Below are 60948 nucleotides of genomic sequence, written 5' to 3'. Positions count from 1 at the left end.
ATAACTTCATTTAAAAGGCAAAAGAAAGGTTGGTCTCTCACTGTCATGCATGGAAGAGAGAGAAAAAGTAACCAGACTCTAACAGAGGAAGGCTCAATGAGCCTGTGACTGCACAGCTGCTAATGTGGACAGCTAGACAGGCAGCTGTGTAGGATACACGTGCCATCTCTATACACATACATGTGCCCACGGGTGTCTGACATCTATATAAATGTATATATAATATATACAATAATCACGTCTGTGCACAAGTTGACCTACAAATGATTGTATATGAGTGCACACACTCAGACCAGATGTAACATCAACATTTTCAACCTGTTCATATGTGGTGAAACTTGATGAAGCTGCTGCCATTGCCATACCAGTATGCCCAGATGCATGCCACTCCTTTTATGTGTATGATCACGCTCTGTGTGTACTCTGTGGAAAGTACTTTTCACAGGATGCTGTTTCTGGTGAGACCCTTAAGCAGTCATTTGTCTATTTCTTTGACTCCAAGTCTTTTTCCCATTTGCACAAACCTGCAGACAGAAACTTTATCAAGCACAAACCAGCTCAGAGGTACTTTTCTGAAAATACACAATATCTGCAGTTTATTTTTCAGTTTGGTATGAGGGGGCAGGGGTTGTTCAAGCACAGGCTTTTTTCTTATACATGCATTCCATGGACAACTCAAAGCAGAGAGTCTCTAGTCCTTCACCAGCCGGTAGATGTGATGTTGGGCACCATGGTCACTAGTTGATACTTCAAAAACATATGCTATGCATAACAAGGTCTCCTGTGTGTCCCTGTTTGTCACAACCTAGACAGAAAAGGAGAAGAAGCTGAGATGGCAGCTGCTGTTTCTCTGCTTACATATTCCAATACATTTAACCTAAAGCAAAAAGTCAGTAATAGACAAAGAACAGAGAAGCACAGGATTGATACGCAGCTTGGCCACCACAGTGCCCAGTCTGTGTGCCCACACACCAAAGCAAAGCACTTTCACAGTATCAGAATACAATGCAGTGGAGAGACAGGGAGAGTCCACTGTGGAGAGAAGTCCACTGTGGAGAGAAGTCCACTGTGACCCAGCAGTGACCACATAAGTGGAAGCAGGTCCATTAGGCCCTCTACTCCCCATGCCCTGGCATTGCAGATTTCAGCAGAGGGAAAGTGTTTCACAAAAAAGTTCTTATTGCTGTTTGTTGGTTATAGAGAAGCCCCCTCCTGTGGCACATCCAGTCCTGCTCACATGGATATTGATATACCACAACCACAAACAGTTCTTTCCCTCCATATCCTCCTGTAGACACAGAACACAAGGATTACAGAGTATACCTCATTTTACAGGAGACTTATAGGTTTGACTCCATTACACATTCTGTAAGAATGCATGAATGTAGCAGCTATCCTTCTTCATACACTGCAGATGTCTGGAGAAGGACGGCTGCTACATTTATGCATTCTTACAGAAGCTCCTTCTTTCCAATTTCTCTTTCTATGGTCCCCTCAGGAACCTACTCTACAACATGAATCAGTGTCAGGAACATGGTGAAGGAGCAGTGTTGTCCAAGTTTCAGACGCATGCACTACGTGGCAGGGACAAGTGAAATATTGCACCCAGAGCTCTTCGCTCAGCTTCCCTCTCTCTCTGACACTGCACAGCTTTGCACATTCTTGTCACCTGAGTTTGTGCTAAAGTTCTCTCCTGCTGGAGGAGATAGATTTTTATCAGCAATAGCACCAACTCAACTCCAGCTGGGGGCTTGAACTGTACCAAAGCCCAACTTTTCTTGTGAAACAGAAAGAAAATAACTGTTGCCAAACTTGCTTATTAATTTTAGCAGTCTGATTTTGGTCTATTCTGTTTTCTTACTTCATGATTGAGTTTGCAGTTAATCTCCTTTATTCTGCAGGCTGTGATGAGTTATACACATCGAGATGTAGTAAGGCACTAGACACTTTTCTGAAAAATGGGCACTGAAATCTCAGAGTACTAGATCCAAAACATGATTTATCTTGCTTTGCTTATGTGCAAAGCAAGGTAATCATGCTTATAGGATTAGGGGTTTCTAAGTTCACGAAAGGGTCTAGAAAAAATATAATTAGACTTGCCTCAGAAGTTGGTAGTGGGGACTGAGTACTAGCAACATGCCTTACATTATGCATTTTTCATCTTCCCAGTAGGGAGTGGAAAATGCTCAGCCTGCTGCTCAGGGAGCAGGACTGCAAGGCAATGTACAAAAGGCTGTGCCAGCACCCACATGAGACATGCTTCTCTGTGACAAAAGGTAAGGGAAGGACATAGATTACTCAAAACACAATGCCCCAGAGGAAGTGTAATTATGTGACAGCTTTTTGATAGAATTTATAGGAAGTGCTGGCCTGACTGAGGAATAAAACTCACAGAGAGCAGTCACAGTGTTCCTCAGTATGGATTACAGCACACAGACCTTCCCTATCTCTGTCCCTGCCCGCTTCATGTTTTTGTTCATCTAAAAGAACTCTCAGCATTCATACTCCTCCTTTCTCCCAGATGTTTAAAATCTTTGTACAAACATGAAATAATAAACTTCCTAAAGCTCTGTGAGGTATATTATTAACCTTGTGTTATATAGCTGATATATCTGAGCCACAGAGCAGTGAAATGAGTCGCCTGAAGTTCTCCAAGATCTTCAGAGAATGTAATGAAGACCACTTGATTTCCATTCAGCCACTAGCATCTCTTCTACTTACACAGCCTCAGATTCTCTGGGTGAAGATCTGTGATGCCTTTTATAGAGGCAAACACAGAATTCAGTCCACTAGAAAAAACCTATGTTTTAAGATGCCTGCCCTCTTCCCAAATTTAGGCTGCATCTGAGTGTGGAAAGGCTCCTGGTATAACAAAACGCTAATGCAAATCTAGTTGCTGCAGCCTTGTAGTACTGCCTTACCTAGAGGCTGCAGTGATTCATGCAGGTGTCACAGAGCTTCCCCACAACATGCCCCTTTCTTTACATGCCTCTAGATTCCTTCTAGGTCCAGGATGGCCCTGAGGAAACTAATTCTCCACCCCCCACCCTGTCCCAATCTGGTCAGTAAAGAACTCTTCCCATAAAAACGTTTTATAGCCATTTAACAGTGCTCTTGCAGTATTTTTACCTTGCAAAAAGAGCCAGGGCACAGAAAGGATCTCAACATTTGTTTAGTGTTGAAATGAGCATTTCCTTCAGTGTCTTTTTCATCATTCTCCTTCATTTATCTCTCTGCCTCATGAAATCTCCATTTTTCTTTTTCCTCTCTCTTACTGAGGTCTCTCAAATTCTTTTGCTGCTTCTCTGCTTGAGTTACTATCTCTAGAGCTCCATAAATGGTCTTGAAGTGCAATACACACAAGAGATACTAAGTTCAATTAGGCGCTGAGCTGTAAAAGGAAAACTGCTTTGACTCACAATAGTGAACTCCTGCATTGGGCTTATGTGTTGCCAAGCTGCTACCAAAACAGTTGAAAGTCCCACCTGTAAGATGGTAAAGTTCTCCAGCACACTGTTCATCATATACTTCTCAGGAAGGTGCTTGAGTTTATGAATGAAGTTTATCATGTATTCGCAGAGAGGGGAACGGTGAATGCGATAGGAATAGTGTCCATTTTCATAGCGTGCATACTCTGTCTGCAATGCAAAACACAAAAGGGGCACATGGGGTTATGTTGTCACATTAGTAACAGAAAGGGATTCAGAATAGAAAAATTACAGTGGCACTTCTAACTAATTTTACTAACAGTAACTACAGTACTTGGTACCAAGGTCGGTTCCCTTGAGAGCGCCAATTTCTTCAGTTTGATTTCTTTTTTTTTTTTTTAAGAACAGTGGGTTCCAGCTTACAAGCAGCAAATGTCAAGGAGCTGTGAAAGGTAACTAAGAGGAACAGACCAATTGTCACCTATACTAAGGTCAGTATCTCTACTGGAAAAACATTAGGAATGAATATACTGAAAAAATTCCTTTAGCAAGGCCAGGAAGCTCCCAGTAATGATGGTAAACACACGCTCAGGATGCCTTACAGCTGAAAAAGATGAAAGCCTTTTGGTACCTGAGAGAGAAAACACAGTATCTCTGCTCCTCCCCTTGGGAGAGGGTCTGACCGATCTTAAAGAGATGGATTGTTTTGTTCACAATCACATCTTAGCTCCTGTATATTTCATGTTCCTTTAAATAGAAGCTGAAGCAAGACTCTATCATTTCACAGCAGATCCCTAAAAGCCTGTTACTCCTTTCACCCCAGGAGCTTGGTCTCCGTTCCTGAGCACCATGACACCTTCCTTTGGCCCATCTATCCCATCTGCAAATACTTAACCGGACCTCAGGCATGTCTGTCATGTTACTGGAAACGGGTCTTGGGAAGGATATAGCTTGAACTGACTGCTGACATGAGAGCACCTGGTGTTCTGCACATAGCTGCTTCTCCTACATCAAAGGGTTCCTTGGGAAAGAAAGCAGCAGGATGCATGTCAAAGCAGCTCTCAGCAAATGAGTGTGGTATCAGAAAGAACTTCTTCAATGCCAGATATATGCATAATTTTGCAGCATAAGCGGTAAGTGTACAAGCTCTTAAGTCTCATAAAACCACAAGACTACAGTCTGTAAATTATTATAGTCTATTAATTAATAGCTATAGTCTATAAATGATCTGTTTAAAAACACTAATGAGAGTGAGGTGTTGCCTCTTTGTTTCCACCTTTCTGCAGTTCAAAACAAGGGTCTGTTTCCTAGTTTTCCTTTGCTTCCCCTAAGAAACCAGAGAATCACCAGAGTTAAGAGTCTTATATATTTGCATATCTTCAGAAACTGAGATTTAAGGGAAAAATAACAAAAAATAACAAACACTCCCAGACCTTCAAGGAACTCCTGAGACAAGGTCACGTTGCAGACTGGAGCGATCTTACACCTGTATGTCTCAGAAATCATAATCTATGGCATCCATCTCTCTGACAAGAAGCATGGGATATATTTTATCTTGAGATATATGCAGGATGCAAATATTTGAAGTAAAAAAACAGCAACCAGGGAGAACCTTGCACCCAGGTGCCTGCTTCTTACCTCTACTTTCTCTACCACCTGCTTTCCAAAGGAACACACTTTGGTGGAACACGTAATGACCATGTTTTCTGGGCTCTCATATTGGCTGGAAACACCATAGAAAGACCTAGATTCATCTTCAATATTGGTATTCAAATCAGCCTGCCAAAAAAAAGGGGGGGCAAATAGATGGTTATCAATAGATAGTTGTGGCATTTTTTCACCGTTACCTTACACAGCCAAGATAGTTAAGTATTGGAGTGTCCCAAGCTCCTTAAGCAGATCAGTGTGCATCAGAAAATGGTGGTGGGGATTTGCATACACACTGGAATATCCTCAACATTAAAAACATATGACACAGCTTGCTCACAAAGCATGTGCAGAGCAGAAAGGAGGGTACTGCAGAGACAGAGCAGTGCAACACACAGGCGTGACTGGGATGCCTCACTAAGGAAGGAAAATAAGGGAAAAGCAACAGTAATAAAGTGTTTCTCCCTTAGGTATGTGTGTAGGTAAGGGAAAAGAGATAGCAGAGAAAAGGACTGTGTGAGTACACACACACACACACATATTAGGCTCAGGTACTGTGATATAAAGAATGCAAATAGACAGAATGCAATAAGGAATGTAGGTTGCTGATGGATCTAGCTCAGTTCCACCTGAATGCAAACCCATCTCCATTAGCAGCCACGGTTTTCAAACGTGGGTGCATCAGGTTGGCCAACCGAAGCCTCCTACTGGGACCTAACTCCTAAAAATCCTGGCTGTCTGAAGCTTCCACCAGGGGTCATTCAAGCCACAGTTATGAAAAGAAGAGGTGGTTCCCTTAAGCTCTGGAAATACAAGAGGGGGTGTGGGAACGCCCAGCTCAGCTTTCTTACTTTCAAAACTGAAAGGGTAGAGCTTCTCTGTGCTCCAAAAGCCCAGGTTCTAGTTTATATCAGTATAAAAGCAAGAATCAGTTCCCACAGGTTACTTCAGACTATTTTATTCTTCCAGATGAACTCAGGGAAAGAGGAAATTGAAGAGAGTGTGTTCCTGCTACAGTGGATACAGTGTGAATAGGACAGCATTACATGCCATTCTAGCATGCTTTTCTTAGCCAATGTCAGTGAAGGGTTTTTCTATCTGAGATCTAGAGCAGCACTTAGGGCAAGCAATGCTAGCACTGGAATAGGATCACCACAATAAAGAATGCCCCCCTTTCTCTGCCATGCAAAATACCCATCTCTTCTCTGCCATGAGATAATGCTGTTCACAAAAGGTTTAAGTCAATCTAGAAAGTGCCAGTCAAGCTTTCTCCCCATTTGCAGACACGTGAGCTTGCTGCTGCCTTTGTGCCACTACAAAAGTTGAGGACACAAAGACAGCAGCATGAGGGACGGACGTAGCTTTCACTCTGCTCACAGGGCTCTTAATGGAGAGCATAACAGCACAAAACTTGGAAACGACAGCTAGAGGAAGACTGGAAGCTTGTACATTGTCATGACCACCTAAATAACTGTAATGAAGTGTTCGGCTCCAATGGTTTGTCTACACTGGAAGAGCATATATGGGCAAATCCAGGCTAGCTTTACCTGGTAGCTCATAACAGACTTCATCATAATTCAGGATGCCAAGTGAATTATTATGATCACGCTGAAGACCTTGATATCAAATAACTACAGTTATACAACTACTTTCTTTGTACCACAAATGCACCTGTATTACAGAATAGCAGTGCTACTCTATTCTGGTCCAGGTTTTACTGAGTTACTGTAATACTCATTTCCATGTCAATGCAACTAACTGTATTGTATATTTCACCCACACTCCAACTTTCTGAATAAAGATTAATGCCTTCCCTTCACCAAAGAGGAACTAGACTAAGTCCTTTGCAATATTTTTCAGCTATTTCCCTTGGGAGCGATAAACACGATGCATGGACCCGATTCCGCTTTTCCAAAAAAATTGTCCCATGGGGTCAAAAAGAACAAAGGGTCAAGGCTACAGAGGCTTGGTCAGACCACTGCTACATAAACATAGCAAAGGCTCTCACTGCAGAACCAGACAAACATTTTCAGGGTCTCATTAGTAAAGTTAAGGTTACATTCTTCTTAAGACTTACTGGGAAATTAAAAGATAAATGCAGTCAATGTGAGGCAAAGCAGAAAGGTGCTAGTTCCACTTCATGAGAAAAGCTTTACTAGCACTAAGAAGCCACTTTAGGTGCCTCCACAATTTGACAAGTCTTCCATCAATTTCACAGCTAATTAACATCTAATTAATCCACATTGAACTATTTGGTAATAGGAAAAAATATGGTAATACTATTTGAATTAAAGGGTCATCAGCATTCACCGACATTACGTACAGTCAGATTCCTGGAAGTCCTGTTGCAGTGAAGCAATGGGATCATGTTGGAACTCCCTGACATTTACACAGCACCTTTTCTTCTAAAGCTTGTCCCATATTATGGGCTGGGACCATCAGACAGGGTGATGAGTCATCAAGAGCTGTGTACCCACTTCCTGTCATCTCTGAAAATCTCAGATCATAAACATACATATATGGAATATCAGCAACTCTGGGGAATGACATTAGCAGCTTGCTGAGGGCTCCAGTTCATGTTTTACAGGACAATGGAGCTTCAGCACCTCAGACACTCACTGCTGGCCTTACAGCTTATTTACTTATGGTTCCCACTCTCTCAAGGAAGGTACTGGGATGTATTCAATTTGCTGTGCAAGCTCAACACAGATGACACACTTATCCATAGCTTGCCTGATGACTTCCAAATATGCTGAAACTATAATCACTGAGGTCTGTGATACAGCACATCAGAGATCTACGTATTACATGCAAGACTGGACCTACCTGCTTTGGGGGAAACACCTGAGATTTTCTCCTTTACAGAAAAGTAAGTAGAACTTTTAAATACCTACAAGACATGATTTCTAGATGGAAGAGAAGGGATTTGTTCAGGGAAAAGCGCAGTATCCCTCAGTAAGTTAGTATTACTTTCTATTTTTTTAAATCTTTGGTGATCTGAGTCTTAGCAATTGAAAACAACTCTGATGAGCTTGAATATATCACGTAACTTCTGCAACCCCAAGAAAGAACTACAGAAAAGCTAGCACTGTGCACTGTCCTAACCACATATTAAACCAAGATTTTTGTCTGTTCTTTGGTGGGAGTGAGTTTCACAACTAATTACTGAGAAAGGCCTCATTCCCAAAAGTTCTTTGAAACTCTTCACAAAGGGAAATGTGGCCTTTGAGACTCAGCCTTCAGTTTAACTGAGGCTTTGAAAAGCAATGATTAGACAAGAGTTCAGGTGGCATTAAATGCCATAAGAAACAATAGCTTGCTGATATCTTGCACACAGGTTCCACGTGGTCAAGAGAAAGGTGTATGCTGAACAATTTTTTAAACTTGAGCCACTGCAGGTTCAGCCTCCAAAAAACTGGGAAGAGCTCCCAATTTAGCCAAAGGTAGCCTTGCTAGCAGTATGGGGAGCTGTGACTTAGCTGGCCCAGCAGAACTGTGCTATTCTGACATCCAGCAGATAGACTCCACAGCAATTCAGTCTTTCAATCTGCTTTTTGCTGCCAACAGCCTCTCTACTGTTGAACACTGTGGGGAATAACTCTGATGAAAGAAGGGTTATTGGCAGAATTCCCTTACATAGGGCAGCAACTGGAGGTGATGGCAGCAGAAATTAGTGTGTGCAAAGATCATAAAAATCTCTATTGCTAGCTGCTGCCTTGTTTGTTGCCTCTGAAGGAGTACCAAGGACAGAATGGACTTGGGAACTGAACTGCCATCTCCTTACTCTCCAAGCAGTTTCTGCCAGGTCAGGATTGAAGACATACAGTGGGTAAGGCAGGGTGCCAAGGGGAATTTGCACTGCTGCTGCTTTGACAAGATTTGCTTGCGACAGGAGAGAAGCGAAGTGGAGGACATCAGTCTCCAGGCCACCTCTTCAGCACCTTACACAAAAGTATAATATATTTAGCTGAAAGAAAACACTCAAGTGTTTTGACTGGTTCAGTTTGCGTATCACCGAGAAGAAATTCCTACATATATTGGCAGGACAGCTCTCCCAAGAAATTCCCCCAATCCACCCTTCTGCAGATGGCTGCTCTGTACAAAGTACTGCCTGTCCTGAATTCCTGGTTTGTCATTTTCCTTCTGTCCTCCATCCAGAGTCTCACAGCTACTGAAAGTTTCAAGATGCAAGTGCACCATTCTAACGTGCAAAGCCCTGAAAACGCCTCTTGCCCAAACTATTAATAATGATGCGTATAGGAGGCGTTCATGGGGAGAGGCAAGTAACAGGTGGTAGAGATAATATTACACTGGAAAAGAGCAGAGCTGCCACTGCCCATGTGTTGGGAGGCTAATGTCTCACATTAATTGTCATGTGCTAGAATGCACTTGGAGCACAGAGAAATGTCACAGAGATGTCACACACAACCTGTCAGTCCAAGTCCAAGAGTTAGTTCATTGTACCAAATTCCCAATGCCAAATTCAAGGAAGAATTGCAAACACTGCTTTTGTTTCAAAGTAATCAACTTTTAACTCTTAGCTATTGTATAAATAACTTAAATACCAACAGGAACAAACATGAACATCCCTTTCTCAGTCATATTAGATCCTAAGTGTTACCAGAGATGTCAAGAAACCCCAACCCTGGTGTTTAGAGTTAGGTTTCTGGTGCACAACAGATCATCTGGTATATTCAATGCTTAGTGTAGCAATGGCAGGTTCATGCCCCATGTTCTTCAAGCCTAAAACTGCATATATACAAATGCAACTTATTCAATCCTTATGGTTTTAAAGTCTTTGTCACCTGCAACCACAACTTTAGTTCAGAACCTTTGAGAAATCATTCATAACTTCGTGTCTCAAAACACCCCTTCCGGTTATTTAATTCTATTCACCAAGTTTAAGGTTATCAGTAATTTGCCTTTGGATAATACTTTTATCCTAAAGTGATTATATAAATTCAACAGTGTAGTAGTTGCTTTATTCAATGCTTCTTTGAACATCAATAGCATATTTATATAGTTGTCCAGAGCTATCAGGAAGCAAAATTAAAAAGCACCCTAGCACATACTGCTACAATTATAAAAATGCAGTGGGATATAAATTTTCTGCTGAAATCTATTTTTCTGCTGTTAATCTTTTTAAAATCAAATTGCCATACCTGTGGAAAGTGTGGAAAGTGTTTATTTATTTATTTACTTCCTTAAAGGTTTAGAAACTTCCATTCAACCAATGACTTCATTTGTAAACTTCGTTTATTTCTAAGTGACAACTTGTAATGTTGCCACCAATAAAACCCAATGTTAACTCCAGATGGGATGCAACAATGCAAGAGTACCAAAAAAAAGAATCGAAAAGTCAAAATATTAAATCAAGGCCAGAAATATTACTCTCCTTACAAGTGTAGAATTGCAGAGCCTCACAACATCATGTACACATTGGAGTAAAGGTCTTTCAAATCCTGTGTCACATCTCTTTATGCAAGCTAAATTCCAGGGAGTTGATGCCCTCTGAACAGACACCTCACATGGGTCCAGAAAGAGTCCAACTTAATGACATCCATGTAAATCTTTCAAAAGCCTGATATAGGTTGGTCTGACATGAAGCATAGGTCACATTTATCCTTCTGATACTGAAAAACAAATTATCACAATCCCCAAACCAAATCAAAAAAGCTGAAAAGCACACTGTCAGTTTTGATAAATAAAATCACAATCACACCAGACCACAATTTCATTATGATTTCTTTCTCTTCAAGTCAAGGAATTCAAAGTGTTTTATTCTCTCCCTATGTAACATCTCCCTCTAAGCTCTTCCTTTTGGTTCTTGAAACTTCTGAAGCACAAAAGGCAATCACTACCTTTCAAAGGGTACCCTGCCAAAAGATATGCTTCTCAGTAAGGTGCTGCTGTCTTTCCCAGCCAGAACAGAGCTGATCTTTCACCGTCTGTTTTGACCTTCCCAAGCAGGCCTTGTTGTACTTTGACAGAGGCTAATCCCATGAGAGGCCCAACTCAGTAGCACACAGTCTGCAGATAGCAAAATTATGTGTCTCCAAGAATCATCAGGAACCAATGCTCTAGGCACAGATACTTGAGCAGCAGACTCTCAGCAACATTCTCCAACTCATTTCTGGAAAGGCTAGGCTTGGGACAGCTGGGAAGTTACACATCAAGGCACTTAAGTTAATTCTTCTTCCTGAAAGCACCAGTTAGGAGGCTTTCTAGCACCAGTTTATACGTAGAGTATGAGACATGAAAGCTTATTTCTCAATCATCTCACTCCTGACCTGAGGATTATAAATGGTAAACTTATAATATATCCTGAATTTTAAGTGATAAACTCAAGGTGAAAGGCTCCAAACCCCATTACACATTCCCTCAGCCATCTAGCGTCCAACTGCCCCAAGAAGCTACTATTTTTAATTTTGTAATACTTATGATAATATCGGTCACCAAAGCCATTTTGTTAGTACCCTGAAGCTTTGCAAATTTCAGCTAAACCACAAATATCCAAATTGAGTGAGTAAGCTTCTGCCAGGCTGATTTCTTCCAACTTACCAGAAGTCATTTCAGTAATATATTATCAGCATAATCCAATTTCATTATGTCTCTTATCTTTTGTCTGTCCTAGTGCCAGCAGTAAACATGCATCTGTAAATTATTAGTACTTGGATAACACAAAATGCAGCTAATGAGACAGGAGAAGAGATGGAAAAATATTGCCTCTGACTCAGAAGTTACACAACACTGAGAGAAGTGAACATATATGAGTATGCAAAGAATAATTTCCTCTGAATTCTTTACTTATACATAAATTAAAAATCTAATGGGCCCAAGTCACCACTACCAAACAAAATCTCCAGATAGTAGTCAAGAACAGCTCTAAAGATGACAATGTGAAAGATATATCTTGCTGCAGGCCAGAAAGTGTGCCTTGTGCAGCCAAGGAAAGATCTCCAGTGACAGTCATGGCTGTATTAATTTGCCTGCACAGGGAAAAATGTGTTGGGAGGCACAGCTAAGGAGGTCACTGCCTTTAAAGTGGGAAATTCACAGCAAATGGGTACCCTACAAAGGGTCCTTCTCTTACCCAGAATTTGACAAGGAAGAAGGCATTAGCTGGCCCCCTTTCAAAGAGCTCCTTCAGGCCCCCTTTTTTCTCAGGGAACTTGTCATAGATCTGCCGGATATCCACTGCCTCGAGGTAGGGGTCATTGTAGCTGGGGCTTGATTGCCCAATGTGCACAAACAGGTGTTTGTTATACTGCAAAAAGAGGAAAAACATGGATTTAAGGAGTTGTTCAGTACTTTTCAGTACATACTGAACATTGATTGTTCTTCACAGAAGACTACTGGAAGCCAGTGAAGATTTGATAACGTTTTCTAAAAGGAAGAAGAAATTAACAGAAATATCTCTGCTAATACCAGCTCATGCTGTTCTTTCCTTCCTATCAATACATTCACGCTTCTCTGAAGCATCATTGTTGGCTTTTTTCTTCCTATACTCACTCCTAAACCACTGCCTCATGCTACTGCTATGTAGTCTGAAATAACCTGAGATACAGAGTGTTTCCTGTGACAGGTCACTCGGTAAAACATCAATGTTCCTGTCATATGAAGAGCCTGAAATTCCACAGCAAGGTACCAGCCAAATAATATTACCTTTTCTGAACTTTCCTATCTCAGCCCATCACCAAAGTGCATCTCAAGATGCAGTACCTCAAGGATAAGTGAGACAGGAAAATCTTACTACTTCTGTTTTATAGGTGGCACCGTAGAAACCCATTAATGCAAATTCATCCCAGTTGCCCCTAGATTTAAGTTCCTAGCACAGCAGAGAAATACGTGGCTTTATGTGATCTTACCATCATCTGATTTTGGGTTCTATATTGGAATATTTCTTACAAGGCTGAACAGGACAGCTAGAACAGCCCAGCAGGGGGTCTTATGACCTCAGTGCCTTGAGCTCTGGTATGTGAACACCCTGATCCTGGAGAGGGAGACCAGAAGCATATTGCACAGAGCTGGCTCTATCACTATCCTCTAAAAGAAGGATTTGTGGTGTTTCCCAAAGATGGCTTTCTATTCTCTGAAGAGCAATGAAGCAAGTATTTCCATAGACATAGAGTAGTGCAACAAATCCATGATGAGATGAACAGGAGTTACTTGAACACCAAAAATTAATGAGAGGTGGAAGTCAGGTGTATTTCTTACTGTATCTTGGTCTTGTTGTTGTTCCAAGAATGCAGAGAATTCTAACATCCAAAGTTTGGAGCTAGCAACTCTTCGTCCTTGCCAAGCTGGTGCTGATGGGGAAGGCGAGAGGCCGGTAGGAGACTCAAACCCTAAGCACACAGGATTTATATAACAAAATTTAGAAAGAGAAAAGTCAGTAATAGCTTTCCAGTAGAGCACCTGATATCAAAGCTGACTCATCACATTTTCTTATGACTTCATTCATCATGCAAAAATATCATTCGCAAGGTCTACCTGTGCTCTAAATGGCTGCTCAGTTACCCTCTGCTAAGACAGCACTATCAGGGTAGGTAATGACGTAAAAGATAATCTACCTGAGTTTTGACATCAGAGAAAAGATGTTCAGTAATTTTAAAAGGACCTAGATTGAGCCCTAAAGAAGCAGTGAAATAAACTGCTTAGTAACAAAATGAAGTGCCACCATTAACCTTTTAAGATGAGGAAGCTAAGAAGGAAAAGACATCTGTTATTCCACTTAATAAGAAATTAGGAAGGCAATCATGTTGTGATGGAGAAAAGTGTTCTAGAACATGCAGTGTGGTGGAAGAGCAATAAACTTCTATATTCTGCTGAGCCAGGAAGAAAAAAAACCAACACAAGCAACATGAAGTAAGAAAAAATGTTTTGTAAAATAAAACAATATTAAAAAGCTTCAGCTCATTGAAATGTTGTAATAGGTAATTTTTTAAATTAATTTTCAGACTTTTTAAAGTGTTGGCTGTTTTTGGAGCTGGAATATGATTTCAAAGGTACTACATTTCCTTACCTACCTGGTAATGGAAGTGGAGGCTGTACAGCATAAGGTTGTTGAGAAAAAGGTTTCACACTACAGAAGTACACAAAGAGAGGCAGTTAATTAAAGAAACAAACAAATAAACAAACCAACAAAAATATTCTTGACCAGCTGTTTGCACAGATTAGATCAAGTATTTCTTCTGAAGGAGAAAGTGGCATAAATGTCTTTTGGAAATTATCCTTCTGTGTTGGCAAACGAGGGTCATGGAAAAAGACTCAAAAAACAGTAAGCAACCAGGACTAGACTAATTAAGATTTCCCTGCAGGTGTACAACAGTGTCTCCCACCAGATTTGTTTTCCTGAGATCCTTTTATCAGCCTCTTAATATGCTGGTGCCCACTGACTTATCCTTTCCTTTCAACTACAAATAGTTTTAAATTTATGCAGGTGGATATAGTTCTGGGCTGGATGTCTCTCAGACCCAAATTTAGAGATATTCAACATCAACAGAACTGAAGCTAGCATTCAAGACAGCTCAGCTTCATTTTTTTACACTACTGCAAGGAAAATGAAGATCTGGAGACATCATCTGACAGCAGGGTGGCAGATACATCAGCCTCTAAAAGACCTTCTCACACTGATGCTTCCCCGTTCACTTTCTAGCTTAAGGTATAAAACCTACTTTTTATTTCTCCTAGGATGGCTTCCATTCTTTTACTAGACATTTTCCCCACAAGATATTTTTATAGTATCTGTTTCCTGATTTGCTCCACAAGCATTAGCAGTAGTACCACGATAGGAAAAGAACATACACCCTTTCAGCTGCTTGTCCTTTAATTTTGCCTAAATTGCTCCTGGTAGGTTATGTGATAAAAGGTGTGCCTCCACACAAACAAAGGAGCACAGGGAAACAACAGCAGACAGAGCAACCTGAATAACATTCTGACCACTACACTCAGGGCCATTACTAGTGAATCATCACTCCATCCAAGGCTCATCTTCAGCTGTGAAACCTACCCAGTGAGCCAGCTGGGCAGTCTCACAAACCTTATACACTGAGATGGGTTACTGCCTGGATGGTATGGGACACATTAGGAATGCAAAGGAAAAGCAGTTTGGGATTGCACAAGATTTGCTATGGGGATGTTTAGGGAGAATATGCCAATAAAAGGTTGTCTGTGCATGCCCCACACCTTGTCAGTGCAGTCTTTCCTATTGTGTCACTAAAGTCTATTCCTAACTGTCTCAGATCCACAGTCAAGGCATCTGCCTTACTACATTATCTTAGCATTTTATAGAACTTGCAATAGCTAATGGTGTTCCTCAGGCAGCAGAGAAAGCAGCAGAACCATCTGCTTTGGATGCTCACACGAAGGAATACTTACTCTTGGGAAGATCCAGCTTGGCCTGTCAAGGCTCCTTGCCAAAACTGCAAGAGAACAACATATAGACAAAAGTCACCGCTCTTAGGAAAGACATAAAAAGCAAGGCTTGCTCCTTTCTGAGGAACTGCAAGCTCCCAGACTTTTAAATATGTGACTGAGCTGTACCTCTTCTTCCTACATTCCTGGTTTCATTCTTAGGGAGGTACTGACTCACTTTTGTTTTCTTTCTACACACTACTACTGTTGACATGCAAGAAACTGATAGTGGGCTTCAATGTTAAATATTATATATGGACCTTGTGTCTCCATCTCTAAAGCTCTAGTGATACTCACTCTGTTGAAAGGGCCATTTTCCCCAGGAGAGCTGGAAAGTATTTCAGCAGAAACCAATGCCCAGCAAAAGCACACTAGGCCCAACTCATAGTTTAGGGGATGTCGACAGGCCTCCTCCATTAAAGATTTTATGTAATGGCCGTCTGTTTGTAATCTAAGCACTCAGGATGAGCTTGGGAATTATAATCTTGAGAAAGGGTCAGGATGGCCTAAACTGTTTTAATTCAACAAGATTCTGTACTAAGAAAGTGATAAAGACACCTAAAAACATTTCAGGCAGATAAAAATCCAAAGGAACTTATTGTTCTTTCACTTGTATCATTAAAAAACATATATAGTGAAACCTTACCGTTTTACATCAGTGTGAGCAAAGAATCAGACCCAAACTGTTGAAGCCATATAACAGATTTATTTTACACAGACAATGCCTTCTGGCCCATTCTGTCTGATGTTCTCAGGATTTTCCTGAGCAGGTCCCAACACCCTTTCAAATACTCAAATGTCTTCAGCCAAACTCCACTAAAACACTGATTCACTCACCCCAGAAACAGCAGGGTAAGCTGGTCGTGGGAGACCAGGCAAGGCCATTTTACTATGGAAGGCAGTTGCAGAGATAATCTGGGCAGATGACATTGTAGCCATACTCTGCATGGCTTTATCTTTAGCTGCCTGATCCTATGGAGAAGAGCAGAAACCAAAAAACCAGTTACTATAATGATTGACAAACTGCCTGCTCAAATGCTGTATAACCAGGATTGTCATCAGCTTCTTTGCAGAAAACAAGCATCTCTGAAAACCTGGGCAGCAAATTCACCAATAACTGTCCTAAGAACACTTCAAATCATGTAAGTCTTTCATTCTTTACTATAGCTTCATATGTGAATTATCATCCTTTCTGAAATGCTGTTTAAAGACTGCTGAGCATTTATCCATTCTGTAGCTTTCAGCCACATAGCTGAAAAGTTTTGTTGTGGAAAGTACAATTCTAGTTCACTCTCGTGTTTTAATAATTGGTGAGAATACTCAATGAGAAAGACTCTTTATTATCAATTTAAAAAAAATCCCTCTAAACACAAGCTCACAAAAAGAGAACGTCATTATCACTGCAAAAGACTACTTTAATTTGGGACTGCATTAGTATCAGGTAGAGTTGATAATTTTATTCCCATCCCCACAGAAACTTGAAACCTTAATAATCTCCATAGCACATATGCAAGGCAAGGACATTCCCTTTTTTATTTTAACAGGACTCTGGATTTACACACACTTTTATATGCAATTACAGTGCAACCACTAGTGAGTGATGTATGTATAAAACAAATAGTATTCTTCATATCTTCTTCCAAGGAATAAATAGACAAACAGAAGCACATCCCCAAATTCTGCCTTTCCTTCTCCATTACCTACAATTAATCTTTATCCTTCAAACACTCAACGTTTATCTGTGACACTGTAATTACAATGGCACAGAAGAATTCACAGCTTGTAGAAACTGCTGAAAGAGGTACACTCTTGCTGTCTTTTCCAGGAATTCTCACTTCCCACTTGCATTCATTGAACTACATTAAGTTCTCACCCTTGGCTCTCCATTCTCTCTAACCTCTCCAATCTATCTAAAATTTTCTAAAGTTTAAAGTCCAGGGATTCCAATGCATCAAACACAAAAAACATTATGTGGAGGAGGCATAAAAACCGCTCAAGAATAAATGCTAATGTTCAAGTGGAATGGTCAGTAGGAATGGGCAAAACTTATGTATCTTTTTTTTTTAGAGCATCTGTTACTTCTGTTAGCACTATTCAAGTGAATGAAAGGAAAACATTTTAATTGCTGAGAAAGTTCCTAGTGTTCTCCAAAGCTATAGGAAAGTTTTTCAGAATCCAGTTTAAATGATGCTTTAGGGAATAATTCAAGGATTACCTACATTTTTTTAAGGGAAATTATTATTTTCTAGGGACTTTTTTCATAACGTACATCAGGACTATTTCCCAGTTGCTATTTATTTCCTTCCCTTACTTGCTCACTGGAAAAATTGCCTACCTGACATTATACATGGGTTATGGGAAAGATGCATTTACTTGTGGAGATATTAAAGTTAAAAGGAAAAAACTAAGCAGGGAAAATATTTTACCTATTAATCCCTGTTGTGTTTTTCTGTTTTGTTAAAATACCTGACAAACTGCTGGAAAGAGTATGTTTTTGTAAAGGACATCTTCTTTCTGTTTCAGCTAACAATTCTGTATATTCATTTCACATGTTTCCAAGAAAAAAAACAAAACCAAACAAAAATCCAAACAAACAAACAAATCAGTAAAAACTTTTACCAAACATTTTCAATGTTTGTATTTTCTTCTTGACAACAATAATAATATCACCATACCACCACAATTTCCCACTTTTTCCTTAGTACAGGTGATATGTATTAGCCACCTAGGGCATGGAAAAACTACTGAATTCAGGGAACAGATTTTTCTTCAAGCTTTACCGTATTTTCCATCTCTATCTGTTATAGACACTGCACACTTAAAAAAAAGACACCCCAATTTGTGTGGAGACAGAAGTATTATAGAAATTGCTCTGAAAAGTCATCACATAGCTGCTCCGATCTCTAGGATATAAATATGAAAACTTGTATGAAAAGTGAACAGTGACAGAACACACAGCTATCAGCAGGAACTTGGAAGAAGGGCAGCATCTTTCATGATTTCATTTCCTTGCTCTATGGAAATGACCAGCAAAGGTAAAAAAGTAAATGAGTCAAATCGGTGCTACCGACTTGCCTCTGCAGGCGGAAAGGAACAGTCTGGTATTGGGGAAGGGTTCACTGCAGGCAGCTGGGCAGAGCTCACAGCATGGCCTGGGTGGTGTAAAAGGACAACAGCCAATGGCTCCATGGAGCTCCCTGAGACACCTTCGTTCCCTGAGAACAAAACCAGCCGGCTCCTGTGCGCTAAGTGGAAAACAGGCTCGGCTGACTGGCTTTTCAATCATGCCAAATCCCAGAGCTGTGACACACAAGGAACAGAATCAAGGTTACAGATATAAGCAGCACTAAAGCTTTTAACACCCTGGGCAGCTGTTGCTTCCTACTCGCTCTAACTTGCCTCTCAAGCAGGCCTCCACCTGAATTGACCACTTAACAGCACCACAGGTCTCAAGCTTAGGCAGCCCTACCTAGGTGCACTGAATTAGATAGTTGTAATTTGTGGCTCCTTCTCTTTATCAGAGCAGCTGGAAACACAGCAGGCTAATAACAGACATAGCACAGTTTTCTAAAATGTGGCTGGGGATGGGATGGGGGGGTGCAGTCATGGCTTAGAGGTAATCACTGCTTGCAAAAGAGTTGCATGCACTTCAGCACCGGTCAAGACTGAGCGCCAACAGTTCACTCACAGGACAATCTGTTTCCACTAGTGCTCAGAAAGGAATTGCCCAGGCAGCCAAGAGGAAGCACATACTAAAGCCATCCACTCAACAGTCAGGGTTGGAATGGGCTGTCAAGATCATTGCCACCTGAAGCACTGAAAATCAGGGAAGGTAACACCCTTCCAGATTACTAATTGCCATACCGAATAGAAAGGTCAGCATTCACCTTTCTTCTCTGGCTGTCTTAGTGAAACATAACAAGGCCCAGACATCACATCCTGCTCAGCAAGACCCTTCTGGATAGTTCACACTCTAACGGGGTACACTTGTGCAATTGTCACACATACACTTGACCTTCTCAATATTTCTGGCAATTCAGTCTGAGCACACAAACCATCTCCCTGCATCAAATGTGAGTGGAAATAAATGTCAAGAGGTATCAGTTCATTAGTGTGATCTCAGAGCTTTTCCTATAGAAATGAAAACACAGATTTTCTGGAGCAAGTAGTCAACCATTTTCTTTCTCATTAGCCCAGGCCTCTTCAAATCAGGTCTGAATTAATCAAGGGGTAAAGTCTATTCAGCTGGCATCACTTTAACTGAGAAGATCCCAGCTGGCTTATTGCTTCCTCTCAATGGACAGCTCCACACCATTACCTCTAGCAGAGGTGGAACAGGTGCTGTAGGAACTATAAGGCTACCTTTTCCAAAGGTCACCACACCACCAAGGACTGGCTACCAGTCAGCATTTGTAACTAGAAACTCCTCCTTCTCAGGTAAACACTCTTTACATACTCTTAAGTCTAAGGGTCTTTCAGACTTAGATGACAACAGCACAAACTGGAGATAGAAATAAGACACATGAAATTTAAAAAGTTATTGTTTCTCTATTCTTTAAATAGAATTGCTCCAGACGTCATTGAGCTTCAACAATAATGAATGTTTGCATAACACTTCCTGGGAAGTACCTTTTCCTCTCCAGCTTACTACAGTTCACTGACTAATCTCATGCATTTTTAAGGGAATGGCTGACTTGGGGGGCTTGTGTGATATGTTAAAGAATACCCATCTTACCTTGAGCTTGGCTTGGATCTCTCTAGCTTTCCGCCTTGCCAGGACCTGGATGTGACTAGATACCTGCATTGAAAGACAAAATCCATTTTCATTCCAGAGGAACACTTAGTAGCTTCTTGTAGAAGTGAACATACTTAAGGCACCTTGTGAAATAGGAAGTTATTTAGGGTTGGAAGGAGAAGTTACCTTCAGAAGTGCCATGAAATGGGGTGGAGGGTGGAGGGACAGAAAAGATGGGCCATTTAACGCCTTTTTCAGTTCAAATGGCTTTATCAAGCCAGAGACCTCCTCCAAAAAAAAAACCTCATCCTTAAAACCAGGGACTGGGAGTTCTGATCTTTTTGTTTCCCAGTCTTGGCCTCCTCTTGGGAGAAGAGAAACCTCTGCTGCTATATAATGACTCTTATAACTTCTCCATATCTAATGTGGGCTGAAACAAATCATAGAATTATTTAGGTTGGAAGGAACTTCTGAATGTCAGCAACCAGCCCCCTACCCAAAGCAGGTCTATGTTGCTCAATGCTTTGTCCAGCATAGCCTGGGCTGTCACTCCCAAATCACAAAGATTCCTCTTTTTCATCTTGTGCAACAAGTATTTTCAAAATCAGCATTGCTGAGGGTCTGTCTGGGCTGAACAAAGAGTCTTCATGTAGAGAACCACTGATGTTCATTGAAACATTCACTAGCAGACCAAGGAAATAAAATTACACACTGTTTAGCAGTAGAAAGAAAATTGTGGATCACTATGTGGTTGGGAGACATGAGCGTTATAATCCAATTGTAAAATGCCTGAGCTGACTCTTCCCACCACTCTCGTTAACCAGTTCAGGACAAAAACCTCTTTCCAGCAAAGCCAGAAATGAACAACAAGTGAACAGTAAGGGGTTTGCTCTCATTAGCCCTCATAATCTCTAGTATTCCAAAGAAGCTAATGCTTACAGGGAAAACTGTGCACTTACCTGTTTCCTTGTGCGTGTTTTCCCTGTTCTCAGCTTAATATAGCGGGCAATCAACTCATTTCGGCCTGAAACAGAGAAAAAATGCAAACACAAGTTTAGAAAGCTATGACCCCAGTGAAAAAGATAGATAATTCCATTGTATATCTATAGAGATCAGCACTGGGATGATTCTCTGTCACATTATTTTCTTTCTTAGAAAGGAACTTATTAGTTCACATGGCAGAAGTTTGAGTTTTATGAGCAGTCTCCCGCAACATCCTTATGGGCAAATTGACAAAGTATGGGCTAGATAATTGGACAAGGAGGTGGACTGACAATTGGCTGAACAGATGAGGTCCTGCTTGACAACAAGCTGACAATGAGCCAGCAATGCACTCTTATGGGCAAATCCCAGTTTGCATAGGAAGATTGTTACCAACAGGTCAAGGGATTTGATTCTTCTCTACTCAGCACTGTTGAGGTACAATCTGCAATACTCTGTCCAGTTCTGGTCTCCTCAGCATGAGAAAGATGTGGACATACTGGAGCGAGTCCAGCAAAAATTTTAAAGAGACTGGAGCATCTTTCATATAAGGAAAGGCCGGGAGAACTGGGTCTGTTCAGCCTGGAGAAGACTGAGGGGCAGCTTTTAATCAATGCATGCAAGTACCCGGGATGGGAGGGAATAAAAGGAGAAAGTGAACTGCCCTCCTCTGAATAATGCCCAGTGATAGGAAAAGAACCAAATGGCACAAACTCAAACACATGAAATTCTGCCTAAAAACAAAAAAGAGGAAAAAAAAAAAAAAAAAAAGGAAAAACCCAATCTTTTTTTATTATAGTGGTGGTTAAACACTGGCACAGGCTGCCCAAAGAGGTTGCAGTCTCCATCCTAGAAGGATAGTCACAGCCTAGTGGACAGAATCCTGGGCAGCTGGCTGTATCTATCACTGCTTGAGCAGTACAGCCACACTAGGCCACCTGAAGAGATCCCTTCCAACCAAGATGAGTCTGTCATTTTGTGAATCTAAGTACAAGAAAATAAACAACAATGGGGGAGTACATGGAAACAGTTACACAGAATTTATCAGTGTAACATGATACAGTGAACTACAAGTGCTTTCTGGCTCTTGCAGGCAGACTATCCAGGTTCCATACACTGGCTCCCATGTATCAAATCTAAGCAGTCACACATTTTATTCTCTTCCTGGAGATGGAGGAATAAAGAACAGAAGCATAAAGGCAGCAGCTACACATCTGAACTCTAGACTGGTTCAAGGCAGAAAACATGACAGGAAGAACAGGCTCTGTAAATTAATACATTTGTGGTGACCACACTAGTAGCAATACAGTACCTCAATAAAAGTTGGGAGTGGGAACTGCAAGACTGTGAGACATTTTCATATGCCTGCAAGTGTTTGCAGAATGAAGCAGGAATGAACTGGGAAGCAAAGCCACAAGTATTGTGAAGTTTGTAACAAAATTATAAAACTCCAGTGTTGTCTATGAAAAGTTTATGGGTTGAACGGAGAACTTATACATTAGGACATCAGAGACATCAAAAAGCAAGCAGTGAAATCAAATGCAGTATTTATTCCAGTGGTTTAATATTCCATGGAAAAGTTGTCACTTGTTCTTATTCTAAACTCTTATTTCACTCAAACCTGAAAAAAATTATGCAAGGGAAGACTCTACACTGAAATTGACTGCTCAACCTTTTGGGGAAGGGCTGGCAAAGCTCCTAATTCCATCTGCTTCTGTAACAGAAGAATGCAAATGTCCATGACTGCATTTAAGCCATGACATGAAACATAACCAAAGCACACATAGGGACAGGAAAGCACTTTACATTTACAGATCTCAATGTTTTTCTAATGGTGTCATTACAGCAGCTCCTTATTCCTCTGGGAGAAGAAACAGGTCTGTAGTTGAGAACTCAGCTCCAGCGCCTGTATACACAAATTAGGAATTGTTTCTGTGCCAGAAACACAATGCCCAGCATGTAACCACTGACCTCTTCAGTTCCCACAGTTTCAGCATGAGCATGGTGACATGCCCAGGAGAGTCTGATGGCAGCAGATGTTATTATGCTACCTTCCACCTGGCTGCTCTTCCAACCCATGTAACCACTTGTACAAAGCCGAGACCAATTACTAGCAACACATATCCACACCACCTTACTCTACTGCCAACAATATTTATGGCTTTTCAAAGCCTCCATCTGTTAGACATGGATCCAAGTTGAGAGGTATGAAACAACTGAAGTGATTCTTCTCACACAGATGCCGGCATATATGAAATTTCAGAAGTATGGTTTGACACACATCAGAAGTGGGAAATGTGCAGAATAAAACAAGGTGTTCAAATGCTATTACCTAAAAAGAAAAAAGAACGAGAATTTTTGCACACCAAGAGGACCCTTTGAGGGGTAAGGGGAATGAGTTAGTGTAAGAGAGATGAAAAACTAGCCTTGAGAAGAAGTGGATATCAGAGAATTTCAGGCAAACTTTTAAACAGCGCATATCAGGCTATGGTGAAAATCTGAATATATGGGAACTCTCCAGACATTGGCTCAATTACAGGTCAGCCTTGAAAAACTAATTTCAATGGATTCTCAGTGAGATATAATAAGTGTTAAGGAGTAAATTTAGCTTTGTTGTGTTTCCATGAAAGTAAAAAAATCATACAGACTGAGCAGTCTGACAGAGCACTATTCTACTTCAGCAACAGAGGGCAGACGGAGTAATCTGTGTGAGAGGATGCCAATCACAGTCAATTCCAGCCATCCCCAAAACGGATGAAAATGACAATCAGTCCATTAGAACCTCAACCAGTCAGAGAAGCACAAGCTACCTTTGCTCAAATATATTTTGGAAAGGGCAAGAGCCAGTAGGGACATGAGACACACGAGGAGACACAAAAAGAAACACAAAAGGAGACATGAGGATGTATAGAAGGAAAAAATAAAAGATACGCAAAAAAGACAAAATTGGAGAAAAGGAGATGTGGTAGGGGACATTGCTGGGGATATGGCTGGAAAAGTCTTCTTGGAAAGATGTGCTCCATGACAGAAGTACTCTTTGAGGCAACTGTAGTGCCATGCCAGAGCAGACAGAATTCTGAAAGGACTGCAGCCCATTGAAAACCCATGCAGAAAAGAGGAGAAGCAAGAAACAAGGAGCACCAAAAGGGAAAAAGAACTAAATAAAACAAAAAAAAAGCAGGAACTAGCAGAAAGAAACCTTTATTTTATACAGTGATGCCAACCTTCTGCATCACCCAGCATCTAAAAGAATTAAAGAGAGACTAAGTGTTAAGAGAGGACAAAACAAGGGAAATAGGGTAGGAAGCAGGGAGCAGAAACAATAAACTGTATTCAAGCCCAGGAAAGTGGGAGGTGTTTCTGTAAGTGTGTATTTAAATGTCTGTCTTTGACAACATCAGCAAAAATTGCAAAGTTCTCTCAGGCCATGTACTTCACTGGAAAAGACTAGTGGGAGGGGAAAGTGTTGTACAAATTGCAGACATTAGATGCGAGTACAGAAATTCTCTAGAAGGAAACTCTCCACAGAGAGCATTTAATTGTAGATCCTCAAATTTTCCAGTTTTAGAATTCACTTCCCACTTGCTACCAATTCTCATACAGTCTTCCTCTTCCACAAGTGTGTCCTCAGTCAGAGAAAAACAGAAAAGTGGCAAGTTATATTAAGCTAATAAAGGTACTGGTAGCACACACAAACTACCACCCCCCCAAACCAATAAACAAACAGATCACTCTACAAAGACATTCATCACAGGGATTACTAAATATAGAACTACACAAATTGCCAAGCCCAATAAAATGCAACAAGAACGCATTAAATTACCATGAATCAAAACTGCAAGAGAAGCAAGTCCTAAATGTCTTTTGTTTTTCTCATCGGAAGTCAGATGCAAGCAGGTATTATGTGGCTGGAAGTCTGTAGGCTCACAGCCTCTGGAAAGCACTTTCTTTGTTTCACAACCCGGGCTGCAGGGTCAGCAACGACTCCTCACTTGGCTGGAACAGGCAGAGCTGTCATAAACCGTCAGATGGTTCATTTTTTAGAGCCATGTAAAGTGCCCCTCAGTAATCTGATCATATGTTGTGTTCTTAGAATAACTCCCGCTGAGGTCTGCCACGGTCACCAGAACCTGCCAACAGTTGTGACTCCTCTGTCGAAACCTCGCATTGGGTTTCACGGAGCTCTAGCCAACATACCAACTGCAGCACAGCACCTTTATCCTCCCTGTAGCCTTCCCCCTGGAAGCATGGCATGAAAAAAGTAGTAAAGAGATACTCTCTTATGTTCTTTGCCTCTCACTCCTAACAGATAAATTTCCAAGGGTATCAATTTGGCTCTCACTCTGTCTTACACTAAATCGCAAAATTATTTAGGAAAGAGTTGAGAAGTGAATAAGGAGGTTTTTGATTCTCCATTCTACACCTGTGCACCTTTCAGTATAACAGCAGACAAATGTCTTTCTGTAAGGAAAGGGGATAATCAAGGGAATTCCCATCACCATAGAAAGCATTTCCCAGTCCTACCTCGAAGTTTCATAATGACTTTCTGTTAGTAAAGGTATATTAGTTTCTCTGCCTCTTGCAAACAGTATCTCTTTAAGACTTTTACTTCCTCACACCTGTTGCCAAAGAAAGTAGAAGAACCAAAAGCCTCTCTTCTGTGACAGGTGAGAGCAAAGAACTTAGTGATTTCTGCAAAATCCTTTCAGCAGGAAACTGCCTGAAAGTATCTGTATCTTAGTAGATACTTTATCTTTTCTATATTTAAAGCACACATATGCAACTATCTGTAAGCAGTTCTTCAGGAGAACTACAGAAGCAACTATCCAGCTGTATCCAGTGAAAAGTTTATCAAAGTGAGGTCAAAAAAGCCATCTCAACTATCATTTCTATCTTTTTGTGTCACTTGATACTTCACAGGTAGTTAACTGTTAGTTACAATCAACATAAGCATAATGAACTGTGCTTCAGGCAAATAAATCTAGACAAAACAGGGAAGGTAAGGACACCTCATCTTTCCACCGAATATCAATGTTTCTCTATGCATACAAAGCAAAACTAACTGCCAACCAACTCTTACCAGAAGGACACTTAAGATAAAAGCAGTGTGTGGTTGGTTGCATGTGCATATGGGGCTATCTGGTCTGCCCCATCCATAACTCCCATGCACAGCCTTACTTTCTCTCTCTATCATTCCACTGCTTCCTCCTCCCATTTAGCTATGCTAAATGCCTTCCTGGGCATCAACTCTTCCAGAAATAGGGCTAGATGTGTCAGAAAACACATTTTTGTCTTTCTGATGGCTAATTTCATCTTTTCCTCAAGATGCACAGACAACTCTTACTGACAAAATTTAAGTTTAATCCTACCTTCATTAGATGTTCCCTTCATCACAAACCAACTTTTCTTACTAAAGCCTTGATGAGAAGATTTTGCTAGGTTCCTGTACTCAGAAGGTAATAAAAGAACTTAATATCCCATTATGACATCATACTGTGATCATCTTCCATGAAAGAGACCACAGAAAACCATTTCACTGCACTGGCCTATCTTATGAAGACATCTCTGAATCTACCAATGCAGAACTTCAGTGCTCAATAGTCAGGTTCGAGTTCCCATAGCAAAATTACACATACTAGTGAATTAATTTTATATTCAGCTGGGAAAAGCAAATTTCCTCACTCTGATCATTTATTCTATGCTTGAATTTGCTCAGGATTAACCTTTCACAAGAAGATTCTCTGAGTTTTTATGCAGTCCCTACAGTAAGGGATGAACAATCAAAGCAAGATGAGCCAGTACTTCTGAAAAATATCAACAGTCAGATCCCTGAAAACACAATACTGAAGTGATTAGTACCATCACATTGTCAGCTCTTCCCCAACACACCTATTTTCATCATTTGACTGTGCAAATTCTGAGCTCCTTCCTCTTCTAAAATGACAAAACTGAAGCTTCATTTGCTGGGCAGAATGTGCCAGTCAAGCCCTTCACATGGAGAAATGGCAGTCAGGTGTCTGTCTGAGATCTCTGTCATCTCTATCTGAGTCAGGTGATCTCTGTCTGAGATCATAAAACTCAGTTGTCTGACTTACCAACTCATCTAAAGACTGCAACCCTCTCTTGTCTAAAAGGCCTTTTGCTGAAAAGATTAGTATTTATTTCTCTCCTTTTTCAATGTATAACCTAAATTCACAGTCAGACACACAAGAAATGCTACTACCATTTAGAAACCGCTGTTTCTTGATGGTCATTTTAAGACACTTCACACAAGGGTGTATGGCTAAGAGATAACAATTACAGACCCCGCAGGTTTGGGGAAGCATCTTATTGGTTCCCAACAAGGAGTGGAGAAAAATGAGAAGTCAGTCACTGCAGGTGTACTTACAGCAACAAATTTTTCATGAGCAATACAATCTGAAGAGGTTTCCCACTCCTTAGCTGGTCATTCCTTCTCCATCAACTCCTGTGGGCAGCTGTACCAACTAAATGGAAGAAGGAGAGAGGGGGCAGAGAGGAAAGACTGGCAAGCACCACTCTAATTACCAATATCAAAAAATAAGCCTACCCACCCCCATTTGGGTTCTGTTGGTTTTGTTTGGTTTTCCCCCATCAGCCTATTTATAACTGGATTGGTGAACTAGTTCATTTTGTGGTCACATTTACCACAGCATTGGCACAACAGAGAGAACAGAGAAAGAATCAGTGCAGAACTTCTTAAACCAGTTTTACCACCAGAGAAACACCAGGAACTGTACTCCACCTAACCCTTACACTCATATAGGCTGGTAAAAAAATGGGCAAGGCACTTCCTGTGCTTGCATTATTTGTCTAAAGGCTAAACAGCGTTAAAGTGCCTTCTAATTACTGCCCCAAAGGCATATGGAGTTATTCCTTGTAAAGATGAACTTTAACTAAGGTACAACAATGTATGCAGGCAGCAATCCCTCCCCATCAGCCTAATAGGAAGCTCCAGGCTATGCAGCTCTTCACCACACCTCAATCTTTTAACAGTAGTTTCGAGTGCATAAATTGAATGTCCTCATCAGCTCAGTTTTCCCACATTATCACCTCAGGCCACAGAAAGTTAATCCATCCAATAAGTGCTCTTCTATCTACACAGTAAGGGCCGAAAAAGCAACAGAGCTCGGGCTTGTTGTGGTGCTTCCCAGAGTTAAGACTGAGAGAATCCTACTAAAAATGATTAGATTAAATTTGGCTGGGAAATCCCACAATCACACCAAAGCAGCTGCATATACTAATACAAGTCCTTCATATGCTAGAGTGTATTAGATAACACCTGAAAGAATCAATAACAATCCTACATGGAAAGGCATGTCAAACTAACAGCTTTCAGTCTCTTGGGACACCTGAGAATGACCACCTTATATAGGCACAAAGAACACTATTGCCTAGGTTCAGAGAAAATGACTGTTGAAGGCAGTACTGAAACCAATGTTTAACTGCAACAACATTCTCCGGTTCCCATTAGTCCCAAGTTCTACATTACAGACCTGGACATCTGCTAAATTCTTCCTTAGATCAATAGATGTCTTCTTCAGTAACTTCCAATAGCTGCAGGGCTTCTGAAAGCAACTCTCAACACTGCTTTGGTGATGTCTCCAAGGACAGCAAAAACTTCAGCACCTCTCCTCCTCCTGATTTTGTGGTCAGCTGATTCTGCCAGTACCAATAGTACAGAGTTTCTTGCAGATTTCTGCCCCAAGTTCTAATTTTATGCATGTGCCCAGATGACAGGCTGACCAAGTACTCAAAGCTTCAGCCATGACAGAAAGTGGAGCTTAAAGGGGTCTGTGAGATCTATGCAGATGTGCTGCATGACTAGCACAGACCGTGCAGTTCTCAAGGCATCTGGTCTGGTCTGGTTTATTCCTGAGAGGAGTCATGACTGCTTCATTTAACACATAAAACTACACCACAACCCAATTCCAGTCAAATGACTGCAAATTATGCAGCAGCTTCAAGAAAAGCAAAAGAATCCAGAGACTTTTGGGTTTTTGCATTATATGAATAAATGAATATTGATTTTTTTAAGTGGAATGGTTGCTACCACACAGCTTCAGGTTCTGCCATCATAATTTAGTGTGCAGTCATTGTCTGTGATTACTTTAAACTAACAAATTATAGCTTCAGCTTAAACAAATGGCTGGACACTCCTGAAAAAAGTGATTGCCTTTTCCCCAACCTACCTACCTACCTCTCACCAGACTGTTCCATGGGTCAGTTCAACTCTCTAATCTGGCAGAAATCTGCCCAGCTCATTTTGCCAACATAGTTTGCTATCAATTTAGGAAGCTGAAACACATCCACAAGGAGTCTGCTAGAAACTAGCAGCCTAAAGGGCAGGAGCACAAAACTGGAAGCAGAGCAGAGGAACAAGGAAACAGGAGTGGCAAGTCCTTCTTTTTTTCTGCAGTGAACTGTTAGGTCATCTCACCATTTCTGGAAGAAATATACTCTTGGTCTCAACACAGAACAGTTTTACACCATCCAAACATTAGCAAGAATAGTTCTTAAAGACGTCATGCTCTGTAGCAGGTGAAAAGAGAATGTGGACAGCAAAGTCTAGCAGAAACACCGTCTTCATAATTGAATGGCTACCCAGGAACTGGTCTGGATAATAGCTGAATTCTGCCAAGCTCATAAAATTTCCTTACAGTGGCTTTGGATATTCCCCCTTCCTGCCCCACTTTCTTCCTGCTCCTAACACTGGCACAATTCTGTTCCACATTCGTTAAACACCTGTTCCCTGACTGAGTTTACAGTGTAAGTCTGATAGATAGCTGGGCAACTATGATTCAGGCAGTGACAGGAGAGCAGGAACAAGAGGATGACAAAACTATTTAAGCTGCAGAGATACCTAGAAACTCGTGGATCCAGAAGGAAATTTGCAAATATCTAGATGCTTTAACTACCTTCTAAATAAAAGCTGCTGTATCTAAAATTGCCAAACCACTTTCCCCCAACCTTAGCCATAAAGGATCAGACTAGACATGAACAGTTTAAGTGAGCTGTCTTTGCCTCTGGGCCCAGAAGCAGATGAGATCATCTTTGAAGGTCCCTCCCAGCACCATTTTCTACAATTCTACAACTAAAGATGATGATGCAGCCTTTATATGCAGTAATGCTCATAATCCCCAGTCAAGGTTGAAGGCAACATTGTGCTAAATGTCACACGTGCATGTGTGTTTCCCTGTAATACTTGTCAAGCTTAGAACTAGGCCTGTGCCTACAGCCCTTGCAGTCAACAGCTTGGAGCATTGCTATTGGGTTACCTCATCAAGCATTGGTTACACTCTTTGCACTCCAGCCCACACACTCCAACCTAAGCTCCTGAAAAGGCATTTGTAATTATTGCACAAACCACATTCAAGAGGAAAGAAGAGTGATTCTAAAGCCATTTTATATGAAAACAGTGTCATTTCCTCTTCAAGAAGCCAGACACAGAGCAAGGCTCTGCCTGTATGTGTGCACAGAGTGAGACTGAGAATGCAAAGGAGTACTTGGATGGGTCACAAGTTCAAGGTGACAGCAATGAGGAACAGCTGCTGGCTATGCACCCTTCAGTAGCAGGTGTACCCAGGCCCCAGAGGTTTAAGTCAGCTCTGCCAGTGACCAACAGATTTATAAGACCATCTGTCTGGGCACGAACTGCATACAGCCTTCTCAGTTTTGCTGCCCAGATCTTCACCACACACAGACAATACAGGGTTTGTTATGGACTAGTTAATGAGCAACTGTTTAAACCAATAGACAGTCCTAGTTCTCCTGTGCTCATTATCTGGATCCTGCGTGAATGAGAATACTGCTTCTTCTTCTAGCTGTAATATTAGTGTCTTTTTCTGAACAAGCAGCTTTCCTCCACTTTGGGGCACTCCTTAAGGCACCAGAATGCTTGTGTTGTCTTATACTGTTTTTGCTTAAGGAATGCCCTTGAAAGAGACTTTAAAAGAGAGCTCATATAATAGGTTTTGCTTACATGCACTATGTAAATAAGAAAACTCCTTTTTTTCCTATGCCAGGTCTTCACACAATCTGCATATTGACACTTAACAGCTCCCTCTATGTATATGCACACCCTTTCTTGAGAAATGCTATCACCCTTCTCTACCCAATGCTTGGCTAATCAATAGAAGGCATATTCTGAGAAAGCACTCCTAGTGTTTATCCAGGAGTCTACTGCTTCTGTTTCAGACCTAAGAAAAGGCTTCTGTGTCAATAAACATATCCAGTCTCACAAACATATTCATGTCACAAAAACACAGATAATATGAATCACAGGACTAACAATTTAGAAAAAAACTGCTGATATTTACAGTGTAAAGCCACCTAATGCCCACTGTTCTCTTGTCTCCTGGGTAAAACCATACCACTTCCAATCTGGAATCCACCTCTCATTCATATAAACACAGATACACATGAGGACACACACCCCATTCCTTGGGACTGGCTGTACAAATACAATCCTAATAGTTTTGTCTGATATAATTTTTAAAGTCCCCAACAACAGCATTTCCATTCTATCTCCTTAGAGATCCCTCAGCACTGAGCACTAATGCTGTCTTGAAGTCTTTGCTGATATCCATCCTATATTCTTTCTTTCTCCCCCATTAATCCTAGTCATGCTCACATGTTCCACATAAAATCCCTCTCCCTCCTAAATGTTAACACCCTTCAAATATTTTTAGACTGTTATTATGTGTCCCCCCACCCTCCACCTTTCAGTCATCGCTTAGCCAAGCTATGTATATTTAGCTACTTTAATCTTTCTTCCTAAATCAGTCCCTTCTACTCTCAGAGCTCAATGTTAAGTCTGGTATGCTTGCCGCTCTTCTCAGAACTCACTCCATGTTTTTGAGATCCTTCTGGTAATGTGTTTGCAAAAACCTGTCCAGACAAGAGCTTTACACGCACCTATTTTAAAGAAAGAAGAAACACAAGTCACTGGACATTATTAATTTTCATTTTCCATGCCTGATTTTGTTCCCAGATTTTTCATTCAATCCATATTTTTAAATATTAATAAACATTTGGCATAAGAGCAGATTAGCAACTGGTAATATTTGAACCCAATTGTGAAAGAATGCAATGGGATTTAAAATGTAAAAGAACGCTAAGGGGTTTTAACTAAACTTCTCAGAAAACCACTGGAAATGGATAAAGTTATCCATAAGAATAGGAGAAGCAAAACAATGACTTGCAACAAGGGAAAAGGCTGACAAATGAAATTGAAACAGTCTCTCAGTTACAAGGCAGATGAGTGGATACATCTACAAAACATAAAGCTGGTTTACTAAATTAGAAATCAATTAAACTGGATATGTTATCTATAAAGCAAAAAGTTCAGATCAAGTGCCTTTCTGACAATATACCATTACCAATCAACTCTATCTTGGAGAATTATTAACAGTTTGAAATTTAAAAATTAAAAACTCAGAGGAAGAGCCAAAAGGGTAATGCCATGTTGCTAATAAAGGAAGTTACTATAACATGATGAAAACTGTGGCTGCAGACATACACCATGAGAAAAATGTAGTACTAAAACAGCACACTTGGTTTTAAGCCTGACAGATAAATATGGGACTACAAACCTGCTAAAAATCAAAAGGGACAGGAAAAAGTGTGTGCCCTTTATTGAAACAAGAGAATGAAGCCCCTCGAAATAGTCACAATAATTTTGATAACATGTAGTACACAATAAAATTGCTACTCTATTTATGTTCAGTACTAAGCATGTTAAGGAAAGATCCCACAGCCAGAACTATTAAGTCTAATAACTGTAACAGTAAGCAGATTCCTTGTTGTTCGGCATTACAAGTGGCAAATTTCTCAATATTCAGGAAATGCTCGGAATTCATAGAAAAATATTTCTTTTTATGTTTGCATGGAAAAAAAATCAGTTAAGCTGAAATACAGTTTAACACAAAGAACCCTAAACTCTGCTTACAAAGGAGATAGAATGAAAAACACAACAAACTCCAGCAGAAGTTAAACCTGCTGCAAATGTCTCCAGAAATCTTGCTTCATCTAGTCAACAACAAAGAACTAGAACCACACAAAAGCAAAACTGAAAGATGGCTGAGTGAAACAAAACTCTATTAAGCAACTCTGAAAACATCGCCTACCACCAGAGGGGAGGGCAAAGTCTGCATCCTGACCAATTATCTATGAATCCAAAATTTGTCTATCTTCTAGTGTTTAAAATAGGAAATATTCTTTTTCACTAAAACTGTAGGATAAAGGGCTGTTCTGCAGTTCACTAGGTCACAATAATGAAAGGGATAGGAACTTCAGAAGTATCTCTCTGAGGGATATCACAGCTGAAATACAAATTTTGCAATTACCTGGACCATACACTTCAGTGTCAACTGAGCACATTCTCAGCATGTTCCAACTGCTTTGACTGAAACATCATCAGGTGAGATGCTAAACTACAACATAGAAGAAAGCATTTGAAGACTGACACCTTGAAGGTTTTCATATCCCACTCGCATCAAGGAAAAGTGTTTAGGAACTGGGACAGGCAGTGTACCTTTTATGCTTCTTCACGTTAATGTGTTTGCTTTTCAGTTCTACTTTTAGTGACTCTGATGTTGGGGAAAACATGAAATGATAGCCTATCCCTTTGAGATAAAGGCACTATCCCACAGATTTAGTTAGTTACTTCAGAAGAGCAGTGGCAGGGACCAGTTGTGACATGGCAGCTTTTGGCATCAAACTGACCTGTTATTCCATCTTAATTCACGTTGCAAGCTCAAGTCTTCATGGTCCACTGCCTGCTCCAGGTTTTAACTAGTAACATGGTTGACTATCCTTCTATCACTCAGCCTCTGAGCTTTGGACATCTCTAAGTATTTCCTATCAGCAATTCACAAACAGATGGCACCAGCCTGGGAGATAGATGACTGCTCCCAGCTGTCTGCCCCTCCCTGCTCAGCACAGAAATGGCTGAGCTGTTTGTAAAGCAGCTGCTAAACTATTTACTCCTTCAGAACAGCAATCTAACAAACAGCCACCAATCCTAGCCATCTTGCAAAAAGGTGCTCCAAGACAGGTGCTTGTGCAGCAGAAGGCAACACTGGACAGTTAAGGCAGTAGCTCATGTCTTCTAAGCTTTTGCTTTCTCTCTTGTAAATCAAGGCCCTAGTAGTGTTTTGTCAAAATAAGTATCACTTTGCAAGTTACTATTTTTAATTTCTCTGTCCTCAGTAGTGTTGGGAAATCTGGTCTATTTAGCACCTCCATGCAAATCTCACAAAGGTACTAAGCATTTTCCCTCTGCTTTCTCTAGATCAGTGCTGAAGATGCCAGGAGATACACTATCACAGAATTTGGTGGTTAGTATTTCATACAAATACTACAGTTATTATTTCTCCCATGGAAAAAACATGCTTGGAAAAAGTGAACAACAGACTTGTAATATCCCTATTTTATTCTAGCAGCAACACATAAAAAAAAAATTATTCTCCAAGACCTTAGTGGTACCAGAAGGCAAGAGATCAGTAAGTGCCCCAGACTCACTACTTCTAATGTCAACACAATGATTAGGAGAAAGGACAGCATTCCATATCACACAAGACAGGTGCTTGTGCCTTAAGCAGGTGGTAAGCAAAGACTGCTGGAGAGGACAAGTGAGGGCTTCCACCTGGAGCTGTGCTGTGGCATGAGCTTATTCAGTCAGGATGTTGCCTCCACGCAGAAATGGAACATGTCTAGGATGGAAAAAGATAATGAAAGGAAAGGCAGGAAAGGCATCGAGACACAGATCATCAATGTACAGAGAAGAGCTTGGCTGACTTTCAGGTGAAGAAGGAACCACATCAACTCAGCAATCAGCAGAGTGTTGTCTGAAGAGCTGTTAACAAGCCAACTTTGAAGAGTTGTGGAAACAGTAGCATGGAGTCTTTGCACAGGCTGAAACACACCTTTCTGTGCATTTTTAAAGGTATTTAAGCAAAACAGTGAAAGTTCTTCATATTGGCTCCGTGCATTTTAGATAGTTCAAAAAACTTTAAATTGACAATAGGTTGCCTCACAACAGGTGAGAAGTATATAATTGCACATAGAAGAGATACTGGGACCTGGAACACCTTGTCAAAGTACCATTACCACACGAGCCACTTCTTAGTGGGGAAAAAGTGAAATGGTCCCAGTTTTGCCAAGGGAAAGGGGCATATACAGTTCTCTGTAACACCTCACCCCTTGGTTCAGCAAGCTCTGTGCAAGTCAGTCACAGGGCAGCTAAACAACCATCTCTTCAGAGGCAGGGCCAGCTCCACATCGAGCTTGTTCTGTTCCACCAGCTGGCTTGTAAGCAGTGAAGATGAAATCAGGGACTATATTTATTCTCCCTGCCCGGTCATATCTTTCTATAGATCCCAGGCTGGGCCCTGCTTCCTTGAACAGGATCCTGGAGACTAGTAAGCAAAGGAGGGCATAAATCATTGCCTCGGGTTCTGTCAGAAGCACACCGAACCAACCATCCATACTTGGAACAGGTGCACTGAAGGCAAGCAGGGACACTGTCCCATTTGGAGTAGTGGGGGAGGGCTTGCAGAGAAGCTGTTCCTCTCCTGGAGCCTACTCTTAACTTTTCACCCTGCAAGTGGGTTACTCACCTTCTGCAGTTCACCAGTCCAGTCAACTAGATGTGTTCTACCAAACACCAGTCCATGCTAGGTCAGGCCCCAGCTAAGTTTCATTGTAGTCCACTGTACTTTGCTTTTACTCTCACTCATTTCTTTTGTGGTTCATTTCACTCTCTGCTCTGACAAATTCACTGCAAAGCTAAAATATTCCAGGGACCATGCAGAATGTTTCATAAATTAATACAGTCTTAAAACACAACTGTAATTTTTCACCAGTAACTTTAAAAGTCACCCATCGTGAAAAGTAATGCAGACATAAAGCAACAAAGACTGTGTCACTAATTTATGCTTAAAAACCATGGGGTGGACTCTCAAGTTATATTTTAGTTTGAGTAACATTTTAAGCAAGTATTAATCCTGAAAGAAGCAGTCCTACCCTCACCTCAACCATGGCTGCTCATTCCCACTCTCATCGTCCTTGTAAACCCAAGCACTAGAGCAGCATCCAGACTGAGGTTCACTTTTTTTCCCTTTCTGGCTGTGTCAGTTTTAAGCTGGATCACTTCCCTGGTTGACTCCATAGCACAAGCACAAAAATGTTTGTGCCAGCATAGAGCAGGAATTGATGTCTGGCTGAGAATACTAACACTTGCTTGGCCTCAGGGTGATCAGCTACCCAATATATATAGCTCTTCCCAGATAAAATGATGAGTGTACCCAGTAAAACCATCCATTGTAGATAAGGTCGTGTAAACAAGACCCCACCCATGCCCCCACAGTCAGAGCAATCTATTTCCTCACTCAGGGAACAATGGCCTGAGGGGTGGCAAGAAACGTGCAAAATGAGTTGTGAAGTGCTCCATATGAGGGGCATGCATGGAGCATCCCATGATGGGGCCTCCAGAGCCAAGCACATACCAATGTAGGAGGGAAAAAAAAAACCAAACAACAAAACAAGCACTGACTGGGCAGTTAGAGGGCTGCCGTCCATAAGATCCTCGCTACTGCTTTGAGAAACAGTCCACCTTGGGACTTGTAACCAAATACTGGGCACTCTGCCTTTGCTTTTTAGTCACAGAAGTACCAGGTGGCTTCTTCCAATGCTAGGCTAGAGAATCCAGGCCAGACCAGCTTTTTGTGGACAAAATCAAGAGACAAATTTCAACTGTGGAAAAGGTCAAAAATCAAATTCAAAAGCATGTGTACCACCTATAAAGTTGAATTCTGCTAGAGCTCCTAGCCAGTGCTCCTCTGCATTCAGGGCTGGGTATCTAGCTAGCTAGATGACAATAACCCATGTGAAAGATATTTGTGTCAGGACTATGAGAAAGCAAACTACAACAAAAGGGAGTGGACAGAAAAGTCTGCTTTCTGCCCTTTTTAAGGTCTGAAAAATGTAGCTACTTAGCAAACCGTAGGTGTTCGCACATCAGCAGAGCTATTCAGGGGTTCAGGAGCTGAACTTCTGCCTTGCAGGATCAGAGATGGAGACCTTTACCTGCTCCTCCCTCCAACAAGAATGGTGGAGACAGCAGAGAGAGATACTGTAAAAAATACTTAGCATATCATGAAGCCACTAGATTACATGTATCTAAACATTAGTTCAGTAGTATGCCCAATTCTGGGATCTACGTTATTGATAGTCCCCTGCAAAAGACATCTGTAACTCTTTCTGAGTTACAGATGTGAATGCTAAAATCTTAACCGATTTTCCAAAATACAACTTGAAGCAACCAACTGCATCAGCTTGGGAACACCTGAGAGAAGGGAATTCATTCAGAACATCACTTGGTACAAGACAAGTGGCTTGCATGGGGCAGGCTGCCTGGAGTGTCGCGACGTGCCCTTCCTTTCTCCTTACCATACATCTTGCCTTCGTCTGACAAGATAATCTTCCGCCGACCACATGGTGGGTAGATGGCTAGCGCTTCCTGGAAGCTCTGCTCGATGTCCGGACTCCACACCCCCTCGGCGTCATTGTCAATGGGTTTATCCAAGGCCTCGCTGCCCCCCCGAGTCGTTGCTCCCCTCAGGGGAGGTGGGAGAACTCCACTCGTTGGAGGTAATGGTGCCAGCTAGAAACTCCAAGGTGCCACGTGGAGGAGCAGACTCAGAACCTGTAATGGCAAAGCACATTGCATGTCAGCTGCAAGTTTTCCTCTCTAGGAAGATGTGGAGATACTAAAGAGAAAAAAAAAAGTTAAAAAACGTCAGCAAGGAGAGGTTTTACTTTAAGTTTACCTTAAACGGTAACTCAACCATGTGCTTGATTTCTATTTATGTTGAGATGAAAATCTTTTCTGACAAAACAGCCTGCTCCAACCAATCTCTCTTTGGCTCATTAACTCTCTGTCACTTCCCAATTCTCCTCAGATGTGTCTTCTTATCTGTCTTTCTCTCCTTATTTCTTTCTCCCTCTGCTGTTATTATCCCTGTAACTGTTATTTAACTCTTTGAAGCACACATACAGGGATTCAGTCTGTGTGAAAGACTATACAAAATATAGCGTGATGTATCTGGTAATCACTGAGCGCAGGAGCACTGGGGTTGAAATCTTCTTAGATACTGTTTCACTGGATCAGAGTTAGCAGTCAGTGTCATTTTTAACACTGACATTTCTTCTCAAGGATCATCTGCGCTTTTAAAAGCCGTTTCTGGAGCCTGACAGTTTAATGCAATGTCTCCCAAATCTCAGCACCATATTCTGGCAGGAGCAGAAAGCAGCATGAGTAAAGGCATAAAATAGGTTGCAGGTCAAGAACCTAGGTGCTTAGCCTATTTCTACTGCTCACCTTCAGATCAACCTTTGGCAAATTCCTTCAGTTCCATCTGCCTCTCTGCCCCCTTATCCTTTACTGGTCCCAGGCTATTAGATTTGCCACTGGGCAGGAGCAGAAATTAGTTTCTCATTGAACCTAAGCAGGCAGCTGCTAGCTCTTGGAAACCACAATAAATTACGGTCTACTTATAAATGCCTATGATAGAGGCTGTAGAGGCTGAAGCCACTGAGCGGAGCTGATGAAACACTGATGAAACTCTCCCTGAGAAAGACTTAAGACCACACAGACACTTCCAGTCAACCATCAGGAAGACAAATGCCTCCTAAAGACACAGATCATTCCTCTTCCTTAATCCCAAAGCTGTTCGTTTACCATTTTAATAGTTTTGGTTATCTGGGCTACAAAGAATATTCATAAGCCAGCATGTGAGAAGCCAGCCAGAGAGTTCAACACTTCCCTGGGTATCAACACTGAGTTGTGTAGCAAGAAAATCAGAATAAGGATTTTTTTTCTGCGAGCAAAAGATTCAAACCTGTACTGAAAAAGAGACTAAGGAGAGGGCTCTGACATGCCAAGTCTCTAGCTCAGAAATATCACATTAAAAATATAAAGGGGGACCCGGGAGAAACTGGAGCATAGTCTATGTCAAAAACTAGACAGAAAATAAAACCGTGCAGTTATGCTATGCCCTAGCTGATAAAGAGGAAAAGCAGGTCCATTCATTACACTTCAGAAGTTTAAAAATTCAGGACTCATGGTTCCAGAAACTTCTCTGACATCAACTTTTTTTAAGTCTTTCTTTGGTTTCTTACATCTTTGGATTTTGTGTTTACAAAAATCTTCTCTGAGACCATAATGATGAGATTAATTTTTTTTAAGAAAAACTGATATTCTTTAGGAATTTTAACATTTCAAGAGCCGAAGTTGTAAAAAGATTTGACAACACTGGCTTTCGGAAGGTTTTTCTGCTCCTTAATGACTTTAGGTGGGAGCAGATGCATATTTATGTCTCCATAACCCACCAAAAAGTAAGGAAACAAGTAAGACAACACTGGGCCTTTTAGTAATTTCTAGACACATTGTACTGTGCAGCATTTTAACAAGTGCTTCACAAAGACATTTAGAAAACCCAGTTTACAACTTATTTCCTCTCACAACAGGTGAACCACTCTCCATCCATCCATTTCAGCCCCTCTATCAGATTATTTCAATCCTCTTGACCCACAGTATACATTTGCAGAACTCTAAGGAACATGAGAAGAAAAAATGGAGTGGGAGTTGAGAGGGGCAGGGCAGAAAGGGCAACTCGCACTTGGTCTTTACCAATGGGACATGCATCCCAAGCACACTGTCAATTGGCACCAAAGCAGACAATGTGACTTTAAGAGACCCTGAAATGAAGGGTAACAGTTGCTTCCTGTACCAAGAATCTACCAGGAACACATCACCTTTCACTGACAGATGCTAATAAAACATTATATGGGTATTCAAGAGATTGTCCTGCTGGAGAATTAGTGTTGAGGAGTAAGCTTTCCACCGGGAGACTCTGACAGACAAACAGAAGTTATGTGTTCCAAATGTTCTTCTTCTTTTGAAATTTCCCCAAGCACCCCTAGTCCCTAGAGGCTCTCAAAACCCCCTGTAGTCAATGTACATTAAAATCTCCACAAACACAAGGCACAGACTAGTTTTAACTCAGGCTGACAGACTGAGAAATGGAAGGGTTCAGAAAGAATCCTAAGGTGTGACAGCAAGTGTATTCATGGTACCACCTGCACTGAGAGCTGCAAGTCTCATAACAGCCAGCAGGCTCCACACAGAGTGAAAACATGCTCTGCCTGCTCAGCTATGTGACTCTCATAGCCATGGTCACTGGAAGCTACTCCTCTGCTGTCAAGCCAAATCTCTTAGCAATGCATACAAGCAGACAAAGTCATCTAGGGAATGAAGGACTATCATGACTATAAAAAGCACCTACTTTGAATCCAGTTATTTTCATCTCCTTAATGTCCATGCTGACACAGAATACCTAGCAGATGATTTTATCATGGCACACTTCTAGGTTGAAACTAAGTAAATATATCTGAAGCACAACTCTCCTCCTCCCACATCCACACCCTAGGAGTCGTTGCCTGATCATTCCATGTTTTATAGGGCTCTGCATCCGCACTAGCACTAAATGCTTTTGGTGACAAAGGAATCTCTGGGTCCCTTCCATTCCTTCAGAATAACTGGAGGAGAAAAAACATTCTCTTCAGTTTAGTGTCAGCTCTCCAGACTCTCTTCTCCAAACATGAAAGAAAAGTTACATCAACTTGAGCAGATGTCATTTTTACATTCAGGGAAGTCCACTAAGCAAGACACTGAATATGTGAGCTTTCTCTCACATTGGTGTAAATCAAGAGGGATATGGAACATAATAGCAGTGACAAAAGAAATTATATAAATCTTGAAGTTATTAGATATATTTTTTTTTTGTGCTTCTTACTATTTGTGCCTCAACCAGCAATGCTAGTCCTGTCCCAAGCTACAGCTAGGTCAGTAGGAACTGAAATGTGTTATTGTGGGCAATCCCAACTTTTCTATACCTTGGGGCCTGATTCTGCTTTCCCTTCTTGGTACAAAAGCTATTCCTGATGGATAATGAGAAAAGTGGAACTGTACGGACTGTAAAATCAAGGATGTTTGGCCATCTCCAGCTGAAAACTCTGTAACCACCCAGACACTAACACAAATTGGACTTCTTTTTGATAACTTCTGAAGAAATTCCAGAGATTGAAATAGCCATGAAAATCCTTATAACTCTGTGCCTCTAGATTAGTACGATGCCAAGGACTGAAAGGGCCTGCAAAGTTTTCTTAAATAACGTTGCTTAACTAGCAAGCTCCATGTGCAATTCCAGGCAATACTCTATGCTCAGAGGCAATAAACAGTAATTCAGGGAGTTCCAGTTGGGTTTTATCTGGGGTCTGTGGCTCTGCTTTCACTGAACACTTCATGCCTGTTTCCTGCATTGTGTATCTGTACTCACTGGTGACAAAGGTGGCCACTCATTAAACTAAGCAAAGCAAACCAAAGAATCTGAGGTCTAAACCCTGTGGTAAATGGCAAATTAAAAAACTGGCAGTGCAATCACTTCCCATGGAATGACCAATCTGGTGAAAAACAGAGCATTTTTCAGAAATGTGAGAATGTTGAGTGTCTTATTTGTAATAAATGCTTGAATAGTATTCATTAGTAACTACTTTAACAAAATAGAAATGTTTCAGTTAGCATCCAATCAATAGTTGCTATATGCATACATCTTGGTTACTCTAATGGTGATTTCTATTACTGAGTGTTCTAATATTGCTAAATATTTTAGTACTTGTATTTTTTTTCTCAAGTTTTGCCTGTGGAAGAGTTTGTAATCACAAAGCTTTCTTCTGACATGGAGGGAATTTGATTCTGAAAGCACTAAATAGACATCCCAGACATGCCCAGACAATTCCTTCCCCATCTGAATTCCCTCAACAGGCACAGTTCTTAAGATCAGAGGTGTCAGAGGATGTTGTCCTATTCTCATAATAGCAAGTTTTGCCAGAGGTCATAGGGCTTAGTGTTTGTTCTGTTTAGATTCCCTCAGTTAAAACTTATGCCCCATTCCTTGGCTCTTGTATATCTGCAATTGTACCTTACAGTTTTTCTCATTCTGATCCCACTCTTATTTTACTGAGAGATGATGAACAATTATTTTTTGTGGGGTCAAGTCATGGGTTCTCTCCCAGGATCAAAGACACAAGGCCCCTCACAGCATATCCACCTCCTCACCACAGTATCTCTATTTCCTTCTTAATGTTTCCCTCTGTCAAATTACTGTTTCTTATTCATCTTGTTCTCTGTTCTTCTTTCTGCCATGGCCCATCTCTTAACGAGTCACTCACAAAGGCAGGTTTTGGGGTCTGAGGAAAGCAAAACCATGGAGAAAGCACAAAAATCTTTCAGCTCCAGCAGCTTTGGTTTAAGTGTTCCAATTTCGGTAATTTCAACACTAACTGTCTTTCCTTTCATACATGGTATCTCATTGAGATTCAGAGATCCTGCAGGGCTAAACAGCTGCCAAGAGCCCTTCAGCAAGGTCTCATTGACAGGGAGCACATCTTTAACAGACTCCATAGTCTGACACATCTGCTTTCTAATATTAATCCCTCAGTCATTACTGTTGGTAACAGCTCCCTCTTAAGTGTTTGTGGCAGCTGCTCAACACAAAATCATACTTTCCTGAGGAACTGAAAAATTGCAGCCAGCTGTCTCCAGTTGTTCAGTTTTCTTAGAGCTGCTCTGTCCAAAGAAACTCCCCCTACTCCATGGCCATCCCCTTTCCCTGCTGGAATTGATCACAACAGGCTAACCAGAGAGGTCCCTATTCACTCACGGTAGGAACGCTTGCCAGCACAGCCGTGTGGAGTCTGACAGCGCAGTTCCACTCCTGCTCCTGAGCTGGCAGCGCTCTGAGAAAGTCACTGTGCTTTACTAAGAACATCCCATCATTCTTGGTGTCATTCAATGGAACTGCAAGCTGTGGGGGTAGGGGCTGCTTCTCCTCACAGGTATTCCTTGGTGTCATTGTAATGCAAACAAAACCAAACAATACCGGTATTCATTTGGTAACGTGAACCAAGTACTGCTACTATAGAGGATCGGAACTACAACATTTTCATATCTGACCAGCAGCCAAACTGAGAATTAAAAAAATTTAGTTCAACCAGAACAGATGCTCAAACCATAGAGCAGTTTATAACAATAAAATAATCTGGAAACAGGAACCACCAGTCGATTACTTCAATCCAAAACAGCTAACAAATGAACTTACACAATGCAGTCATACAAGGAAATTTAGGTTTAGGGGAACAATGATTTGAAATACTAAGAAACCTATTGCGCAAGGTACAAGATGGAAGATAGCATTCCAACTTACCAGAGGAAGAAGGCTGGGAAATTCTATGGGACACTACAATAGTATCTTAGTTCCTCTGAAAGAGAAGAATGAGTGCAATCAGTAGATGAGCAGCTTCAAGACAGTTCAACTCAAAGACTGCAGGAAAAACATACTAGAAGGGGAAAAGATGAAAACAGCTATTCAACAATAACTCAAGGTCTGTTAAAGCTTGCAGGCAAAAGAGGACAAAAATCATGGATATGTTTACAGAGAAAAATAAAGATGCAACTGTAGTAAGTACTAATTGGCACTGAACTGTATCTAGGAAGGTAACAGCATTTTTGCAGCACCAGACAGCAACAAGTTTCTAAGGCCCCTCAGGAGCTGCACTCCCATCATTAAACCAGCCTGGAGCCAGAGCCACTCAGTTTCAGCAGAAGATCCAGGGACAGTGGAGATGGGTGGGTGCAGTTCACTGAGCCTTTTGAGGGGGCTTCACTCAAGCACTCCATAACAGCTTAGCCAAATGGTGAGCCTGGCTATAATCTTACTTTTTGCCCAGAGCATCCTGCAATCCTGAGCAATGCTAGCTATTCCCAGTGAAGAGCCCTATCCACCTAGTAGGACACCAGAGTAATGCTGCATAATCCAACGAATAAAACCAGTTAAGGTAAGTGTTACTTGCTGCAGGTGAAGCAAAAGCTCTTAGCTGGCAGCAGTGCCAGACAAAGAGGAAAGAACTGATATTTTCCTTGATATATTGGGCAAGGTAATTTACTCATTACATCTAAAAGCTGCATGGTGAGAGTTTTGCCTCTGTCTCACCTCTGAATGAGACTGGTTTACGAAGGACCAAGCACTACGATCCTCAGATCATATCCAGCCTAAGGTTGGGCTCCAGCTGAATGGTTGTCGCACTGCCTAACGCAAAATCAAGCTCACTTTGTTTGCTACACCAAAGCCGCCTGCAGCAGCTGCTGTTCAAAAGGCACCTGACTTCCCGAGCAAAGCAAAACAACTCCTAAATTATTGCAGTAGCTAGCTCTGGCTGAAACAGAGAGAGGATGTAGTGTCCAGCAGAGTGATATAAATCAAAGCAAGGAGAGAGCAGAACTTCTATCAGTGCAGCCCTGGATAATGCAGTCAAACAGGATGTGATGAGATAAGGCTGTGTGTGGCCTTGCACACCATCCAATCAGTTACGTTTGCGATAAAGGAAACAGAGCACAGAGCCTTGCTGCCCCGAGGAGGGAAGAAAAAAACTCCACGAACCAACAACAAACCCAAAGGCTGGTTCTGATCCCACTAGTCTAGGGGTGGCCAGCTTGGGGATCAATCCTGAGTGATGGGTAACTGATGCACAGCTCCCAGGCACAGGCCACATCATAAGGCCATCAGCCTTGGACTGACAAAATGACTACTGCATGATTAATGTCTCAGCTGGGAGGGAAAAACGAGCCAGCAAGGGCAGCAGAGATTGACACTGCCAGGTTGTCCTGGGATTGAGCCACACAGTGGGCTGGCCCCAGCTCTCAAAGGAACAGTGGAATTCCTGGGGAGTCACTGTTATCTCCCATGCGGGAACTGTTCCCAGAGCTCCCATTCTCCCTGACTTTCCAAGACATGTGGCATGTGTTTCCCAGCTTCCCAAACAGATGAAGGTTGTGGCAGGGTGAATATGGTTAGTCACCCTCGTGCTGGCAGCAGCAGTGACCAGGAGTCATTCTCCCATCAAGCACAGAGCTGTTTAGAAAGCAAAGACCCAGGAGGAAGTCAGGTAATCAGTCCCTTTTCTATCACAGAATCACTGGTAGTGTTAGTTAATGTGTTAAAATTATAACTGTCCCTTGAAGTACAGACAAGTGTAGATATTGACAGATTAAAATTACTTGAGTCTTACCAAACCAATCTAGAGACAGGAATAAACAAAGCTGAGCATTTTCCTAAAGAGTATTATTCACTTAATTATTAGAGGATAGGGAACCTTTAACAGCAACCTAAAAAACCCCTTGCTCCTAAACCCACCAAAACTCAATTGTCCTGAAAATCTCATCATCAGGCTCAAAAGCCTGCATTTTACCTATGAAAAAAAGTACAGCACAAAGATGTAAGTGAACCACCCAACAGCAAAATCAGAGTGGAGTTAAAATCTAGACAAGAACTTCAAGACAAGAAAAGGTTAACTTTAAAAGTGATTTGCAATTGCAAGTGGTTTAACTTCAGAGGGACTCATGTTCAACACTGTCTGGAAATAGAACATCTTTTGAGTATTTACTGGCAATTAACACTAAATTGAGACTCATAATGCCCATTTTATGATATCCAAATCAAATCCTTATTTCCTAATCCTGCCTCCTGTTCATGACATCTTTCAACCTCTTGTCTAGGACTCAAAGGTAGATGTTCCAGAAAAAACTCACAGCTGTGACGTACTTAGCTTCCCATAACACTAATGGCAGAACTGCACATGAACTCAGACAGAAGACAGATGTTTGCAAACCTCATCCAAAGTGGTGAAAATGTTTGGCTTCAAGACTACAGTCAGTCTCCAAGAAATGAAACAGATGAACCTGGGCTAAGAGACTTACAAGAGAATAGACAGAGACACTGACCACACAACCTGTGACTTCCACTTCTGCGGTGCTTGCAGGTGGTCTGTTTTGTGGACATGACCTGTCTGGCCAGGGCTAAGCCCTCTACTAAAGCCTCAAAACAAATGCAAACCACAATCAGGCAGAACAGGTATATAACATGGGAGCAATGCTTAGTGCTCCGTTGACTTTTCCTCCTTCAGTCAACCAATTACACATGTGCTTTGATTTTAGTAGTAGTCAGACATGAGCTTAAAGGAGTTTGAAACTTGTGATAACACAATGACTAAGTAAAGAATACCTGTCATGAAAGATCTTCATCATATGAAATGAACCCCACTCATGGCTACCAACCAAGCTTCACTCCCTCGGGGTATTCAGACACCCAGCTCACTTTTGGAGCACACTCTCCATCTGGAACATGCAGAAGGTAAACATTCACAGCTTACAGCAAAGTTGGTCACTTCTTAAGGCTGACACTGGGGAAAGTCAAACAGATTTGGTTTCCTGTAAAAGTCCGAGATTTCCTAGCAGACAAACACACACCAGCCATTTAAACCAGATTCCAGTTCTGCTATTAGTTTGATACACGGGACAGTAAAGCTGTCCTGAACTCAGATTAGTGTAATTTTGAGTTCAAAACTCTTTCCTTTCTCTAAATGTGGCATAAACAAGCTGTCATTTCCAACCTGCTGAACATAGAGTGATTTCACAGGAAGCAAATGAAAATAATGAGAATCTGTAATTACAATCCCAACCCTCAAACAGGTATCAATAAAAAAGAAAAAAAGAAAAAAAAAAATATAAAAAGAAATGCCAAAACTGAAAAAGTTAAACTTGTCCCCAGATATTACAGGAAAGCATGAACCTTCTAAATTATCTCTTTGCCCTTCCAGACCCTTCTCGCCAGGAAGGTCAACAGGTTATATACCTTCTGTTGGATTAATCTACAGGAGAACAAGGGCGGCTAGCCAAGCAAAACTAGATTCTTAAAGGGACACAGCCAACAACAGACTCTACTCCAATTTTTAAAGTATGTTCTTACAAATAAAACCTGTGACCAAAAGGAATGGAAAAAGACACTTCTTCTCTATTTTTCAGTTAGCATACAAGCTGGATAGAAACAGATTTGCATTGTTTCCTCTGCACAGTTATTTTCTTCTGACCATATAGACCTTTCACAAATAGGGCAGAGAAATAAACAGGATTTTATTATTTTTATAAAAATAATTCAAAGAGCAGTGAGTGTGCTTGGAGATAATCTTCTTATATCAACCTCTCTTTTACACCTCCCTTTTTTTTTTTCCCTAAGCTGACAAGATTTTCAGACCAAAAGACTAGTCTAAGTCTGGCTAATCTGGTACCAATGAGCTTTATTTTGAGGACCTGCTATGGAGATGTATGATCAGGTAAAATGAACTTAAGACATATCAGCAAATCCTCCCTTTCCATTTCAGCACACACACGCTCCATGCTCTCTTGACATTTCCTGCTTCAGTTAAAGCAGTCCTGGTTATAAGAAATTAGACTTTACCTGCACATCTGTCATTAATGGTTACCATACTGTTGGAAAGGAGGCACTTGGAGGACTACACTGATTTATTTTCTCTTTGGCAATAGCAAAGCAGATGCTTCAAAAGCTTGTACCCAAGCTCTGAAAGCCACTGGCACTCATGTCTTAGAAATACACCAAAGTAAAACACCTACCCTTTGGCAATCACATTCTAACAAAGGTAAGAACAAGGTAATTATAAATCTACAACAGAACAGAAAAACAGAGCCAGTGACTCAGCCAGTGGCACCAGGAACTGGAAAACCTGCCCCTCCCTAGCAGGAAAACGTCTAATTCATATGGTGTTAAAAACAAAGCAGAGTGACTGCATCATCTCCAGAAAAAGGAGGACCTGAGGGGCAGGAACAATAAAAACAAAAATCCACCAACCCTCCCCCACCAAAAAGAACCCAAAACCCCAAGAACCCAGAATACCACCTCCAAACCCTAAAGAACTCTTTCTAATCATGTACTCTCAGATCTTGTAAGGAGCTCCATGCATGCAAATTCCTGACTTTTTTTACAAGGCTCTAAAAAGGAACACGTTGGGCATTTATTTAACATGGTGGTTGACAGAAGTTGGAGAGAGGAGCATCCGTTACTATAAACCTTACTAATAAACTTGATTGCTCTTCAGAGCAGGATAGAATTGCTGTGAAGGTAGAGAATGGAAAGAATACAGTGCACAACGTAATAAGTTTAAACTTAGAATACTATTTGTCATTCTCTAAGGAAATCATAGCTAAAAATTGGCTTTGGTTGTTCATATTATTAAAAAATTAACAGCTTCAAAAATAAGCATAATGATATCTATGTATATAACATAGATTTGATGTACAATGATATACAAACAGAACCAACAGGAACAGGGGCATGCATCTACTGCATTGCTGCAGGGATCTTTGCTAGTCCAGTTGCCTTTGACATCTTAGTTAAAGATCTAAGACTGAATAAAGGTAATGTTAATGTAACTTGCATGATACAGAATGACATTTACAAACACTGGTGGATAGAAACTACTCAAAGGGAGTTTGCATAAAAACAATTGAAAGAAGCAAGGGAGACAAATAAGACTACGTGGAAAAAGTAATGCAAAGAAAATGAAACAATAACAATAAAAAGAACCCCAGAGATAAAATCAAGGAAAAAAGCCCTGCCAGAAGCGGGAGCTAAAGGCATGCAAAAGTGAGAATGTTGAACAAATGACAGAGTTGTCTGCAAAGCAAATGCTTCTGCAAAATGACCAATGTGACTTTAATCTGCCTGGGCTCAGATATCACTTCAGGCAACAAAGAGAGATGAATCACCTCCAATTCATGGAACATCCAATCTCATTCTGCAGAAGGAACAAAGATAAACTGAAGAAAGTGAAAAGAGTATTAAAAAACCACATTAGGACTAGAATAACAGACATTGAAAAATATTAAAATTTTAGCCTCAGTAGTAGCTTTAGGAACTTAAAAGATGCAAATGCAGAGATAGAGAATAAAGAATCATTTCAGAGAAATGGCAAGGCAAAAACTGTTCCAACAGAGTAAGAAAGCTTTTCTGATGTACACTGGGTGATGAAAAAGTTGCCCAAGAAAATTTTATGTAGTATTTGAGGGGATGGGAACCAAACCAAATCCAACAAATGAACAAAAGACAAACATGAGCTAAAGGGAAAGTATAACAGATCTTTAAAGAATGGTAACACTGAATTTTCACTTTCTTAAGATACAGTTGTGGCCAGAAATTCATTTTACTATCACAGGAACTACTGTAGACGCGATCTAAGGAACAACTAAAGGTGCAGAAAAATGGCAATGTTGCTAAGAAAATGCCCCCATTCTTCCCCGACTGCTCACCCTCTAGTCATTGCACCCCCTCCTCCAGACACTCCAGCACGTGACCGTATGATTAACTTGCCTGGAGAACAGATGTGGCTGAAAACTAACTTGCTAAAAGAGAGTGTTATTTTTCATCTGGATCAGCCCCCTGACCCGAGTCAGTGAACAGCAGTGCCAGTGTCCATGCCAGCAAAAAGCAGAGAGGTGTAACAAGTAAGGAAATGGACAGTTTGAGGATGTGTGGACAGGTTCTCTCCACAGCAGTGCCAGCCTGAAGTCTTTGTGGACCCACCCCTTGGGTTATGCTGGGACAGAACCAAGAGCTGAAAGATACAATCAGAAAAGGACACAATACTAAGGAAGGAAAGCTGTGAATAAGAATAACGTCACTCCAAACACAGATGAAAGCAGCATCTCTTGGTGACTGTACTTTTCAGCAACCCTCTCAAAACTACGGACTGTATTTGAATTCTGTGAAACAAATACCTGAGCAAGAAAGTCAACAGCAACTGTGATTTTATGTAAGCCACAGGCAAGATTGGGTGCCATAGAGCCATTTTTCTCTTTAAAATTTCGCGATACTATTTTCATACCATATTTCCACAAGTGTTCTGTAAAACACCAACATTAAGACACCTGCCACAATAATAACCTAAAATATTTCAAAGTCATTGGTAGAACTAATTTAAAATCCAAAAGATGTAGAAGGAACCAAGACAGTGGAGAAATTCCTAGCACCCATTCTCATGCACACTTATTTGCTTCCAAGATCACCTCCAAGAGAATACGAACAATGAGCTGATAGTCTAGTTTAGAGACTGATAGACTTTGTTGCATGCTTGAGTTCGAGGGAGCCTCCACAGAGGGATTTAGTAAGAACCCAGAAGGTGACTGCACCCACTGGCTGGCCGACCTTGGATTCTGCCAATCCAAGTACCAGAGAAAACTGGAGTCCCTCAGCATTCAGCAGCTCTAATAAAGAAACCTCCCTGTATTCACTACAGGATGAACCACGCTCTTCAGTCGTGAGAAAGAAGCCTATCAAAACCAAAAGGCTTTAACTGCACAGGTGGTAATACAACAGCTTTAACCTAGCCCTAGCACTTGCTATATATCCGCTCTCCTTTCCCTCTTGTTCTGTTCCTCTCGCTCCTCCCCGTTACTCTCTGCCCTGTCCTACTGCCTACTTCCTTCTGCAGGAGAACAATAAAACCTCTCACATCTATACAGACAGATGGACAGACAGGTGAACGAATGCTCCGCTCACTTGGAACACAGACACCGCAATAAGGTCTTGGGGAAGCCGATCTGTTCGCAGTAATAGGAAAAGGGGGGGGAAAAACCCTAAATCTCCTTTTCTCCCACCCAGTCCCCCGCGTTTGAAAAAGTATTTTTGCTGTTTATTTGTAGAGGAGCCGCAGAACTCAACTTTCAAGGCAAGAAAGCAACACGAGTGTAACTTCAGGTTGAACAAAGGCAAAACTGGTAATTAGTTGTGGTTAGTTCTGGGGTTTTGTTTGGTTTTGGGCGGTTTTTTAACTTATATATGACCATTCACTTTAAAACACTTTATAGAAGTCCTTAAGCGCGTTAAGTTCTTCTGCAAAAAAGGCCCATCTTTACCATCCCATGCAAGAGATTATTTAAACAGAATTATCTACGTAAGATAAGAGATTCCTTGGGAAAGCTTTTTGTTTGTTTTTTTTATGTCTGTTTGTTTGTTGGTTTTAATCCTTTCCGACGGCATGCCACTAAAACTGAACCCTTAACTTCAGAAAAACTGAACCGGGAAAAACATTATTCCCTCATCTTTTGGTAAATACTCTGCAACAACCCACACTCCTCCTCTCAGACAGGCTTCCTTAGGAAATTTTGTTTTGTTTTCCTAAAAAACATCTTCCACAATTTACATTAAAATCCATTACAGAAAGTACTGCTTTTCCTCTCTGCCTTCCCCAAGAACATCTCTACGAACGGTACAGAAACCTTTTCTTTTTTTTTTCACATTAGCGCTGCAGTTTTCAGCCGATGCGACAAGAGACCGAGTTCCCCAAGTGCCAGCGCCGGCAGCCCCTTCCCGACGGGAGAAGCCGCCGGAGCCTCCATTGAGGATGTTCCCATCGCTTCCTTTGTACGCCTGTGCCTCCTCTGTCGCACATGACCGGGTCCGAACTCTCCCTTCCAGCCCGTCTCCCTCAGGCACCCGCGCCCCTTCGCCCCGCGCGAAAGCGACCGTAAAACAGCGTGTCCTGACCTGAGCGAGGCAAGAGCGGCTGCGGTTCCGTAGGGGCAGCGGGGACCGGCTTCAAATCCTCCTTCAGCTCCAGGACTTTCTGCCAAAAGAGCACTGAGCGCTGTTACTGCGCGCCTGCCCCTCGCTCCCGCCCGATCCCCACCCCCGAGCCCTCAGGGGTGGGAGCGGGGGCTGGGACAGGGGGAGCGGGCGGGTCAGCCTCCCGTTCAGCATCGCCGCCTCTAAGTCCGAGAGAAAGAAAAAAAAGTTGGCGAGGAGCGGCTCCGGGGTGGGCCCTCGGGGCTCCCCTTTCCTCGGTCCCGCGGCGGCGGGGAGACGCGAACAATGCCGGGCCGGGCGGGCGGCCGGGAGTGGATAGGATGGGATGGGATGGGATGGGAGAGGAGCGGGGGGGCGGCCGGGCCGGCAGGAGCGCAGGCACAAAGCGCACACTCACCTGAGGAGCGCGGAGCGGCCGGCGGAGCGGCGAGCGGGGCGGGGGGGCGGCCGGGCAGGAGTTTGGGAGGAAAAGGGAGGGATTTTATTTCCCCTGGAGTTTGAAAGGAGGAAGTGAGGAATGCTAGGAATGAGAGTTGGTATGAAATGAACGCGGCCGAGGGAGGGAGGGGACTGCCGGCTAGCGCAGGGGCTGGGACGGGGCTGGGAGGGGACTGCCGGGGGGCGGGGGGCAGCAGGAGAAGGGCCGAGGCGGAGTTGGGAACAAAACCCAGCGGGGCCGGGCAGTCCCCGGCCGGGGGCTGTGTGTGACCGGGGCGGAGGGAACGCGGGCAATGGCCGGAAGAGGGGCCCGCGGGGGCGGGGGAAGGAAACTCCGGGAGCGGGGGAAGGGGGCGGCTCGGGAGCTCCGGGAGCGGGCGGGACGCGGCCGCCGCCTCCAGGGATCGAGAGCGGGCGCGGCGCCCGGCCGCAGGAGAAGTTGGAGTCTGCGGCCGCGAAGGGCCGACCTCAGCCGGGGGAAGATCCCTGGGAACGCCGCCGCTTGCCTGGTGCTTTCTCCGGGGCGGGACTCCGGCGATGGGCCGAGCGCCCGGTGAGGGGGCTCCGGTGCCGGGGACACTCCCGCCCGCCCGGGCAGGACACGGCTTCCCTGGGTAATCCCTGCGAGCCGGTCCCGGCCCGCCGGCAGCGCTGCTTCCAAGCCCCTTAGAGACGTGCCGTGATTTCCACTCAGCATAGCTGAGCCTCTGCGAAACGAACAATTCAACCCCAACACGGCAGAGTGGTTATCCCAGGCGGCAAACTACTCGCCTAACCAGCAAAGCGATGTCCCCTGGGGGTTTTCTTAGTCTCACGTCGAAGCTGCTCTTTTCCTGTCCGTTCATACAGGAGTGCCAGCGTGCTGCGCTAGAAAATGCTGATACCAGGCTGAGCAAGTTTAGTAAATGTAACTACATCCTAGTAGCACCTCTGGGAACGCAGCTATATCAGCAAAATAAACTTTTCCACGGCTCTAGCAGGTAACTTTTTCAGAGATGCCTGGTGTGCGTGTAACTACCTGCGAAGTTATAACATAGTTGGCTTTCTTTAAAACGTCAGTATATTGTAGAAATGGATTTTAAAAAAAAATCTCAGTTTTTGGTAAGAACCTAAAGCTAAAAAAGTTAATAACTCTTTCAAGTTGCAGAGAAAAGACTGAAATCTAAATGTGGCCTAAGGCCTCAGAAACCAAGTGGCAAACCCCATCAATTTCATAAAAATAAGGTTTTCTGATACATACAATATAAATAAGATGATGTTACGAAATTCAATGAAATTATTTTGTGTGGTTTTTGTTTGTTATATAAAGCCCTGTAATGATTTAGCCACTACTTCTACCATGGCCTATTTAAAAACATGCAGTTTAATAAAAAAAAAAATATGAAAGGTAGTTCACTTCTCATCACACATATTCACTGCAAACTCTAGGCTAGGTCTCGTAATTATGTGACTAACATATTGTTTTGCTCCCATTTCCTTGCCAAATCAACACAGCTCAAAGAGAAGGAATTGAAACCTATTCCTTCCTGTGAATCATCACACAGATTGTTTGCAGGACTCCAGTCAATTGCAGATGGAAATTCACTCAGGAGAATGCAAGTTTTTTAGTGGTGGGTTGATTTTCTTTTTTCTTTTACTGGAGGTAATGTGGAAGCAAACTATTCCCCTTAGAACAGAAAGCAGAGAGCTGGGCAAACTTAAGAAACTTAATTCCCCAAACCTATCTGTATTCTATCTGAATAATTTTGTTATGCAGTTTATAAAATAAAGCCTTTTTTTCCATAGTAAATTAGTATTACTTTTCCTTTAATAAAAGGCTCAATTCAATTAAACATTAAAAAAAAATCCTTTGCTTTCTTCATAATTTTCAGCTGTTTTGTTACAGACAGTGCAACGGTTCGCCTTCTTTGGAAATGTCAATTGAATCAAAGTAAATGATCACAAATTCCAGCCTCTGGAATACATCCACCCATTTATGTAGTCTCTAAATTGAACTTTAAATTACCAGAGCCGGTTATGGTTACCATAGCCTTTACCTTAATGCATTCTGGTGAAGTTAGTTTGCTTCTGGGTTTTTTTCTCCCATTTTGGGACAAAAGAAGTGAATTCCAGCTTCCAGTGAGAAAACAATAATTCTATATAGAACACATTAAGGGATGGAATGAGAAGACAGAAACTCTATAGACTGTACAATTCAAGAGATACAAGAGTTAACAGTGGTACAGGGTCTCCGCCTTCTTTCCTGGCAGGGCTTTCAGCCCCAGGATAGCTTAAGGGTCTTTCTTAGTTCTGAACTAGTTCCAAACTGCAGTTGTGTACAACAGTTTGACACTGTGGCAGAGAACGTGAGATTCCTGACTCTGCCAAAGAAGGAATCTGTCCATAGGTCCATTTCACAAGACTACACACAAACTCTCAGCTCAACTTGTAAATCACAGGGAAGGTTTTGCTTGTCTTCTGTACCAAGAACAGGAAACCTAATTCAATGTCAACTGAGAGATTTAGAGAGCTGTTAATACCAGCGAGTAGAGGAGCACACTAAGTAAAGTATAATATAATAACTTTGCCAACAGTAACAAACCCCTATCCCTACTGCTACCAAATTCAGCAGAACTTCAATGAGAATGAGACACCCCTAAAAGAGCAAGAAATCATTCCCTGTCTTTTATGTTTCTGAACCAAAGAGCCTATAGCAGCCTAGGATCTGTTTCCATCCACTAGGCCTGCCTTTAGGATTCATACTGAACAGTTTAATATGCTTCCATCTTTATTTTAAGATCTCTCTGGGATTTCAAGAATGTTGCATTTGCACGTATACAACTAATATTACTGCTTTAAGAACAAATGCCCAGTAGTATTTCCTGCTTAGTTTCTCTCCCAACTAAGACTGATTTGGGTCAGATCAAAATGATGGGAAAAACAGAGGTGCAGAAATAATAGGACTTACACATTGAGAGCTGTGCCAGTTTCTGATTATCAGATCCACCATATCTCCACTTACTGAAGTTTATACATATCTCAGTAGAAATAGGAAAAAATAACTGCTTTGACTTGACGTTCCTCCGTCCCTTGTATTACTTCAGTTCTTGTTTCGGAAAAAATCTTATTGTACTTCAACACTTGAATGGGTTCAGATGGAAGGTAGGAAAATGCATTAAGAACCATCTCAAATGCTTTCACTGGACACTGGGAAAAACATTAAAAACATGGGGCAGAGAAGTGGAACTAGCTTAGAGAGAGAATCAAATGGAAACCAAGAACTTTAGGGGAAGACCCGGTAACAGGGGAGGGAAGTATTAGAGAGACTAACCTCACATTTATTCCCAGACTTCTAAGTATGGGAAAAAACCAAACACTACAAAGAAAGAAAACTGAGAATTACAAAGGAAAAGAGAGAGTAAGAAGAGAGTTGAGATTCAAGAAGATGGGGAGAAATTGAGGTAGTATCTCATACAGAAGGAACAAAGAAAACCTAGAAGTGACAGCAAAATTCTACAAAAAATAAAATAAATTAAAAAAAAAAACCCAACCCCTCAAAAAACTCATTTAGAATTAAGGATTTTTCAATATATAAATTAGTTTATTTTCATTTAGATATAAAAGTTATAAATACAATTAATGTAAAACAGTATCTGATAAAGAGCACTGAATCTGTTCATCTGTCTGTATAATTTGACTGAGAGGCCCTGACAGGATCATTGATGTCAACAAATAGCTTGAAGAGCCACTTCTGACAGGCCTAATTGAGTAAAGGGATGTTACTGTGGCCTTCTGAGGACACAGAAAATCATCTTGAATTGGAAATAAGCATTCTACCTTCAGGTCATCCCAAAATAACACAAGGCAGTTTCCTTCACACATTCCCAGTCAGAAAAATAATCAGACAGGTACACAAATGGACGTCATTTTTCTGGACGCGTAGCAGGAAGGCAGAACCGTCAGCCAAGACCTCAGAAGAGCACAACTGGAAAGCACTGCCAGGTCTGGTCCCCAGCCTGATGAGCAGGAAGTACACAAAGGCACAGAAGAGATCCATCAGGATTCAAGTTCTCTTCACTGACTGCTTTTCTGATGAGATCATCTCAAGACAATGGCTCACCAGCTAATGCAGAATGGTCATCTGAGAGATACCTGAGATGGACTTCTCAGCATCAATTCATAAGTTACAGTTAAATACAGAGTTTACACATGATTACCATAATTATTTTTTCTGGCAATATCAGAAAACGTCTCCACGAAATTTTGTTAATTTGAAAGAGTGAGTGATATTCACCACTGCAAAGACTCCAGAGACCAAAAGCAATGTATCTGCTCTTTGCAGCTTAGAGTTAGTCTGCTGACAAGGACAATACCCAAAGCTGGAGAACAACTAATTCTTGTCTCAATAAAAGATGGTCTTTTCCAGGACCATTATAAATCTGTGTAATGGTTGTGAAACAGGCAAGATAGCATTGTTCCAAGATGGGATTGTTGCAAGATTGTTCTCTGCTTCAGCAGACAGCAGGTGTGTACACTATGAGGCCTCCATGTCACACTGTGCAGCAATCCACTCTGATGAGTTAAGGCCATATGAATCAAGAGGTGTTCCAAGCTGTGACCTACAGACTCCATATTGTACATCCAGTATTAAAAACAGAACACTCGAAGGACACATTGCAAAGCCTCATGATACAATTCCTTTAAACTTACTGATGCCTTTGAAAATACCTGTAATCTCTTAATGAGGTAACTCCTTCTTATAGTCAGGTTAAAATTATTTATACAAAATCTACTTTAATATGTCATGACTTGAGATAATCTCATATTAAAAAAATGAAATTGGTCACAAACCTATTCCTAGAAACGTAACAAATTTTATGAACAACAGACAATTCAATCACAACACTGCTTTTCAGGAACAGTACTGTATATTGTTACAGTACTACCTTCTGTCAAATTCAGTCAGATTCTATCATCTATTCAGTCTCTTTAACAGAAGCAGCAATGAATACAATATCACCATCTGAAAAGGCAGTGTTTGAGATTTGATTGTTCTTTATTTGGTAAAAAGGTCAAGGGATAGAGAGCAATTAGAATACTGAAAGGGAAATGGATTATCAGCCTTAACAGAGAATCATCTCACAGAGTAAAAGTGTTATATTAGAGCCAATGTCTTATTCCAGCTGTTTCATTTTTTCTGAATTCATCTGATCAGAAACTCATGAGTAGCATCATCTTCCAGGTTTTAAGGAAGTTTCAAGGGATAGGAACACTTAGTCATTATTTTTCTATCCTAGATGCAAGGAGTTCCAATTAGTAGGCTTAACTCACTGTCATGCAGCATCTGTAAATAAAGATTCTGAAAGCAGAATCAACACCAATGACAAAACCATCACCTATATTTCTTGTTCTTCCACAGTACATACAGAGACTGCTCCCAGGATGGTCTACTGCCAACACTCGCAATGCTCTGAGGGCTGGAATGTGCTTTCTAATAAGCCTGTAGAAGTCTGTCCTCCATTTCCCCTCCAATATGCTCTTCATTACTACACCTGGAACTCCTACAAGATGCAAGCATGCGAGTGAGTTCCATGTTTCAAGTCTGTTGTCTCATTCACAGACCAGTTTACTGTCAAAGCTGGAGAGCCCAATAGCAAAGGCCTGAAGAGCACAGAGGGGATAATTATAGTCCAGAGTGAACACATCTTCTGCTACACGACCAAACTGCATCACAATGTAGTCAGCTGGGGAGAAAAGAAAGATTCAGAGATGAACAACTTCACAGTGAAGTGAAAAGAAAAAAAAACAAAAATCAAATAAACAAAAAACTCCAAAACCAAAATAAAATAAAAAACAAACAAAACAAAACAAAAAAACAAACAAAACCACAAACAAACAAAAAAAACCCCCAAAACCCAACCAAACACAACCAACCCAAAAGACCACCACAAATCAAAAAACCCAACCACAAACAAAAACCCACTCGTCTGGCAGTCCCAAATATATTTGGTTGGTGTTTCCATCCTTTCCCACCAGAGTGGCCTTGAAATCTGTTCTTTAGAGTTAGTGTGCTGTTCTAGAGATTACTTTTCTTCTCAGATCCAAAGCTCAAACCACTCTTTTGCTAGGCTGAAAGTGCTGTATTAATCCTTTTCCTTCTCTTCAGGAAGTTTGCATTCGCACCCTCCTTTGCTGCAGCAATGGAGAGCAGTGTCTGCACCCACCCCAGAAAGAAGGAGGCCTTACATAATTTTCTCAACAGCTTGCAAGTCCCCAGTAATCCTGAGCTAAATTCCTTCACCCAGTTTCCCTTCTCCAGGAAGCGTGTCCTATTCCTCCCAACCCTCATGAAATGAATTGGGTTCTCCCTGTTCAAGTAAGTCCCACACACTCTCCATCAGATTCTTACGGTCATTGTCATGGACAATCTGAAAGTTCTTCACTGAGGCCTGAGTGACTCTCCCATGGAAGTTCAAAACATAGGACTGAGTATCATCATTCCAGACTGGAGCCTTGTTGTGCAACTCAATGAGGTTCTCCAAATTTTTGTTTTGCCATTTTGACAGCAGACCCTCATGTTCCTGTTCAGAAGAAAGAAATATATTTATCAGATTCGGAATTGCTCCGCTTTTGAGTATTGCCTCTCGTGTATGCACTGTCACTTGAAGGCCATTCCCTGTTTAATGAAACACAATGACAGCACTTAAACTCAGTCCTACTGAAAATTTCCTGTAAGAACCAGGAAGATACTTTCACAGATTCCCAGTCCAAGCATTTTTTCCACTCAATAGGCTATCACCGTATTTCCATTCCAAAAAAGTAAAAAGAATGAGAGAGAAGGAAATGTGTGTGTACAGGAAAGGGAGCAATTCACAGGTCACAGATGACTGCCATCCTGCTGACAGGAATCCCTTCTGAGTCTCATAAGCTTTCTCTGATCCTGTTGCATCCAGCTTACATTTCTAACATTCTGAACTTTAAAATAAAATAATCTACAACTAACTGCATAGTGCCAGGCCCTGAGGTGATTCAGTACCAAGTCCGAAGGCTGCAGCAGGCTGTAAGGTTAAATCTCATCCTATTGGATCTAACAAGTGATGCACAATATGAAAGAGAGATAAACAAAACAAAGAAGATACAAAAAGGAAGTAAACCAGTCCATTAAATTTGACAAACAATTAATTACAAAGAGGTTGAAGTTGTAGTGAAACATGACGTATAATTTTCGAAGTTCTGCAACAAATAAAATCTGAACTGAAATAATATATACTAAGAGAAAAAAATCCAAGCTGAAATTACTAACAGGAAAAAATGCTCAGAAAACAACCTGTTGCTTAGGTCTGACTGATAGGGCTAGTATTGTGTACAGATTCAATAATGGATTTTTGAGGATAATCTAAATGAAACTTACTGTTTGGTTTAGTTACTTTATATCTTTGAATTTATCTTTATTTACTGTTTTAAGATGCAAAAATGACTGAGTACTGGCACCAACACAGTGCGTTTAGGCACAATTTTTCTTCCTTTGAAGTGGGGGCAGTATTTCTTAGAGGCATTACATTACAGAAAAGGAACGATAAAAACAGAGTCAAACCTCTACACTGAAAGCTTTGCCAGCTTTCCAGAACAGCTTTGTGTTTCAGTCTTGTCCACTGTCAGTATGCTTGTCTGATAGCAAAACAATTGGGAAAACAGGGGAGAAAAATGAAGGCAGGGCGATGGAATCATTACTGTACTGATGGGGGAGATGACAATACCAACTGAAAGACAATGAATAAATGTCCACAAACAGACACAGTTTTCCTGCCCATTTGCAAAATTAAATCTCTTTTCCAGGCTCTCATGAGTCTGAATTTCCATTCTTGAAGATTTTTTTATTCTGATATCAAGAAATTCATTCTTCTCCTACTCATATCTAATCACAACATGGCTACAAACCCCATTTTCTAGCCTAAAATATTGGCCATGTCTTAGCATCTGTTCTTTCTGCCTTTTGTTCTTCTATCACATCAAGCATAAAACCCACATTAAGGGAACCAAATGTTTTTTATCATACACCTTAATATATCTTCAGATACAGTGCTGTAAGCTTTTAGCTATATTGTCCAGCACATGTATGAGAAATACCCACTAAATAGTCATGACAAAACTTCATCTTTCTCATCCTTCTTTCTTCTTAAAGAATCCTCCTTTTCTGTGACTCCTACAAAGAAGCTGACAGCATTCTGATCAAAAACATATTTACTCTCTTGCTATTACACCAGTATCTACCTGTTACCTATCACTTGCAATTCATATCCTGGCCGAGAATGTGAGCTCCTGGGAGAAGCAAGTGTGCCCTGTGTTCATCCAACTCTCAGCATAACAGGGTCCCACCATGAGGACGGCTTGTAAGTGCCAGAGCAACAACATAGAGATAAGTAAATAATATTTAGGCTGACCAAAGGACACGTAAGGATACAAACACTATTCAGAAGGATCCAGATTAGGTAAAAGGCAAGAACGAATTAATCAACACATTTAGGCTACATTGTATTTACTCTCCATGAGACTTACTAAACCCCAGGCTACTAAGAACCTTGCTCTAAACCCTGATTATTAGTAACACTCACAACCTCTACAGGGAAGTTTTAACCTCTTCCTCCAACCTGAAACATGACCAAACTCCATAACTCACATTTCGTGGACGGATTGGAATTCGCTTATGATTCATATTCATTCCTGGAATGATCACAGACATTTTTCTGGGACC

At 41.4% G+C, this 60948-nt stretch overlaps 2 protein-coding genes across 4 annotated transcripts in view; both read right to left on the bottom strand.

Moving 5' to 3' along the window:
• Positions 1 to 565: 565 nt before the first annotated feature.
• Positions 566 to 52354, bottom strand: TEAD4 (TEA domain transcription factor 4). 3 transcript variants are annotated; one of them, XM_027634000.1, is made up of 13 exons: positions 52177 to 52354; positions 51741 to 51819; positions 37678 to 37933; positions 21186 to 21250; positions 20227 to 20289; positions 16329 to 16463; positions 15456 to 15499; positions 14105 to 14160; positions 13293 to 13423; positions 12169 to 12342; positions 5067 to 5207; positions 3486 to 3638; positions 566 to 805 (listed from the first exon to the last, which is right to left on the bottom strand). In XM_027634000.1, the coding sequence occupies exons 3-13, from the start codon at positions 37682 to 37684 to the stop codon at positions 692 to 694; spliced, it is 1083 nt and encodes a 360-aa protein (XP_027489801.1). In that variant the 5' UTR covers positions 37685 to 37933; positions 51741 to 51819; positions 52177 to 52354; the 3' UTR covers positions 566 to 691. The 3 variants fall into 3 exon arrangements, with proteins under 3 accessions (XP_027489801.1, XP_027489791.1, XP_027489810.1); XM_027633990.1 differs by lacking the exon at positions 52177 to 52354 and adding an exon at positions 43554 to 43608 and having other exon boundaries at positions 51741 to 51850; XM_027634009.1 differs by lacking the exons at positions 5067 to 5207; positions 52177 to 52354 and adding an exon at positions 43554 to 43608 and having other exon boundaries at positions 51741 to 51847.
• Positions 52355 to 55776: 3422 nt separating this feature from the next.
• Positions 55777 to 60948, bottom strand: part of TULP3 (tubby like protein 3) — a 35179-nt gene continuing 30007 nt past the window's right edge. Inside the window, exons 9-11 of the mRNA XM_027633980.1 lie at positions 60874 to 60948; positions 58606 to 58777; positions 55777 to 57940 (exon numbers count right to left, since the gene is read on the bottom strand). The exon at positions 60874 to 60948 is cut by the window's right edge and continues 24 nt beyond it. Coding sequence (XP_027489781.1) covers positions 57807 to 57940; positions 58606 to 58777; positions 60874 to 60948 — 381 coding nt within the window. The 3' untranslated portion in view covers positions 55777 to 57806. The remainder of the gene's footprint in view (positions 57941 to 58605; positions 58778 to 60873) is intronic.

The sequence above is a fragment of the Corapipo altera genome, unplaced genomic scaffold (genome assembly GCF_003945725.1).
Source record: "Corapipo altera isolate COAL_440 unplaced genomic scaffold, ASM394572v1 0, whole genome shotgun sequence".
Lineage (NCBI taxonomy): Eukaryota > Metazoa > Chordata > Aves > Passeriformes > Pipridae > Corapipo > Corapipo altera.
The sequence above is the reverse complement of the archived record's forward strand: the minus strand, read 5'-3'. Positions and strand labels throughout refer to the sequence as shown.

Coding starts and splice junctions, on each gene's coding strand:
- TEAD4 (XM_027634000.1), bottom strand. Junction 20,290..21,185: donor AAACACGCACAAGGAAACAG/GTAAGTGCACAG, acceptor CTTTCAATGCAG/GTATCTAGTCACATCCAGGT. Junction 15,500..16,328: donor CTTACCCTGCTGTTTCTGGG/GTGAGTGAATCA, acceptor GTTCTCTTGCAG/TTTTGGCAAGGAGCCTTGAC.